Below are 72,089 nucleotides of genomic sequence, written 5' to 3'. Positions count from 1 at the left end.
TTTCCTGAAAAACGGTGTCCAAGACACTCTCAACTTAGTGTAAGTTTTATGTAAAAGGAAAGACAACTTATGTTGCAAACCACTGAGGTCATTGATCAAATTTAAACCCTTGAGTCGTTGAAAAAGCATTTCGAAAGGAAAGTAGAAGTCTGCATACTTAGGTCTGTAGGAGGGCAAATTGAAATCCAACCCAAATGATCACAAAAACTCTTCTCTTTTGGAGAGAACATAGTTAGATAAATCAAAAATACAACAGTTTCTCTTATTAAAATTAGGAGTAACAACACCTAGTGCTTTCAGTTTCTTTTGATGACGTAGTTGTACAGACGAGACATAATCATTTACAAAATCATTAAAAAGTTTCTGATAAATAAAACGGTCAATAAAAGATAAATCCTGAAAAAGTTGTTCTCGAAGGCGACAAATATTAGTACTTGTATTTTCAATAAGTTTCTGCTTCGTCTCAATCTCCTTCTTAAGTAGTTCGTCCAAGGCATTTCTGTAAAATTCGGTGTGATATAACGAGGTCTTGTAGAGCCTGAACCGAACAAACTTGGGGTGTACTCCATTTAAAAGACAATACTGCAGGAAATCCAAATCACACTTGGCTTTCTCTTCTTTCAAGGTCGATTTCTCCAGTTTTCTCGAGGTGGTCAGGGTCACTGGTGGATAGCGATGTTGGAGGAGTTGCGAAAAGTGCTGAAAACGGCGACATCTCAGCTTAAACACGAAGAGAAAGACGAAAAGAAGTCGATGCAACATCAGGGACGTATCCAGGAATTACAGGTGAAGATATAATATTTGGTGTGCAGCAGGGTCCAAAAAACATCAGTTAAAAGGCCATAATTTATTTAGAGACGTTTCGAACATTGCAATGTTCATTATCAATCTGTAAAAGATAATATAAAATTCTTAAAATTTGTACAATAATTTAAAACAAAATAGTAAAAGAGTATTAAAACATTATTGATTTTATAACGGAAAATCGTAAAAAAACTAAAACAGTAAAACAAAAGAGAACCAGTGCTCACCAGACCATCCATAGGAAAAGGTGAAGAACGAATGAGTAAAAATTGTTACCCACCTACGACTTCAGTTATGCTAAGAAAAGAGGAGAGGCAGAGATATTAGAGTTTAAAGAAGGAACAAACCGTTTGATATATAATGACTCAAGGGTAGTTAGAAATTCGCTTTGTTTTGTCCCACCAATAATTTTAAAGTGTTTTTTGTTTACTTGTATTTTGCACATGGCGGCATGATTCCTTATATTCGAAAATTCTGGGTTACCAAGTCTCTGACCAGTTCTAAAGCTGTATCCCATATGGCTACAGTATCTCACCTGCAATAACCTTCGGCAAGATCCAACATAGATACCGGGACATCCCGGGCACTTGAATTTATAAATTATGTTGGACCTCATGAAGGTCTGCAGTTTGTCTTTGTAGCCAAAAAATACATTAATTTTGAGTGGATTGATTGGGATTAGTTTGATGTTGAGGCAGCCGAACTCTTTTTCTATTATTTTCTTAAGTTTGATGGAAAACTTGTTGTCAGATAAGTAAGGAATTGTAGCGAAAATATTATTCTTTTTGACATTATACGATGGTATTGTAGTGGAGAAATGTCGTAAAAGGAGCTTGTTTATAACCTTATGAACCATACTTTCAGGGTAAGAGTTTTGCTTGAAAAAATTAACTAAAAATAAAATCTCCTTATGAAAGAGTGACCAGCTTGAGGAATAACGCAGCGCCCTATAAACAAGTGTGTATATAGTATTTAGTTTAAAATTAAAAAAACAGGAACTATAAAAATTGTTGGCAAGGCCAGTGTATGTCTTTTTTTGATACACAGTTGTAATAAATTCACCATTGTCTCTGCTTACGTTAATGTCTAAAAAAGGTAGAGAGTTGTTGTTCTCTTTTTCTATAGTGAACTTCATATTTTGGTGTTGAATATTTATATGGTTTAAAAACATTTCGCTATGCCATGGCTGTTTAAATAACACAAAAGTATCATCAACATATCTTCTATAATACACTGGCTTAAAAGTGTCTGGACAACTATTTAAAAAATTTTCTTCAAAAGATGACATAAAAATATTTTCCATCAAACTTAAGAAAATAATAGAAAAAGAGTTCGGCTGCCTCAACATCAAACTAATCCCAATCAATCCACTCAAAATTAGGTCTAGGTCTTCCAAATCTGCTAGTGCCCAGTGAAACGTTTGGTGAACTAATTTCTCTCTGGTCCTCAGGGAGTGCAAAGAGCATACCCAAACCATCACCATCATCTACCCCTCTCCATGATCTCATCCACATATGGCACTCGAGTAATCTCTCTTATAGTTTCACTTCGAATCATACCCATACATTTAACTCCCTATTCTTCTTACAACAGCCTTGTGATATATATATATATATATATATATATATATATATATATATATATATATATATATATATTCATATATATATATATATATATATATATATATATATATATATATATATATATATATATATATAAATGCATATATATATGCATTTATATATATATATATATATATATATATATATATATATATATATATATATATATAAATGCATATATATATATATATATATATATATATATATATATATATATATATATGTATATATATATATGTATATATATATACATATATATATATAAATATATATATATATATATATATATATATATATACATGTATATATATATATACATATATACATATATATACATATATACATATATATACATGTATACATATATATATACAGTATATATATATATATATATATATATATATATATATATATATATATATTTATATGCATTTACGGTATATATATATATATATATATATATATATATATATATATATATATATATATATATATATATATATATATATATATATTGTAGGCTAATTGAACATTAACCAGTTGCCATACTTAAAAATAATAAATATCATTTAATTGATTATTATTGTCATCCGAGTCATAATTTCTTTCGGACAAGGATAATCGAGTCCAAGTGTCTGAAGTGCCTTTTGATGGCTAATAGAACAAGTCCATTTCAGTTCATAGAAAATGAAAGAAAAAGAAAACTTCGATCTGTCTTTTTTTGTTTCAGATTTGAGTAGACAGATGCCATCACGATAGGAATGCCTTTGATATCTTTCTCATTTGGAAGCTCTTCCTCGCTAAAGCTAATTTGCACAGAAATAAAAGCTAGTGATAGGTCAAGTGTTAGAAATTCGGTATGATTTAATGACGGAAACCCTTCATTTAACTAAATGGCAATACCCTTGATGACAAGCAGACTGGTAAAACAAATTGCTTTCCATTTCATCAAGATGTTTAAGTTAAACAGTAAAAGATAACATTGTCCATGATCAACTGTTCGTACGTAAGTGCGTAAACATAAACAAAGGTGTAGTTGTGTACCAGGATTCGTGCAAGATAAGACTGTCACTCCCGGTGTTGTCATTTGACAGGCTAATTTCTTCCGTCAAAGGTATGCACTTGTATTATATTGTACGTGTTGTCATAACTTAATATCGTTCATTTGCGTCTATATCATAGCAAAACTGAGAATTGCCAAGAATTGTAATGCTACTTAAGTTGCACCATGTTGAGCTTGCATATGGTTGCAATTGTCCCACTAACCTTTGGCTAACATGTGCAATATTCATAATTTCACGAGTGTTGTTTCTTGAGGGCATCGGCGTTATGTGTGTGAAACCAGGTTAACTGCACAGTGTAACCGTTAGGTTAGGTTTGAGTACAGTATATCTTTGGCCAGGAATGGGGAACATGCCGCCTTCTGGACCATCAAGTGCGGCCTTCTACGGCCTTTAATTAATATATGCATGCGAAGTATATTTCTGCCTTGACATTGAATATCATGTGTCTAAAATCAATATATGTACACACAGACAGAAGGAGGTTAATATATGATACTCAAATTTCTAGCAAAACTGGAATTCGCTTTAAAAAATAGACGAGTGCTGGACAGTATGGTATTTTTCTCCATACGTTTAATAGGGGCTGGGTGATAATAACGTACATAGTGGTCTATTAAAATGTGAAGTATGTTTTTCACTCTTAATTCCATTTTTACATCGGAGACTAAAAGGGGAATAATTGGACTAATTGCGCATGCTAATTTTTGTGCATTTACAATGACGTATTTGTCAGGTGTTTTTTTAAACCAATTAACAGCTTACAAGTACTTCTTCATAAGTCCCCGGATGTTGATCTACAACAGCCCTTTTCTCCCACCTTCGCGGCTTCGCCTTAAGTTTTAAGTTAAGCACCACCTCGTAAAGACGTCTCCAAGCGTGCACTGGGAAGCACATCAATCTATTTTAAAATTTAGAGTAATTTCGTTTATGTCGGCAATTGATTATGATGAAAATGCTCTCCATTCAGTGTAAAGCTATTGTTATTCATGTGAAATTAAAAAATAACAGCGAAATGAGGCCTCAAAGGTCCGATTCTGACTTAATTTTCAGGGAAGGCCACCACATTTTCTAATGCAAAGCTTTTGTAAAGATTGCCGAAAAAAAAGCAAAAAAAAAAAAAAAGCGACGATGTCAATCATAAGGTAAGGAATTATTTGTGATTTACTTTCTCATAATGGAAGGATTTATTTGTGATTTACTTTATCATAATCTAAGGATTTATTTGTGATTTACTTTTAGTTTGTAACCTTGGAAGGTAACCGTAGGACTGACCTAGGCAGAGGATTGACCCATAATCTCCGGTAAAACTGACCCAGAGTGGTTTGGAGGACTGACCCACAATGTTTATTTATACTATAGTGCATTTATTATTAAAGTTATTTGATTAAATATAATAACATATGGATACCGTATAACATTAACACTTATATGTTGTAATAAAAACTTTTATAACAGTCCTTGGTAAATTTTATATAAAAAAATCTATACTTGAATCGAATCAATCCGGCTAACGGGTGTAACCTGGGAAGAGGGTCCGGGGGCTTGCCCCCGGCTAGGGGTTGTGACCTGGGAAGGGGTTCTGGAGGCTTGCCCCCGGCTAGGGGTTGTGACCTGGGAAGGGGTCCGGGGCCTTGCCCCCGGCTAGCGGTTGTGACCTGGGAACTACTAGGTTAGGTTAGGTGGGTTTGTTAGGTTCTGTAGGCTTTTACAAAACTCAAAAGTGTTAAATAACCATGTTTGGCTGGTTTTCAGGAATTTACATGAACCATATATTTTTTCAACTGGTTATCTTGGGCTTAATTTACATTTTTGACCATTATTATTGCTGTAAATAACTCGTTTATGACATTTCCCACTCAAAAAAACACTGTTTCCCACTGAGGTCACCCATAATTGTCTTTATATAGAGGGGTCCTAAAACTCATGAACGGTTGGTTTGCCAAAATAATACCAAAGAATTCTCTTTCGAAAAGAAAATAAACATTGTGGATCAGTTCTCCAAACCACTCTGGGTCAGTTTTACCAGAGATTGTGGGTCAATCCTCCGCCTGGGCCAGTCCTCCAGTATTCCCTGGGAAAGGGAGTCTGGCTAGTGGTTGTGACCTAGGAAGGGGGGGTCCCGCCAGCTAGAGGTTGGGACCTGGGAACTACTAGGTTAGGTTAGGTGGGTTTGTTAGGTTCTGTACCCTTTTAAAAATCTCAAATGTTAAATAAGCATATTTTGGTCAATTTTCAGCCATTTACATGAACCATATATTTTTAAAACTGGTTATCTTGGGCTTATTTTACATTTCTGACCATTATTATTGCTGCAAATCTCCCGTTTATGACATTTCCCCACCCAAAAAATCCCGGTTTCCCTCTGGGGTCCCACATATTTTTTTTTATATAAGGGGGTCCAAAAACTCAGGATGGGGGTGGTTTTCCCCAATAATCATGGTCAAAAAGGCATAATACACAAGATAGCCAGTCGGAAAAATATATGGTTCATGTATTTGGCTAGAAACTAAAGTACAGTATCATATATTTACCCAAAAGGAAAGTTGTGTGTTCAGTCATGTCCCCCTCAGAGGATGGAAGCAGTTTTTCTTTTATTTCACTGAGACCTAATTTATTACTAGTAATTTTCCCCACCAGCTGCAACAAACTACTAATTGCAATAAGTGAGTGGGTGATTTAATGTATGATAGATGAAGCATTCCTGTTTTCTCCATCTCCTCCCTATGATCTGTGTCAGTTTTGGATGAATCTACAAATTCCAGAGATTTGGCATAAAAATACTATTTTCGTGCTTTAACGGATGATTTTTAATTGTATGAAAAAATAGCTTACCCTGAGCAACCTCAATGGATGTACACAAGGAACCGACATTTTAACAACTTCAAAGAGTAATATCACAAAGGACTAAATTGTACTTCCTTATGTGATAAGTGCATGCACTGATGGTGCTCCAGCTATGATTTATTAAACATCTTAAGGTAACAAATAATTGATTCTTTCAATGAAAACTACAAACATTGTGTTTTTAACAAATACAATTTTTTTTTTTTTTTTTTTTTTTTTTTTTTTTTTTTTTTTTTTTTTTTTTTTTACGGAGATATTTCATTTTTCATGATATGTGAGTGTATAAAAAGTACCCACTTGCCTACATCAAATATTTGAAAATGTTATATTGTTGATATTTATAAGCTATCTTTACTATAAGATTAGTATCAATTTATTTATCACTTGAATACCAATAACCTACTTACTTAACTAATGTCATTTGAAAATGGCATGCTTTCCATATTATTAATTTACTTAGTTTGAAAACTACTTACAAACTTGAATAAAATATTTAAAAATCTGGTTTCAATATCATTCATCTACTGATACTTGTATTAAAAGTACTTAATTAGAATATTTGAAAATGTAATGCTTTCAAATTTCATAAACCTATCACTCTCTCATTTGATTACTAATAAATTACTTTCAGGATAAGATAACCCTAAAAAATATATGCGGCTTTAATGAGCAATGAAGAATTGTAAATGTCCTTCATCCAAAAAAAGGTTCCCCATCCCTGGTCTAGGCTAGGAACTGCCTGTTGTTTGTCACAAGATTGCTGTCTTAAATGAAAATTTTGCATTACAGGGTACCAATCTTTGAGTATACCTACCAGGTTTCGAGTGCACTTACCAGTCTAGGAGTATAGTACCAGTTTAGCAATGTATGCATACCAGGTCGTGAAGTATACATACGAATTATAGAAGAATCCACCACGACCAAGTTACCCTCGAAGTGTTTGGACGTACTGTTTACGATCTAAGGAAATAAGAAAAACTGTGGGAAGTGACTTTTCCCTCAACATCTGCTAAATGGAGATTCGTCCGTTTCCGATTTAAAGTACCAGTTTTCAGCCAAGACTAGGCCCAGAATATTAACCTAGGCCTGTGGGGCTCACATGTATTAGCCTATGCCAATGTTTAATTTGTTATGTATAGGCTAGTCTTGAGTTAGGTAATTGTCCTAAAGTGAATGGTAGCCTCCAAATGAAAATCTGGACAAGTGACATCAGTAAAAAAAAGAAAAAAAAAATAATATAAAATGTGAGAGCAGTGTAGAATGTATTTATCTGTTAAATATTGATATATCCACCCCTACTTCCTAAAGTAGCTACAAAGCCATTAGGTCTGTTTTAGTTTCAGCTATGCTATGGTAGTATAACCTATGTCACCGTAGTCAAAGGTACTGTACTATTAGCCTATTGTATTTTAACTTTTGTTGATTTGTTTTTACCGGTGTTCTTGTAGAACATGGACTGCAAAATGGAGGGTTACATACAGATTGGAGACTCCTATTATAATTTTTTTGGCTGCTATGAATAGACAGAACTGTCAAATGCAACAATTGGGTGATCAGTTTATTGACATGAAAATGGAGAGTTCTTGTTTGTCAAATTCTGCACATATCACTTCCATACCATTTAATTTTAACCAAGCTAACATGTCAGACAATTACCCATCAATTACAGTAGACAGAGCAGACATAACAATAACACCACATAATACCTCAGGCTCACTACTGACACATAATTTATCAAATAATACAGAGACGGTAATGCCTAATAATCCATTTCAGGACAATAACCCAGTTAATAACCTGTTACCTATTGATGAACCTTCTAATACATTATTGGAACAGTACCGGAAATCAAGGAGTGTCAAACTCAGTTTCCACTGTGCCTTAATGTTAATGATGCTTAGAAAGTGTTTCGTATTACTGGTCATTAATGCTAAAACCAGGATGACAATGAAAGTGTGGACTTATGATGATGTTATGGGATATTGATCATCCAGTTCCAAAGTGCAAGAAAAATAGGATTCAGGATGATTTATTTCCTCCAGGTGATGTTGAAATCAAGTTAAGCAATACCAGAGAAGAAAGGCCTAAATATTTATTTGTTTTCTCAGAAGGATGATTCCTACTTTACTGCTAATCGCCACAAAGAATTAAGTGAGATGTTAGATGCAAATCACTCAATGTTCATTCGTGAAAAACGAGAATTGGGGATGTTTAAAGATGTACAAACTAATATTGCCAACAGCCAGATAGGTCTCCCATATAACAATACCCTTATTTCCACTATGTTAAATGATATGGAAAAGAGAGGAATTGTAGAACGCTCAATTGCTGCATCGCTAAGCCCTATAGTTCTTGTTATAAAACCTGATTGCACTCAAAGAATGTGCCTCGATTAATGTAAAATCAACACCCACCACTAGGTTGATAATCACTCTTTACCTATTTTAGAGGAAATGGTTGAAACAGCTGCAGGAAACCAAAACCAATAATTATTATGCTTCATTAGATATGAAAGGTGCACATTATTGAGTGGAACTGGGTAGAGAGAGTAGATATCTAACCACATTTAGTGATGGAGTTTTCCTGTATAGATTTGAGCACTTTCCTTTTGGATTGCGTTGCAGTCCAGTTATATTTCTACGTATCGTGTAAAATATCCTGGCTGCTCTTATTAAGAAGGTATGGGTTAGAAAATACTTAGATGATGATATTTCTGCTCCCCGTTTTCTAATCTTGTTGAAAAGATTAAAGCAACTCTTCAAACGTTTCCGTGATAGTTCAAAGGGAAATAATGTTTTTAGGTCATATAATTTCCAAGAATGGCTGTAAACCAAGTCTGTAAAATATCAGTGCAATCAAAGGAATGAAACCATCTACTAATGTCAAGCAAACTAGGAGATTTCTATGAATATGTATGTTTTACAGAAAACACAAATGATGCTAAAATTAATTTTCCCGTGACCATTCTCTGTAAAGAGAGCACTCTTTGTTGGCTAAAAATTGTCAGTCCACCTTTGAACAGACGAAAGAAGCATTAATCACTACTCCAATACTATTAATGATTTAAACGACGAAACCCTTTGAATTTATTACTGGTGTTAGTGTAGATTATGTAATTGATATTTTGATGCAGAGACAAGATGATCAATTAAAACCTATTGACTATTTGTCTAAGAAACTGAAGCTAGATGAGTAGCACTGCAGTACCACTGACAGAGAAGCACTTGCTACTTACTCAGCATGGCGTAGGTTCCTTCATTTCTTATGGGGGTTTTCCATTTACGATTCACACAGATCATCAGCTTTCGTATCTGTGTTCAAGAGAAAGACCAAGTCACCTTGAATAGGGCTATGGGTAACTGAGATACAGAATTATAGTTTCAATGTAAAATATAGGCCAGGTAAAAATAATCATGTGGCAGATCAAATAAGTAGACCAGTCAGGGCAATCTTTTATCAGTTTAGGGATGATTATCTTACTCTGGGTAAGGATGAGTTCAGAATGAAGCAGTTAGAAGAATCAAGGTTGGCTGACCTATTAATATTTCGAGAGGGTGATAAGTAACCATGTAAGAGGTCTCCTATAACTTTGATTTATCAATTACTGATGTACGAAGGATTGAATTATCTCGGTGAAGATATAGTTGATAACCCAAGTCAGTTGAGATTAGTACATTCTAAGACTTTAACAAAATAAACACATATTTGAGCTTTGGTCACGAACAAGTTGCAGGTCACATAGTTATACGCAAACCAATTGATGTTATTGAAAACCTATTTTATGGGCCTTCATTACGATCTGATGTTACCAAATATGCAAGTGAATGTGTCATGTGTTAAAAACATAGAATTAGTAGTTCTTTACAATAATCCCAGGAATTGCCTCGTGTAACTCGGCTTTTATAGCGACTCAGTTGATTTAACTGATGTGCTATCTGGTGTAAACACACTAGTTATGATATCTATAGATATCTATTGGATGATATCGATCATTTTAGTCGACATGTTAAGTTCTATCCATTGCGAGGTAAGTCTACAGAAGAAGTAAGCAAAAACTTATCTGTCTATTTGAAAAACTTGGTGTACCTATGACAGTTAATCTTGTTAATGGTATTGAATTCATTTCCAACTAATTCAAACAATTAGGCCATAGACATACGATAAATACTAGTGTCAGTGTAAAAAATTAATCATGAAAACATTACTAAATGTAATGTGTAAAGGACATCCTTATCAATTTTCAAAGTAGGTAAAAGAAACACATGTGCTCAAACATCATTGTGTATTTTTCTCTCTTTGAGCACCTACACAAAGGACTAGTATGTTACCAAACAATTAATGATGATGTAGAAGAGACTGCTCTTAGTAAGGTTCATAGAATGATTCAGAAAACTCAAGTTTCGCACAATGGCCAATCAAAATAGGAAAACGAGAAATTGGATAAAAATGCTTTTGTAAAGGTTAAAAGTGATAATGTGATTCCTTGTAATAATAAGAAACTAAAACCCAGATGGTGTGGTCCCTATGTAGTAAGCAAAGTTTCTAGAGATGGTACTAAATGTGATTTGAAAAACATGTTTGATCAAAACATATTGGACATACTACAAACTAGGTAAAACCTTTTGTAGGACAAGAGCAGTGGCTTGTAAAATGTGGGAAATGGATATAATTACTCCTGATGTAGTGAATGAAAAGTAGCAATACTTTAGATCATTATATCTGTTTATACTTTGTATACCATATAGTAAATTTTCTTATTTTCCCGTGATGAATATTTTTCCATATGTTAATTTCCAGGAAAATTTTCTTGTATGTTGTATTCATAGAGTATGGGTCTATTAATGACAATGCTTGTTTTGTGTACAGTCAACTTATACTCAGTTGAGTTTTATATGAAGAGTAACCCTGTCTAAAAGCTTTACAAGCTCTAGTTGAGTTATTCAAATTAAATTACTGACATGTTTGACATTTAAGAGGTATATTCAAAGGTTTTTTTTCCTGCATGTAGATATAGAGTGCATGAGCCTGAATTATGATAAGAGCTTGTTTGTAAGAAAAATAATCCAAAGTTGTTATACCCCTAATGAACAGTGACTATATCTTGCCTAATTTTAGATAACTTATATAAGTGTTTAGTGTGATAAGACTTTTAGGATGGTTAGAAATAAATGTGCATTAAGGATTAGGTCTCACAACTTTCTCTATAGCCTACATGATATTAGATCTTGCTGAATAAATTATATATATATATATATATATATATATATATATATATATATATATATATATATATATATATATATATATATATATATATATATATATATTTAGGGCTGAAATGTATTTTGCATTCACTGTTTGTAAAACATATATTGTTCTTGGCAAATTCATAGTCTGCCCTAAATATTATGGTTAAGGAATCAGTTGTCCTTGTTGAATGAAAACCAATTTCCGCAGGGGTAAAGTGGTGTAATGGAGGAAATCCTTTATTCAACTAAATGGCAATGTCCTTGATGGTAAGTGGACTGGTAAAACGAATTAGTTTTTACGTTCTCAGATGTTGAGTTCATCCACTCGAAGATAAATTTGTCTTTAATCGAGTATGCGTATGTAAGCGCGTAAAATGGATGGAATCAAGGACGTAGTTGTGTCTAAAATCGAGATTTAGTACGTACTTACATAAATGTAAACGAGTGCGTAGTGTTGTAAGCTAAATTTTCACTGTTCGAGGAGTGTTGGAGCTCTTGGGAGAGGAATAGAATTTTTCCCATGTAAAAGGAATGCACCTGGCTTAGTTTACATTGCTCACGTTTTCATGACTTCGTTTACATAGTTCATGTTGTCATGACTTAGTTTACATTGCTCATGTTGTTATGACTTTGTTTACATGGTTCATGTTATTATGATTTAGTTTACATTGCTCATGTTTTCATGACTTTGTTTACATTGCTCGTTGTCGTAACAGTTACTAGTGTTCATTTCTATTTATATCTTGATGTAACAAAGATTTACCATTTACTGTTATAGTAACTTTATATAAATTCCACCATGATGAGCTTGCATGTGGTTGCAATTGGGCCACCAACTGTTGACTAAGTCGTGCGATGTTCTTCCATAATTTTACAAAAATGTTGATTCTCGAGTTAAAGACCAGAAATGTTATGCAGGTGAAGCTAAACTACTAGTGCAGTGCAGCTAATAGGTTACGTATAGCCTAGGTTATGAATTGTATGTTGTTTTCCTCAAGATCTCTGTCTGGAATTAAATTTGTGCATTACAGTTTACCAGTCTGGGAGTAAATGTACACGTGTGGGAGTATGCATACCAGTTTAAGACTATACTTACTAGTCTAGGAGTATAGTACCAGTTTTTTTAGATGAGTACATTCGAAGTTGTGAAATGTATGTACCATTACGGAAGGAATCCACAGGGACAGAGTTACCCTCACAATGTACCCACCTATTGTCTAAGAATTAAAAAGTAATAAAAAAATATGGGAATCGACTTTTCCCTCGACCTAAACAACAGAATGAAGATTTGTCAGTCTCCGATGTCAAATGTCAGTTTGTTTAAAATAATAACCAAGGCCTATGAGTTTACTTGTATTAACCTATTCTAAGGATTGAGTTTTTATGTATGGGCTAGTCTTGAGATAGTTAATAGTCCTAAAGTAAATGGTGGCCTCCGAATGTAAGTCAGGATAACTGACATAGTAAAAAGAAATAATACTGTACCATTTTAACACACACACACACACACACACACACACATATATATATATATATATATATATATATATATATATATATATATATATATATATATATATATATATATATATATATATGCATGCATGCATACATACATACACACACAAACACACCTGCTCTAAACACATATAAAAACAAATTTCTCTGTTTATATTTACGTCATTTCTATCTGGTTTTGTGGCAAAACGCAGAATTTGAAATTCTTCATTCTTGAGACGTGTTTTTAGACTGTTTGTGAGTGACATTTTTCAGTACAGATTTGCTGATTTTTTATCAAATACACCTTATCAAAAATGGAATATCGTAGAATAGATTGTTGGATTTAAATAAAAACATAATTTGGTATAATGTTTCAATATCCAAACGTCAGGTCTTGAAGCGTGACATTTTATCATGTCAAACATTTTCCCAACTAAATGATGACCTCATGAAACCAGAAATTTTTTTATATCTTGATTCTTTATTCAAGTGCATACCCTCAAACATGCGCATGAAAAAAATGGTGTCTGCTATTCTGGGTAATTTACTAATTTCATATCAAAATCAACAATGAAAATGACATGTTGATACAGATATTATCATGTATTCATATTGTTAGGAAAAAGCCCTCGGAAGGATATTGGGAGTTAAATGCCATGACAGGATTAGAAATCAAACTATAAGAGATTACTCGAGTGACATATGTGGATGAGATCATGATGGGGAATAGATGGAGATGGTTTGGGCATGCTCTTCGCACTCCCCAAGAGCGATTAGGTCACCAAACGATGGAAGAGTTGGAGGACATAGGCCTACATGGCTGATGACTATGAAGAGTGAAGTAGATGATGATGAATGGGGAAGTATTGAATTAAATGCTCAAGATAGAGACGACTGGTTAAATTTAACCGAGGCCCTTTGCGTCAACAGGCGTATGAGTAGATGATGATGATGATGATGATTGTTAGGAGCCAGGTGAAGGGGTAATATTTAACCATTCTCTGGAAATAACCTTCTTTTACCTGTTAGTCATGTTCTACAAACACTTACAGCTGTTCTGTTGAACGAAGCTCGAAGAGATGGGAATTGAAATCTCATCAAATCTATTCAAACAAACAGCTTAAGATGATTTGCTTACAGATTTGGATACAGAGGTAGATCTTGTTGAAATCTCTGCTGAAATAGGGATCTATTAGACGAGATACAATTGAATGGACAAACAATTGTTTCGCAAGTGTTCAAGTGTTGTTTACCAGGAAGGTTTAAGCAAATATTTCTTATATATATTGATATTACAAGCCAATATCTGATTTTGAGTGGAATGGTTGCGAGTAATGTTTAATAAATGTGATTAAGAGGTTTAGATGGTGAATCGTTTTATGATAGCAGCATGAACTGGCTAGGATTCAACAAAATTGTCTCTCTCTCTCTCTCTCTCTCTCTCTCTCTCTCTCTCTCTCTCTCTCTCTCTCTCTCTCTCTCTCTCTCTCTCTCTCTCTCTCTCTCTCTCTTATATGCATTGATCATTTAAATATCTCTCTCGCTCTCTTTTTACATTCTTCACAATCCATTGTTTATGGAGTGAGAGATGCATATACGTGCGTACACTACGATAATGAAACTACGTATACACCACGGTTGTATAAACAATTCCAGGAATCATGTTTTCTCCAGAGAGAGTTTTTTTTTTTTTTTTTTTTTTTCTTAAACTGAAGCATTTCCAACAGCGTCTTACCTTAAAGAATATCGAAATATCTTCTAATGAGCAAAGTAGTGCTTTAGTAACAGAGGATATGTTACACAATTGCTCGTTTTGGGGATAATAGGCAAAGGAAAGTAAGTTACTACTTAGTACAGTAAATTACTTGAAATGAATAATCCACGGAAATTCCCACTAAAAAGAATGGCTGGTAACAATGACTATTACAGCTATGCTACCATATAATGTAAAAGCATTAATTATATCATGAACTGAAAAAAAAATCTGATTAGGGTAATAAATCGGGCTTATAATTTTGTTATAAACATCACTTTAAGTTTGGAAGGAATGTGTAATCAAATTACTTGAATGAACGTCTTTTAAGTCTACAAAACTGATTTTCTCATAGACAATGATTTGAATTTCCTAACGTTTAAAAGTATCAATGATTTTGATTTGAATAATTTATAAACACGTTATAAGGCTGCTATTCAAATTTCGTTTTGAAATGTAAAGACCTAAAAATGTTCATTTAAGAGTACGGTCTCTTCAACATAAATTGTAAATATGTTCGTCTCTTTTTAATCGCAAAATGGAGAAATTTCTACAATAGTATGTGGTTAATGGGTTTTGAAACGTAACGTCAAAAATAATTAGAGAAAAATTGATGGTCTGAACGTATTTTCATAAAGGAAATTTTCATGTATTAATCAACATGTACCCATCTGGAGAGAGAGAGAGAGAGAGAGAGAGAGAGAGAGAGAGAGAGAGAGAGAGAGAGAGAGAGAGAGAGAGAGAGAATTTTTAAGGAATTTTGATTTCCACTAATGATTGCTTTTTTCCAACCCGATTTTTACAAGTTGTTCCAAAATTTGAAATGCTAATATTTTGTAAGTCTTCTGGATTTGATAAAATTGTATCTCTTTCATAAAGTTTCATAAACTCTAACTGAATGTTTTTCCAAGTTCTCACTTCTAGCAGATGTTGTTTACTACTGAGACTGTATTTCGTGATCCTTGTTTGTTTCAGTCAGTCAACTTTCATTTTAATTTCTTTAGGGTCTAAGGTATAGTTTCGCATACTACTGCTGGCGGAAGAACTAGATGAGGTGAGGTTCTCTTTCTAGTTCAATTATTTTTACTTATAGTTTGTGATATCTGGCTCGTCTCCATTATTAATGGGATATAGTTATCGTGGTTAGATTATCCAACTTGCTTTTAAATGGACAGTGTTTGAAACCGACTTTTAGTGCTACAGAACTTTGTACATTATAAGGTATGTATAAGGAAACCTAGACTGGATTGGGCTTTGGAAGTTTGCACATCATATCGCAGTCAAACCAATTTTGATTTAAGTTTAATTACTCTGCATTTTCACTTGGAATTTACTAAAATACTTTTGTCTACCGGTACACCATGGGTACTGTTTACACACCCGTAATACATTGTTCCATTATTGTTCTCTATCTAGAAGGAAAACCTGATCAAGTTACCGTTAATGACTTGAGTTGGTGAAGATAATTTTTTCAGGACAATAGAAGTTATTGATGAATATATTGCATATATCAATAAGGACACAAGTTTCATTTGCATTTACAACAATAAATGTTACGTCACAGTTCCTTATTCATTTGGATTCTGGTAGAAGATTTCCTGGTATTTTTTAGTGACTGTGCCTTTACGATTTAATATTTCATTTGTACTAAGATTTGTAGAAATAAATAATTCAACCAAGCTCGTCTAGTGTTGAGACCTAGTGCATTCTGATTTGACGGCAAATGAAATTTGCAAGAAAAGGAAAATCTTTGCCTGGAGTAAGTTTTAGAGAGTATTTGAGCCAATGGCTTTGTTTCCATCGTTGTTTCTAGCTTTGCATTATTTTTGTTTATAGTTATTGTTTGAGGTGTTAGTAAGTTTTGCACCAGATTCTTCCAGTTACTGCATCTTTATTTTCTAGACTATTGAAGTTGCTGGTGGAATTTGGGCTAGGCTCTTTAAGTCTGTTTTATTCTTTATTTTTGATGGTTTACGTTTCTGGCGGGGCCTTTTTTTTTTTTAACCAAGATATGTCTACTACAGGTTGTAGAGCTTTCAAATATGCGACCCCAAGGCTATACAATAAACACCCACTGGATATCCGAAAGACTGAAAAAATTAGGCTTTTTAAGAGGAAACTGAAGACTCTTGTTTTCTAGGTACTTTGATAATGTAGATTTGACAATAAACGAGCAATATGCAACGGGAGATGCTGAATGCCTTGGAATATATACAATAAAACTAGTTACTAAAGGTTCTGTATAGAATGGGATTCTCTGGCAGAACAGGACCAGAAAAACAGCTGGTAAATTAAAATAAAGTAACGGTAAATGGGGTTTGAGGAAGCTTCCAGGGATGCCAGAGTAGCTTCTCAAACTTAGCTTTGGATTTTTTATTTTTAGCTACTGGTTACGGTTATGGCCAGGATCTGTAAGTTGCTTGTATGGTTTAAGAATTGGATCATAAGATATTTTTTTCTTTTTGCTAGGCTAATTAAAGTACTTGTTTAGGCTAGAATTGGTGAACGGTTAGTGTCTTAAGTGAGTTTCCTTAGGTTGCTATGGAACTGCGTACGCCCATGATATACAATAACTCAAGTTATTGGTGCTAGGGGTCAAAGTGTTACATATAAGAATCTTGGCTATCCTTTTAAGGTTACTAGTGATGTTCTTGTCCATGAACCCACTCTTTTCAAGACTTTGTTTACTTCGTATATTTTTATGGGCGTGGTTTATAATATCTAGGAAACCTGGTGCCGGAGATTGTAATTTATTTAGAACAATCAGCTTAATGAGTCAAATCGTAAAATTTATACTGAAATTAATTTTAAACTGAATAAAACAAAAGTTAAAACCAAACATTGCTGAAGAACAGTACGATTTTTTAAGCGTCGAGATACTAGAAATGTTTTTATCTAAAGAATAACAAAGATCTAACGAAGTGCAAAAAGATGTGTATGTGCTTAATTGATTATGAGAAAGTATTCGATAAAGTGAGGCCCACAGACCTAATAGAAGTACTGCAAAGATTAAACCTAGATGACAAGGACATCAGACTCCTTACCAACTTATAATGAGCTAACTGGCAGCAGTCAACACAGATAACAATCTGACAATAATCTGACATCATATATAGCTGGCAGCAGTCAACACAGATAACAATCTGACAATAATCTGACATCATATATAGCAATAGAGGAGTGCGCCACGGATGTGTTTTGTCCCCAGATCTATTCACAATATATGGGGAAATTATCTTGAAAAACATAATAGGTATGGAAGGGATTAGGACTGGAGGAATCAATATGAATAATATTAGTTATACAGATGGCACTGTAATCGGTGTTGAGACTTCTGGATGCAGTGAACAGGGAGAGTGATTTAATGGGACTAAGAATAAATGTAAAAAGAAAAGGAAAACCTGAAATGGTGGTGATATCAAAAACTCCAGAACATCCAATATGCAAGAAAAACAATGAAAAATAAAGCAATAGAACAACTTTGTTTACCTAGGTTGTATGGTGCCTCGAGAGGGTAGAACAAAACGGGAGATAGAGAGGAGAATCCTGATAGCCAAAAATGCCATTAAAACCATGAAAATCTCCTTTTCAAATAATAGAAAGGGTGCACAAAGAAGAATTAGTTTTAAGAAACATCTGTATGATCTACTCTTATATATAGACCAGAGAGCTGGGCAATAACAAGAGCTAGGAAAGTACTTGAATACAGCAGATATGTGGTTTTACATGATGGTGCTCAAAGAATATCTTGAAGGGACAAAGTAACAAATGTGAAGGTAATGGCAAGATTTCGAATGCTGAGAGCAATGGTAAGGGAAATGGAGAGACGACAGAGTTTTTTTGGCCACATCATAAGAAGAGAGAAAATAGAGTACCCATGTCTCGCTGGCGACTGGCCGCTAATGTACAGTACACTGCAGGACACGGCACATCATGAATGGTGGTTTATAACTAGTTTTATTATGGTTGCTGGTTCTTTCTTGATAGGCTTTTGGGGTTGTTGGTGTGGGTTGTTGCTAGGTGCCCAAGATCGCTGGAGTAGTTTTTGTGATAGATGAGGCGTTTTGATTGCTTCTAAGGTTTCTGGTATGAGTTTTTGTCAAGCTTCTGAGGATTTTTGGTATGCATTGTTGCTAGGCCCAATTATGGATGGTCTTTTTATTTCTTTATTTTCAACATGTTTTTGATACAAAAAAAGGGGGGGAGTGTTGTTAATCGCTATGGTTGTGAGTAATATTTGTACTAAGATTTAAGGTTAATAACAAGATTTAGGCCATGTTCTTGATTTGCTGCTTTAGCTTTGCTAAGGTTACATAATCTGCAGTTACGGTTATTTTAAGTTTTATAACGTCTATGATAGTATTTCTATCTTGGATTTTTATCCTAATAATTTTTTCTTAGAAGTGTATGAATTATGATATTGATTGAAGCAAATGAAACAGTCAGCTGTTAATTTTTTTTAAGTATTGTATAAAAAGTATTTATGCTTTGCGGAGTCGTTAAAGATGCAGTATTTTGGATTAAACTGCAACATAATTGCTACAACATATAACAAAATATTTTGGCTTAAGATAGTGTAAAAAGCTTAATTTTGTATAATGAAACATTTGTTCATTGAGATAATGAAAGGTCTACTAATGTTGCAATTCCAGTTAAAACTTAGTGCCCTACTTATAGATAATGTAATTTTGTTCAATTCAAGACTGAATACCATTAATTTCCTTAAAGGGAAAATTTAGGATGTAGCTCGCTCAGTGGACACAGAAGAGAGTAGAAAATTTAGCTTGAAAGTTTACACAAATTGTTCAGTCTTATTTTCCTATTTCCATCTTTGAAAGGAAAAAAAAATACAGTTAAGAAAACCAAAAACTTGAGTTAGAAAGAATTAAATTTATAGATAGAAAAAAATGTCGAAAATTGCCTTTTCTTATCACTAGCCGCAAGATAATGTATACATATTATTGTAAGATTCTTTATTCTTCAAAAACTATCATATCAATGCAAAACACTACCTGCAAATGCAATTGAAACCAACTTCCAACTTGTATGCATAACTTAGGAAATGCTATTTTACTTTCAACCAAAGGGCTTGTCTTTGGATCATGCTTCAAGTGTTTTAAACAGATTCCATCTAAGTGAAATATTCTTGTTTTGTAAAACTTGTGTCAGTATTTTAAGTCTAGTGGGTGATGAAATATCGAAAGTTGCTGGTTAAATATTTTATATATATTAGGATTTTAATCTGGAATATGACTGGTTAGGTAGGAGCAACCCTTAACTTTTTAAGCTATTGGATTTGGCTAATCAATTTTTTTTTTTTTTTTGTCAGGAAATCCGAATTGGACAAAGTTCCGCAACACTCTGGAATTGGTGTATTTTCATCTAAATGCGAATGCGCTCCTTTTTTATGTAAAAAAGAAAATTACTTTATTTTAAAAATCAAAATCATTCAAACTTAATCTTTTCAAGGCATGATGTGTCTACACTACAAGAGGACTTGGTTCTCTACCAAACTATATTGATGATCCATAAAGGTTTAAGATATGTTTCATTGCCACTATCTATAAAAGTGCAAATGTCCCTAAGGAGACATTGGAACAAGTGTACCTCACGCAGTGTTTCGTATATCATTACATTGAGGATTTTAGCATCGTACCTTAGTCTCTTAACTGTACTTCCTTGTTAGCCTTCTAGTTACCTTTTGATTTTTATCTTTTTCGATGTTGCTAACCAATATTTCTGAACTTGCATCTTATAATGGAACTACCAAAGAATTTTCGCCTGTGCACTAGTCTTTGAATGGCTTTTTTTTTCAGGACCCAGTGCCCTGTAGTATAGCACAGATTCATAAATCCATTTCGAATCATGCAAGTTAGTTATCAGAAGTCCATTTCAAATCACTGATTAAGAGGAGGTCCGTGAGAGTTAGTGCGGTTACTTACTTTACTTCAAGGGCTGCTTTTCCGGTTCTGTACAGCAGGAGAACCCTACTCTCTACAGGACCGCCACAGTCGTTTTATCACGTTCGTTTGAGAGAATTCAAAATTTCGCATCGCGTATTGCTCATTGACTGTTAAATGCCACAATCCAAGCACTCGCAGAATAAGTCTTTCTCTTTCTCAGTGCCTCCTCCAATTTGCATATATGTAACTTGGTTGTTTTGGCTTCAACTACGCAGTGTGGGCATATCCATTTCAAGTTCAATTCATGTTTATCACTGATGTTTGTCATTATAAACACACACTTCTTATGATAGTACCTTTTACAATCGCATCCTATCCACTCCCCCACCCCGGGGGTTCCACATGGGGACCGCACAGAGCGTCAGTCAGACATGGTATACTTTTAGTTCTCACTTTAGTCTCTCCATGAGATTAACTAATCTTTTCAAGGTGCTGTTTTGGTATGCGATATCATTTATGGCTTGATCTTGGATATTATTGTTTTGCTTTGGTATGCGATCTTAATATTTTTAACAGGTAAAAAAAAAAAACGAGGAAATGAAATTTGATGGTTCTTGCTTCGCCGTGCGCTCGTTTCCCTCGCGAAAAAATAAAAACATAAAGCTCCGTATGTACTGGCAAGCGGTAATGTTGAGCTGCGCAACTAACATCAATGATTGATTATTATTTCTTAGATAATTATTCCCATTACATATTTTATTTTTTAAAAAATCTAATAGTTTTTGCGTCGCTGTGAAATGAAGCGAGATCGCTACTATCGGGCGAGATAGCATATCAAAGCAAAAGCATGACTTAGAGATCGCATACCAAAACAGCATTCTCTTCAATAATTTCATAAACGAGAAACATAAGCCGAAAACACGGCCCAGGGAGAGCGTTCTACAGAGCTTCGCACAAACACTTCTTCACTCCGCAATGCTCAAGCTAGTGTGATAAGATATGAATTAGTAGCCTGCTGTTGGTGCGTCTCTCATGGTACACTAAGTTTCTTTAAGGTATTGTAATGCTCATTCGATCCACAACAGCTTTATTTTCTAGCCCTCCACGTTCATTCGTTCCATTTCATCACTCTGCTGTCCAACCTCTTTAATTATGCTATTTATTTTTCTAATGAAGATGCAAGGTTTCACTATAGTTTCACGTAAGATGGGAGTTCGGTCCCATATATTAGTCCAAGAGCCTGAATTGCAACGTTTCACTTTAGTTACACCTGAGTAAAATGGGATTTCAGACCCAAATGTCAGTCTTGGGTTTAATTAGATACCAATAATAATTTTACTATCATCGGTCATAAGGTATGTGATAAGTTGAAGACGATCATTTCCTAGCAATTAATCCTCTGTATTCTATGAAAAAAAAATAATAGGGCCCTCACACTCGGATCTACATCGTCGAGAAAAATATATGCCACGTGTACAATTTTAGTAATGAAACTTATCTTTTCGCCAGTAATAGATGAAGTAAGCCATATTCAAAATATCTGTTGAAAATAAAACGCTACATTTCATGAAATAAAACAAACTTCAATAGAGACTTCTGACGCTAATATGATTACCATAACATAAAACTGGCACCGTAAGATATCAGTAACGGCCACAGCGGTCTTGGAAAGTATAGTCAAGCAAACTTTGCTGTAATTTAGCATAGCCTACCCCTCCTCCTGCCCCTCCCACTTATAGATTCGAACCAAAAATATCCATTTAACGTTTCTACTGTTCATTTTAGTTTTGAAACTGCAACTAAAGTTCACGTAAACTTGGTCACCGCAACAGGTATGAAACTTGTTAATCACCATGTATATACTAAAAATTTGCCATGTAGATTGTGTGATATATTAATCGAAAACTCTTATTTGTCGAATGTTTTGTCCTTGATTAGTATTTTATTATAATAAAGAAAATGTGGAAACATCCTTTATTGAAGGTAGTTCACAGGAAGAATTTGGGTAAAAGGAATACAAGCCCCCTTCTTCCAGGGCATCAGCTTTTCATATTATTGAAAATCTTATTCTCGTCCATTAATGCCCACAGCTCCAGATTGGAAGCCCAAATAAAGATTTGGGATGGTAGAGTGTTTTTGCATTGTTTTCGAAGCTATTGATTTTGATATAAAAGGCACAAAAACTACCAAGGAAATGTTATAAAATAAGGCTTTGTTTGTGTGTGTAGGGGGGGGGGAGGACAAGTAGTAAGTTTTTCTCGAATCGTACTAGTCACCACAAGATATTTTAGTTCATTGAAATATCCAACAGATTTTGTAGATTTGAGAGCAAAGGACTTAGAGGAATATTATGAGTTAAATGGCAGGACGGGGTTAGAAATAATACTGTAAGAGAGATTGCCTGAGTGTCATATGTAGATGAGATCATGGTGAATGGTAGATGGGAGATGATTTGGACATGTTCTTAACACTCCAAGAGAGATTAGTTCGCCAAACTTTCAACTGGTCTCCGCAAGGCACTAGAAGAGTTGTAAGAACCAGGCTGACATGGCTGAGGAATATGACACGTGAAGTAGATGATGAATGGAGAAGTAGTTATTTAAAAGCTCAAGAGAGAGACAACCGGCATAATTTAACAGAAGCCCTTTGCGTCAATAGGCGTAAGAGATGATGATGTCTAAACATTATAAACTGTTTATTAGATTCTATGAAATAGAAAATAACGAGAATATCGCCAAATCCTTAATGTTAGAATGATGGGCTTTTCAATTTGTCACTTTTATCATTGCCAAAATATGGCAAAACAAACTAAAAAGACACATTTAAGTCTTGACAGTTCAAGTAATTTAAGCGAGCTCTTTGGTCTAGAATTAAGAGCACTTCGGTACTTAAAAACATTGGTAACAATCGATCGAGAAAATCTAGGTTTAACATAGTTTACATTAACTAGATGCCGAACACTAATAAGAAACAAATTCACCAATCTTTAGAACGGCTTGTTTTTTTTTTTTGACGTCCTGTTTAAGCTCGGATATTGAGGTAAAACTTGTTACATGGGTATTCAGTATAAAAGTTAGGAATTTAATAATCTGTCCTCACAAATCAGAAGTTTCGTCTATCTGGTTGTAGGGTTCTTACAGAAAGCTCCATAACCACCGGTAATTTGTAGACAAACATACGCATAATGACAAAACTTTATATATGAACATACACAAGTCAATAGTAAAATAAATTAAATGATATTCTATAACAATTGACGTCATGAGTGTTTATTACGACGAAATTTTTCATGCTGTGACCAATTTTGCCTAGAAAATTTTGGTAGTTCATAGGTTTTCAATTCTCCCAATGGGTGAAACCTTTTGGCATCTTTGCACATTGACTTAGATTTTACTAAAATTCTTAACCTTGAACGTCGAAACTTCCAATGGCAGTTACATAGCTTTCCTTGAACTATGTTGTACATCCTCTTTACGAAATTTTACTTTGCGAAATTAATTTATTCAAATGGTTGAATGTAACCTACCATGAAGATGCAGCTAGAATAATCAGGTCTTTAAATTAATTATTCAATGAAATATTCTATTAATTTTTCTGTAAAACATTCTTTAGATTTTGTAACTTACACAAATCTGCGTCACCCTTTTCCAGACTGGTGTAGTTTTGTAGTAATTCATAAAACTTTAATGCAAAGAACATTTTAATCATTTATACTTTTATCTAATTAATGTTTTGGCATTAGTGTATATTATTTTAGAAATATTGATTGTGGTCTTTTGTTACACGAATACAATAGCGTTATTTAAAACTGGGGTGTTTTCTGCAATGCTGTGATCATCATATTTTTAAAAGAACAAATACAAATTACTTTGAAAAAATGGTAGATCTACATACAAAATCTAGTCTACCTTCCTCCAGACCTAAATCAGCATTGTGACTTAATATTTTTCCTCTTGTCAGTTCCTACCTTCCCTGTTTACCATATGTAATGTTTTAAAACCAGCATTGACAAGTTCTTTTTACCAAAATATTAATGACCTATTTCAATTGTATGATATAATTCTTTCAGACTTTATATATTTTTCTCTTTTCTTGTTTTGATAAATTTCATATTTGTTTGAAATTTTCAAATTTTTCAGTTAAAGCTCCGGGTGTCCTGCTAGTAGCATGTTCTTTTCTTATTTGATTCTAATATAATTGTCCTCTATAGTTTTTCACACTGCGTAAGTTTTCTGCACTCTAGCACTCATTTCTTGAAATTTTGTATTCCAGAGTTTGAGCGTGTCTTTGAACTTAACCTCAAAAACTTAAGTGGATTTTCCTATTGACACTGGGAAAAGAAATGCCAAAAAATTAGTTTTACTATAAATAGACATAACTTTGATTCTTAAGGTTAGTTATACACCTTGTTAATTACTTTGGTGTAAATTAAAGTAGATTTTTAATGCTATAGTTACGAATTCCACTATGAACCCATTCTACAATGAATGATTCATATTCATCAATTTTGTCATGCAAAACTTTGCATAAACTAAAATTATTGGCATTTTGTAATGCTAATCGTAGTTTTCTCTTTATTAAAAAATGATGGAAACTTTATATAGCTAACGCTCTGGGTTATAATAATAGTAAGAAATTATGAGGATGAGGTACGGTTTATAATTTCAATTACTTAACAGACTGAAGTTTAATAAATGTCTTAATGGGAATAATAAATTGTACAATAACTTTAGAGTTGAAATTAATATTAAGATTTAGGCTAGTCTTTTTATTTGTGATTTGCGGCCTTCACAAGGACCTTTAATTAAGGAATTCTAACGAATTTACTTATGAGATGGAAGACTAAAGACTTGAAATTTTTTGTTTGCTGTGTATGTCCACAAAGTCTTGGGAATATTTTTTTCATAAACTGACAAAATAGATAAAATTGTGTAGTGGCAGTATAAGACTCTGCTCTATATATATATATATATATATATATATTTATATATATATATATATATATATATATATATATATATATATATATATATATATATATATATATATATATATATATATATATATATATATATATATATATATATATATATATATATGTGTGTGTATATGTGTGTATATATGTGTATATATGTGGATATATGTGTATATATGTGTATATATGTATATATGTATATATATATATATATATATATATATATATATATATATATATATATATATATATATATATATATATATATATATATATATATATATATATAAAATCACTAGTTAATATTTGTTTAATATACCACTGCACATATTTTTTCTAATATGCCGCTGGAAACTCTGACTGGAAAGAAACTTCTTTTAATTTCTTATAAGTGTTGCCTGGCTAATGAATATTGACATACTAACATTTTTATCACTAATAAAACTTTTATACCGACGAGAAGAGTCATCATTACTCACCATAAAAGACTTTATTTTATTCTCGCAGGAAACTGTGCATTGAGCACCAGCAGTGCAAAAGTAGACAGGAAGTTATTTTACTCCCCGACCACGTTGCTTAAATAATTAATGTAAAGATATAGGACAGTCTAGTAGCATTGGTACTTTGCATTTTTCCCCTCGTTGGTAACTTGTGCTTTGGCAGTACGTGCATCGAAGGTAAACTGTTTAAAAGTGCGTAAATTAGAGCCAGGAGATTGTGTTACTCCGAGTGGGGGCCCCAGCACAGCCACGCCAAGTACACTATGGTAAGCTAACTGATCTACATTAAAAAGTTAAGGTATTAGAAATATCACAAGTTTTCTAATTATATAACCATACACTTATAGACTTTTACTAATCATACACTTTCATGTAACATTTCTAATACTTTTTAAATGTAACAAATAAATCTTGCTCATATATAATGAAAATTAAATAAAAGAAATTATCATAAGAAAAAAGAATATAATTTTTTGAGCTGAGAATGTTTATAGAATTTATATGTATTAGTCTTCAAAGTATATAACAATCAAAAAAAAAATCTCAATTTATTACATTACACTACCTCAACTTTTTATTCCAGTTGTAAGTTTCAAATAACTGAAGGAAATGCAAAAGTAAAGTATTTAGTATACTGATAACTCGAACATTATGATCTTTAATGAAATCTAGGATTCATCTCTACTTTTAATCAGTGGATAAAGGCCACAGGCTCATTATTTTATACACTAATATATAGTTGTCTAATTGGTACACCTAGTATCCTAGAAGTAGAGACGGTAAAGATTATGCATCTATATCTAAACGTAAAATTATGGTTTTCTGCAAATATCTTTAATGCATATTCTCAGTCTATAAATTTCGTCTTTTTTTCTAATCCTTAATAATAAAGAACGCAGAGCAACAACTGGTGGAGGGGGATGAACGGCTGGTGGAGGGAGATCAACAACTGGTAGAGAGGGACCAACAGGTGGTGGAGAGGGATCAGCGTATATCGGAGAGGGAGAAGCGGCTGATGGAGAGGGATCGACGTATATCGGAGAGGGAGCAACGGCTGGTGGTGAGAGAGCAACGGCTGAAGGAGAGGGATCAACGTATATCGGAGAGAGATCAACGGTTGGTGGAGAGAGGGGAACAAATTATGGTTAGAGAAAAACAGCTGATGGAAAAACGTCAACAAATAATGGAAAGGATTAAAAGCAAAATGTTGATGAAGCCTATTGGACAAGGTGCAGATAAAGGACAAGGTGTGGATCAGTATGAAGGCCCAGGTGAAGGTGCAGATCAAGGACAAGGTGTGAATCAGTATGAAGGCCCAGGTAAGGGTGCAGATCAGGGACAAGGTGGAGATCAGCATGAAGGCCCAGGTAAAGGTGCAGATCAGGAACAAGGTGCAGATCAGGAACAAGGTGCAGATCAGGAACAAGGTGCAGATCAAGGACAAGGTGTAGATCAGCATGAAGGCCCAGGCAAAGTTGCAGATCAGGGACAAACTACAGATCAGGGACAATGTGTGGATCAGCATGAAGGCCCAGATAAAGGTGCAGACCAGGGACAAGGTGCAGACCAGGGACAAGGTGCAGACCAGGGACAAGGTGCAGACCAGGGACAAGGTGCAGACCAGGGACAAGGTGCAGACCAGGGACAAGGTGCAGACCAGGGACAAGGTGCAGACCAGGGACAAGGTGCAGATCAGGGACAAAGTGTGGATCAGCATGAAAGCCCAGGTACAGGTGCAGATCAGGGCCAAGGTGAAGATCAGCATGAAAACCCAAGCCATGATTCGGATCAAGGCCAAGGTGCGGTTCAGAGCAAAAGTGCGGATCAGGTACAAGGTGCGGATCAGGTACAAGGTGCGGATCAGGTACAAGGTGCGGATCAGCATGAAGGCCCAAACCAGGGTGCGGATCAGGGGCAAGGTGCAGATCAGCGACAAGGTGCGGATCAGGGGCAAGGTGCAGATCCGTGTCAAGGTGCGAATCAGGGCCAAGGTACGGATCAGCATGAAGGCCCAGGCAAAGGTGTGGATCAAGGGCAAGGTACAGATCAGGGACAAGGGGCAAATCAGGGCCAAGGTGTGGATCAGCATGAAGCCACAGACAAAAGTGCAGATCAGCAGGAGGGCCCAGGGCAAGGTGCAGATCAGGGGCAAGGTGCAGATCAGGGGCAAGGTGCAGATCAGGGCCCATGTGCAGATCAGATCCAAGGTGCACATCACCATGAAAACTCAAGCCATGGTGCGGATCAAGGCCAAGGTGTGGTTCAGAGCCAATTTGCGGATCAGCATGAAGGGCCAGGCAAAGGTGCGGATCAAGGACAAGGTGCAGATCAGGGGCAGAGTGCGAATCTGGGCCAAGGTGCGGATCAGCATGAAGGCCCAGGGCAAGGTGCTGATCAGCGCCAAGATGCTGATCAGTGACAAGGTGCGGATGTGGTAGCCAAATTGGATGTCAAAGAAAAGATTATCAGTAGTAGTGGACGTGCCAGAGATAAATATGCATTTTTTTTAGCAGTGTAAGAAAGGTGAAATGAGTTAAAAGGCTGTTGTCGAATTAAAAGATTGATTAAAAAAACTGTGAAATCGGAAGTATATTGAACAACTTGGAATTCAAATGGAAGTAGTGGTATCAAAACATATCGAAGTATGAGCATTAGTTGAAAGTTAGAGAAATTAAGTAAAAAATGGACAAGGTAGTGATAATAGCCCTGATAAGTAAAGTAAAGAGAAATATACCGAATTTCGGAACAAAATATGTTGATAAAAATATATTAATTTACACGGCTGCTACTTTGTTACTTTAGACTTCTACTTTGCGGACTGTAGAATTATTTTTCACCTTCAATGAGATTCAGAAACATGAAAACCAATATTCCATTAACATAAAATGAACGCTATTAAATATTCATTGTTAAAGGCCACAATATTCCTGAAGATTTTATTCCTGTTTCTTTCAAGAAAATACTTGGATCAATTACTATAAATTATAAGATTTGATAAAAGATCTATATAGACTGGTATCAGTTATATATTGCACCTTGTACGAGATAGTCGATGCATCTCGCATGGTTTACAATACGCAAAATTTGCAACATTCCTTCGTATCTGTATTTGCTTTATAGCTTCTTATTCTAGCTCTCACTTGCTTTTTTCTCCTATCTAGCTATCCAAAATTTTCTAACTTTTTCCTCGGTAACTGTACGATTGTATAACCTAGTTACTTTTTCATTGGACGTCCCCACAGCCCCCTGGCTATTTACCCAACACCCATAAATCCAGTCAATTATATTTATGAATTAGGTTGTATTAAATGATCTTTTCAGAGTACACCCTCAAATTCTTGCACACTCGACAAATTCTTAAACAATTTCTAGTAAAAATAAAACCTCTGTAGGGCATGAGATATTCTTATCAATATTATGAGGCTCTAGGAATAACATCGTCAATAGAGATACCCTCTGCATAAATCACCAGAAAAAAAAATCCTCTGGGAAGAAGAGTCAAAACCTATACAAGTGTGTCGCTGCAGATAACCTCTGCAGAAGTTGATTAAGGTATCCTCTGCAAAAGATGTTGTTGATTAAGGTATCCTCTGCAAAAGATATTGTTGATTAAGGTATCCTCTGCAAAAGATATTATTGATTAAGGTATCCTCTGCAAAAGATATTGTTGATTAAGGTATCCTCTGCGAAAGATTTTGTTGAATTGGGTATCCTCTGCGAAAGATTTTGTTGAATTAGGTATCCTCTGCGAAAGATTTTGTTGAATTAGGTATCCTCTGCAAAAGATTTTGTTGATTAAGGTATCCTCTGCAAAAGATTTTGTTAATTTGGTATCCTCTGACAAAGATGTTGATTAAGGTGGCCTCTGCAGAAGATGATGTTGATTAAGGTAGCTTTTGCTGAAGATGTTGTGGATTAAGGTAGCCTCGGCATAAGATTTTGTCAATCAAGATAACCTCTGCAGAAGATTTTGTCAATTAAGATAACCTCTGCAGAAGACGTCGATTAAGGTAACCTCTGCAGAAGACGTAGATTAAGGTAACCTCTGCAGAAGACATCGATAAGGTAACCTCTGCAGAAGACGTCGATTAAGGTAACCTCTTTAAAATATGTTGTAGATTAACGTTACCTCTGCAAAAGATATCGTCGATTAAGACAGTCTACAAATGCTGTCATTAAGATAACCTCTGTAGAAGAGGTTGCATTGGAGATAACCTCTTTAGAACATAGGGCTAAACAAAGAAAGAGGATTTTTTATGGAAATAACCACTGCAAAAGATATGGTCTACAGAGATAACCTCTTTAAAAGATGTAGACCAATATAGATAACTGTAGAGGATGGAAGCAATTGATATAATCTTCACTTAAAGATATAATCGATGGAGAGAACCTCTACAAAAGATATTGTAGTGGCCTCTACAGAATACTTCATTGATGGACTTAGACCCCAGCAGAAGACATAGTCCATTGAGATAACCTCTGCAATCTTAGATGGAGATACCCTTGCTTCACAGCATCATGGCCTCTTGCAAATCAGAATTCATGGGCCATGGCCAATGAAGGTGTCATTAATGGAGATGTCTTCTGCAAGAACTTGGTCAATGACTAGATTACCTCTGCAGAAGACTTAACCAATATGGATAACCTAGTATATGATTTGGTATATGGAGATAACCTCTGCAATGAGCCAACTTTTATGCAGACCTTGTTGTTGATGGAGAAAACTTGCAACCATTGTGATTTAACGACTTTGCAATGTGGGCAGGTGTACCCACTGAAGTGTGTTAAGACATGAAAAAAGTAATCTACCCAGTCGGCAACTTGCAATGATGGCGGTGTACCAAATCCACAACTTATAATGATGGTGATGTACCATTGACAGCTTACATTGATGGCAATTTACCTACTTTAATGTAGATAATGTACCCACTCTGCAACCTGCGATGGTAATGTACCCACTCTGCAGTATACCCCCTCTGCAACGGACATGTACTCTCCAAAACATCCATTAATGATGTACCCACTGCAATTTACAAATATACTAAGATATCCAATCTGCAAAATTTGAAGATGGTGATAAAACCACTGTAATGTCGATGTACACATTGCAACATTTCATGACACTAATGTACCCTCTGTAATGTGCAACGATGGTAATGTACCCTCTGTAATGTGCAACGATGGTAATGTACCCAATGTAATGTTGCATCCACTCAAAAGTATGCAATGAGGGCGATGTACCAATGTCAATGAGGGCGATGTACCAATGTCAATGAGGGCGATGTACCAATGTCAATGAGGGCGATGTACCAATGTCAATGAGGGCGATGTACCAATGTCAATGAGGGCGATGTACCAATGTCAATGAGGACAATGTACCAATGTCAATGAGGGCGATGTACCAATGTCAATGGGGGCGATGTACCAATGTCAATGGGGGCGATGTACCAATGTCAATGGGGGCGATGTACCAATGTCAATGGGGGCGATGTACCAATGTCAATGGGGGCGATGTACCAATGTCAATGAGGGCGATGTACCAATGTCAATGAGGGCGATGTACCAATGGCAATGAGGGCAATGTACCAATGGCAATGAGGGCAATGTACCAATTGCAAAGAGGATAGTGTACCTATTGCAACGAGGAAAATGTACCATCTCTGCACCAAGCCATGTGTACCTACTGTATAGTGCAATGATGAAATACCCACTGCAAAAGCAGCCGTGTAACCACTCTGCAATAATGGCAACATACCGTACCCACTCAGCCATGATGGCGATGTACCCACACAGCAAAAACTGCAATGTACCCAAACGGCAATAACAGCAATCTATCCACTCTGCAATGATGGTGATCTAATCAATTTGTGATGACGATGGTCTAATCACTGTGTTTTGTCTGTGATATACAATTGACCCTTGTTGTTAACGGATTCTGTCTTCAAGCATTCTGTCAATTCACAGCTTCTATCTTCACAGATTCGTTCATTTGTTCCTCAGACATCCATATAGCCAATTCGGTAAAAATGAACGTATTGGCGGTGCTGCTCGTGGCCCAACGTTTTCGAACAGGCCATGCTCCTTTATACCAAGTGTTTTCATTGAGGTTTCCTTAACACATCACAACATAACATCTTACGCTTACTCTGTTTTTCTCTTGCATAGTCTCTCAGCGTACTCAACTCCTGCTATTCTTTGTGAAAGTGTCGTGTGGTTTTCCTTTTCTCAAAATCACGGCCTCAAGAGAGCTGCTTCTTCTTCTGAAGGTTGTGCTATGCGGCAGAGAAAGATCATGACTCTCTAGGAAAAGGTTAAATTCCTTGATAAGTGCAGTGAAGGGATGTTGTATGCTGCTGTAGGACCACTTTTTGGTGTTAGAGTACCGTGAGATGCATCATGAAGAAAACAAAGAAAATTGCCGCAGTCGTGGCTGCCAGTGCCCCACGTAATGCGAAGATTGTATCGAAGATGAAAGAAAAAAAAAGCAGCACGATCCAAAAGCACAATGTACTGCTTCTGTGGATCGAGGATCAGCATTGGTAGCAAATAACCATCAACTCTATTCTACCATGATAAGGGGAAGCAAAGTCTCTGCTCTTTCATTTCGCATAAGAAAACTTAGGCATTTCACCAATAAAGATTTCCCATCCCTCCACATGTCTTTCTAAGCCAGCAATGTCTGGAAAAACTAGAATAAACTTTGAAATTACAAGGGAGTTGGCCTCTGCTTCAGAATACCATTTTGGAGAAAAGCTTCAAGCCGAAACACGTTTAGAATATGAATGAAACTGGTAAGTTTGTGAACTTCAATTAAATTCTTAAATATTTGCTTCCTTTTTTTAACTTGTAGAAGTGGTACATACGCTTGACATTAAACTTCGGTTTAATTAGAAATTAGAGTTGTAATTTTGAATAAGTTTATGAACATTTATCAGTAAAAAAACTGCTTTCTTGATTTAAATTGCTGTGGCTTACTGTAAGTAAGCTTAACAAAAATGTTAATAATCGTATGAACTATACACAGAAATTTCATTAAGTTATATAAATAATATTTATTTCACTTGTGTAATTATACTCATTACAGTATTATTAGTACTATATACATAGTATTCATAAGATTTTTGTTGCTTCACAGGTTTTTAGGAAGATGCTTCCAAAGACTTTACTTAGCCCAGGAGGAACATTGTGCTCCTGGTATCAAGGCAGCAAAGGACAGGTAGACTAATGGTGTAAATTTTTGAGAATTATCTAATTCTAATGCCTGTAAATCTTTAGAATTACTGGTTGCTCATTGAAGAAAAAATATAAGTTACATTATCTATCATGACAGCACTTTACAAAATATTACAAAACCGCATTCTAATAATTGGGCTGTTTCTGTGTTCCCCAGGATGGTGCACTTTGATTTTAGTTTAAACAACGCGGGACATCTTATTTGCCCCGAGATGTTACAGCGGTTAGAAGATTTAAAGCAGTAGGCCTACAGTATTTACCTAGGTTGCATGCCATGAAGTTCACGAGTTTCATGGATAAAGATTTTGTAGCCCACAGCATGAGATGAAGAAAGCAGATAAGAAGCACCCCTTCACAATTTTTTACATCTCGTGTAAAACTTCCACCATCATCTCCTCCAACCACTGAGCAACTATCATCTCCTCCTCCAACCACTGAGCCACTATCATCTCCTCCTCCAACCACTGAGCCACTATCATCTCCTCCTCCAACCACTGAGCCACCATCATCTCCTCCTCCAACCACTGAGCCACCATCATCTCCTCCTCCAACCACTGAGCCACCATCATCTCCTCCTCCAACCACTGAGCCACCATCATCTCCTACTCGAACCACTGAGCCACCATCATCTCCTACTCGAACCACTGAGCCACCATCATCTCCTACTCCAACCACTGAGCCGCCATCATCTCCTACTCCAACCACTGAGCCGCCATCATCTCCTACTCCAACCACTGAGCCGCCATCATCTCCTACTCCAACCACTGAGCCGCCATCATCTCCTACTCCAACCACTGAGCCGCCATCATCTCCTACTCCAACCACTGAGCCGCCATCATCTCCTACTCCAACCACTGAGCCGCCATCATCTCCTACTCCAACCACTGAGCCGCCACCATCTCCTCCTCCAACCAGTGAGCCACCATCACCACCTCTTCACACCTCCTCCAACCACTGAGCCACTATTGCCGCCGCCGCCGCTTCAAACCAACAAGCCGCTGTTGGTACCACCTCCTCCAACCACCGATCAGTTGTCGCTGCTGTTGCCACCACCTCCTCCAACCACGTCGCCGCTGTCACCACCGCCTCCTCCTCCAGCCACCGAGCCGCCGCTGCCTCCTTCAACCACCGAGCCGTCGCCGCCGCCGCCACCCCCGCCTCCTCCAATTACCGAGCCACCATCGCCGCCGCTCCTCCAACCACCGAGCCGCCGTCGCCGCCGCCGCCGCCTCCAACCACCAAGCCGTCGTCGCCGCCGCCGCCTCCAACCACCGAGCCGTCGCCGCCTCCAACCACCAAGCCGTCGCCGTCGCCGCCTCCAACCACCAAGCCGTCGCCGCCTCCAACCACCAAGCCGTCGCCGCCGCCTCCTCCAACCACCAAGCCGTCGCCGCCGCCGCCTTTAACCACCAAGCCGCCGCCGCCTCTTCCAACCACGGAGCCGCTGTCGCTGTCGACTCCCCCAACTACAGAGCCGCCGTCGCTGCCGACTCCTCCAACTACAGAGCCCCCGTTGCCGCCTCCAACCACCGAGCCGCAGTCACCGCCGCCTCCTCCAACCACCGAGCCGCAGTCACCGCCGCCTCCTCCAACCACCGAACCGCCGTCGCCGCCTCCTCCAACCGCCGAGCCGCCGTCGCCGCCGCCTCCTCCAACCGCCGAGCCGCCGTTGCCGCCACCTCGTCCAACCACCGAGCCCTCGTCGACGCAGGCGTCACCGCCGCCTCCTCCAACCACCGAGCCGCCATCGCCGCCGCCTCCTCCAACCACCGAGCCGCCGTCCGCGCTGTTGCCGCTGCCTCCAACAACTACTCGGCCAAAATCATCTCCTCCTCCAATCACTGAGCCAAAATCATCTCCTCCTCCAACCACTGAGCCAAAATCATCTCCTCCAACCACTGAGCCAAAATCATCTCGTCCTCCAACCACTGAGCCAAAATCATCTCGTCCTCCAACCACTGAGCCAAAATCATCTCCTCCTCCAACCACTGAGCCAACATCATCTCCTCCTCCAACCACTGAGCCAACATCATCTCCTCCTCCAACCACTGAGCCAACATCATCTCCTCCTCCAACCACTGAGCCAACATCATCATCTCCTCCAACCACTGAGCCAACATCATCATCTCCTCCAACCACTGAGCCAACATCCTCATCTCCTCCAACCACTGAGCCAACATCCTCATCTCCTCCAACCACTGAGCCAACATCCTCATGTCCTCCAACCACTGAGCCAACCTCCTCATGTCCTCCAACCACTGAGCCAACCTCCTCATGTCCTCCAACCACTGAGCCAACTTCCTCATGTCCTCCAACCACTGAGCCAACCTCCTCATGTCCTCCAACCACTGAGCCAACCTCCTCATGTCCTCCAACCACTGAGCCAACCTCCTCATGTCCTCCAACCACTGAGCCAACCTCCTCATGTCCTCCAACCACTGAGCCAACCTCCTCATGTCCTCCAACCACTGAGCCAACCTCCTCATGTCCTCCAACCACTGAGCCAACCTCCTCATGTCCTCCAACCACTGAGCCAACCTCCTCATGTCCTCCAACCACTGAGCCAACCTCCTCATGTCCTCCAACCACTGAGCCAACCTCCTCATGTCCTCCAACCACTGAGCCAACCTCCTCATGTCCTCCAACCACTGAGCCAACCTCCTCATCTCCTCCAACCACTGAGCCAACCTCCTCATGTCCTCCAACCACTGAGCCAACCTCCTCATCTCCTCCAACCACTGAGCCAACCTCCTCATCTCCTCCAACCACTGAGCCAACCTCCTCATCTCCTCCAACCACTGAGCCAACCTCCTCATCTCCTCCAACCACTGAGCCAACCTCCTCATCTCCTCCAACCACTGAGCCAACCTCCTCATCTCCTCCAACCACTGAGCCAACCTCCTCATCTCCTCCAACCACTGAGCCAACCTCCTCATCTCCTCCAACCACTGAGCCAACATCATCATCTCCTCCAACCACTGAGCCAACATCATCATCTCCTCCAACCACTGACCCAACATCATCTCCTCCTCCAACCACTTAGCGACCATCACCACCTCTTCCCACCTTCACCTCCTCTAACCACCTCTTCCCACCTTCACCTCCTCTAACCACCGAGCCACCATCGCCGCCACCTGCAACCACCGAGCCACCAACCAACAAGCCGCTCTTGCTGCCGTCTCCTCCAACCACCCATCCGCCGTCGCCGCTGTTGCCGCCACCTCCTCCATCCGCCGTCGTCGCTGTTGCCGCCACCACCAACCACCAATCCGCCGCTGCTGCCTCCTCCAACCACTTCGTCTCCGCCACCTCCAACCACGTCGCCCCCGTCGCCGTCGCCGCCGTCCCGCCACCTCTTCCTCCAGCCATCGAGCCGCCGCTGCCTCCTCCGACCATGTTGCCACCACCTCCAACCACTGAACCTCCTCCTCCAGCCACGTCGCCGCCGCCGCCGCCGCCGCCGCCGCCTCGTCCAACCACCGATCCGCCGTCGCCGCCACTTCCTCCAACCAACGAGTCGCTGTCGCCGCCACCTCCAACCACAAAGCCGCTGTCGCCGCCACGAAACCCTGCAATCCTTCCTCCAGCAATCCAAGTGGAGGTAGGTGATGAGATTACGTAAACGATCCTCCTCCCAATGTACCAGAATCTTAAGATTACATATTGTAAAAATTAATAGAAGTTAGTGTACTGTAGAGATTAATTACTGTCATGTAAATTCAATAAAAATATATAAGTGAATTTCAATTAAACTAGGACAATATGTAATACATAGACATTTGAAATTTGCATTCAAGTTATCATAACTTTTGCATATGTACTGTAGTGTCAATAAAGAACTAATATATATGAATATTACATTACTAATACTGTACTATATTAACTTTCTTATCTACTGCAGTTTACAGCAGTGATACCTTGTCTACGTAGATATTGGGCTGTCCAATTACATCCCTTCATCATCCATTCCATCTCTCGTCGTTTGTTACTCCAACTTGGCCAACTGTGCCCCTTTGTGAAATATTTTCAGGTAAGTTATATCATAATATCTGAACTGTCTTTTTTTTTCTTTTTTTTGTTAATGCTACTGTATTACAGTGTGCATATTAACAGTATTGATAAAAGGACGTATTGTACATGTACAGCATTGTAAATGTATTTGTAAAATAAGTGTATAACTAATTACTGTAGTTTTTTTTACAAATATTCATACATCTACAGTAAAGAGTTTAGTGTTATTGTAAGTATAGTACAAAAGTTAATAAACGCAGCCACCAGGCAGTCGACACCTTGAGAACTGTATCTTTCAATAAGAGATATCTAACCACGTAGACGTATCAAGATGTGCAGTTGCGTTCCTTCTTTGCTCATTTCATCATTCAGCCATTTGTAATTGCAAATTGTGCCTCTTTGTAGAATAATTTTTGGCAAGTTATATCGTATCAAAACTTTTTTTATACTACTGTATTACACTGCATATTAGCTCTATTCATGTAAGTACATATTGCACGTGTACAGCACCATACCTATATCAAAAGTGTACCGTATACAAGTAATGAACACAACCACCAACCAGTCTGTGCCTTAAAAACAGTACCATTCCTCACGAGAAGTTCCTCACGAGATGTTACTGCGTATAACTTTTTGCAAAAATGGTTGTGTCCCTGTCACCTTTTCTTTTATATTTATCATTGCATATGACTATTGTGTACAGTCCATATACAAAACTAGCTCCATACTTAACAGTACAGTAGGTACAGTACTGAGTAGGCTTCTTTTGTATGGAGTTGTAGTGTCGAGTTGACTTTAGTGATAGTACTGTACATACATTACAGTAATATATACTACATTATCAGGAAGTGTTATTAGATAAAAACATCCGTTTTTCGTTGATATTACAAGTGTTGCATTGTCTTAGAGTACTGTACATGCAAGACATCAGTTTTTCCAGTGAGTGAAGTATTTATATGCTATTACAACACTAATACATTATAAAATTAACCTTGAAAAGTAATATGAACTACCATACTATTATAGAAACGGGAAAACAATATAGCATAGTACAGAGAGTTACCAAGAGTATCAGTTGATCGTACACAGCAATGGTTAGGAATTTAGTAGGTTATGAGTTGACCCACACTAGAGAGCCAAGTTTTTGCAAATACTTGATCTTCCCATATTCTCATCTCTCAATCTCACTGGTGTCTATTACTTAATCCCCGCGAATAATGAGGGCCTACCACACCCTGCAATAGTGATACAATCCCTTCAGCAATAGCAGTGATATAGCTATCCTGTAACATGCAATGGCTGTGATATACCAATCTACAGAGAGCTATGGTGCTGATGTACCAACTCTACATTTTGGAATAGGAGCAATGTACCCTCTGCAATTTATCATGATGACGATATACCTACGGCAAAGCACAATGATAGTGATGTACCCACACTGCCTTGTAAAACAACAGAAATACAGTGATTTTAATGTATACACACTGTAATGCAAAATGACTGGATGTACAGAGTCCGCAATGAAAGTGGTGTAACCACTTGGCAATATGCAACGACCTTGATGTATTAACTGCAATGTGGAATGACTGCAATTTATGTACATGGATCAGTGAGCAATAAAATCACAGTGTAATGTGCAACGATGGTGATGTATCTAATGGGAAACGTCAAACAACGGTGAGTTACTCACTGCAACTTTGGCAGTGTATTTAGTCTGCAATGTGCAAGAAGTACAATGTTTGAATAGTGAAATGAATGTATTAGTCTGTATTCTTACATTAGGAATGTTGTCTATCTTGGCGCAGTTTTGTTCTCAAGAGGTCTAAGAGCACCAGTTTCTTTTAGATGTAAATGCTATTGAAAATATGACATTATATATGGGAATAGAAAAATCCATGTTGAGATAAACTACACGAAATTCCATAAACTTGCCACGAACAGAGTTCAAAAGGGTGTGTTGTGATTAAAGAGTGTTGACCAAATTTACCCGGTAGGTTTTCACCAAAAAGAATTCCAGAGCACCACCGACTTGACTACTATTAATTATGTAGTTTATTGTAGATGGTGTTTAATTGAAATTCTTGATCTTTGCTATTATTGTAGCCTCGTGGTTTCTTTGTACATTGACTTAGATGTTATTAAAATTCTTGACCTTAAACTTCAACACCTATTACACAGCTTTCTTGAAATATGTTGCTCATTCGCTGTGCGGAATTATTAATAGGCATAAGCAGGTTTCTCAAAGTGTTGAATATGATCTACCATAAAGAAGAAGCTTGCATAATCGGGTATCTAAATCAAGTTATTTAATGAAATATATTAAAATTTCTGTGAAGGATTCATTAAATTTTCTAATTCCATTCGAGGTCATTCATTCCAGGATTGATGTATGGTTATATTGGCATACATTAAGCTTTAATATAGTCAACATTTTATTAATTTACTTTTTTATTTAGTAAATGCTTTGGTTTTTGTTTATATTATTTTGGCAATCTTTATTATGGTCTATTTTTACCTGAAATAAATAAGTAATCTTAAAGTAGAAGTTACTGTTCCGCAAAAAGGCTGGGATAATCCCTTTTGAAAAATCTCTTTTGCATAGCTAAGGAAAATGAAAATTACTCCTAGAAATTTGTATTTTTCCCAACATAATATTGTCAATTCTTCTCCAGAGCCTTGTCAGCATTAAGATTTTCTCTTTTTTGAATCTTATTGCTTTCTTTTTCGCTCCCCGTTGCGGTATTTTCCGTATGTATTGTTTCAAAACTGGCATCAAGCCTCCGTATTGTGTGTTGTTAGATTTTTTTTATGAACACAATTGTGACATTTCAGTTGTAGGGTATAATGCTTTGTGTGTGTACAAGTATATTTCTTTTAGACATTACATAATTTTCTCTTAGCTGGTTATTAGATTTTATTGTAATAGCTTTTAAAGTCTTGTTTTTTTTTCAACATCCAGTCAGTAGTAAATTTTTTGCCCTTTACTTATTTTTTCTTATGTAAATTTAGTTAATAATTTTCTCCCCATTAGATATTGTTCGCAACTTTTCTACATTCTATAACATTTTCTGACAAACCTTTTCGCGATTTATTCTCGTGCATTGTAGACGTAAGATAAAATTTTAAAAAAAAATCTTATGTTAACGTAACTTTTGCATACGTACTGTAGTGACAGTTAGTGCATAATGTATTTTACAGTTCTGTTATTAATACTGTACTATTTTTTTTTTTTTTTTTACAGCTGTGATAACTTTTCAACGTAGACGTGGCAAGCTGTGTAGTTATGTTCCTTCTTTGCTCATTTCATCGTTCGTCTATTTGTAACTGCACGGCTTGTCCACCTCAATCTCGCCAACTGTAGCCTACCTCTTTGTAGAATATTTTCCGGTAAGTTATATCCTATTAAAAGATTCTCCTGTATTACACTATGTTTTAACTGTGTTGATATAAGTACGTATTGTACATATACAGCACTGTACCTGTATTACAAGTATGTACGGTATACATATTAATGAACGCAACCACCAACCAGTTGACGCCTTAAAAATTGCATCATTCATCACGAGATGATACTGTTTAACTTCGTATGAAAATGGCTAGTTGTGTTGCTGTTACTTTTAATATTCATGTTCAATGATAAGTATAGTGTATGATACATATACAAAATTAGCATCGTACTTAACAGTGCTATAGATACATTACTGTGTATGCTTCTTTTGTAAAGAGTTGTAGGGTTGAGAGTCGACCCCGCCAACACTAAACCATGTCGTCTCACCTTAGATAATAAGGATCTACTTTAGTGATGGTACTGTACATATATTGCAGTAATATGCAATACAGTATCAGCAAATGTTGTTAGATAGAAACAAATGCGTTTTGTTATTATAAATCTGGTAATGACTCGTGTTATGAGTCGTTTTATAGAGAACTGTACATAAAATACACTTAGTTTACAGTGACTGAAGTGTGTGATGGTGGTGTATCCCCTTGGCAATGTGCAACGAAGGTCATATCTTGACTGCAATGTAAAACTACCGCAATTTAAGCACTTTGGTCAGTGAGCGATATACTCGCACTGTGATGTGCAATGAAGGTAAGGGATCCACTTGGCAACGTTAAACATCGGCAAGGGACCCTCGGCAACTTTTGCCATGTTCCCCGCCGGCATTGCACAAGTGGAATGTATGAATATTGCAATGAATTTATTAGTCGGTTCTCTTATATTAGGACTTTTGTCTATTTTATCGCAGGCTTATTAGAGAGAGCTCTTTGAGCACCGGTATCCTGGCAAGTTATAATAAAATAGAAAAGGCAATGGTAAAATAAACTACGTGAAATACCATAACCTCTGAACAAATTTGCCTGGTAGTTTTTCACCGAATTCCAAAAGGAATTCTAGAGCACAATTGGATTAGCCACCATTTTTTTAATGTAGCTTATTGTAGATGGTGTGCTATTGAACTCCATGATCTTTGTTATTAATGAAGCCTTGTGGTTTCTTTGAACATTAGCGTAGATATTACTAAAATTCTTACTTTGAATCTCGACACCTATTTCAATGGCAGTTACACAGCTTTCCTTGAACTATGTTGCACATCCGTTGTACGAAATTATTAATAGGCGTAATCAGGCTTCTTAATGGTAGAATACAGTATACCATAAATAAGTTGAAGTTGACAGAGTCTCTTTTTCTTTAAATTTTATAATTTATAACAATTGAGTTACTTTTTGATTTAGGATTAATATATAATTGTGTTGTTATACATTAAGCTCTAATGCAGTAAACTTTTTAATCATTCACGTCTTTTAGTTAATAAATGGTTTGGGGATGCATATCCACTCCCCAAGAAAGAATACTACACCAAACTTTCAAATGGGCACCACAAGGCACTAGAAGAATTGGAAGACCCAGGCCTACATAGCTGAGGACTATGAAGTGGGAGATATGAATGGTGAAGTATAGAATTGAAAGGTCATAGAGATGACTGGTGATATCTAACAGAGGCCCTTTGCGTCAATAGGCGTCGAAGGAGATGATGATTATGATGATGATGATGATTTAGTTAATGCTTGATTTTTGTTTACAGTTCTGGTAATTTTGATTGTGGTTTATTTTTACACAAAAAGCAAAAGTCATTTCAAAGTACGCTTACTGTTCTGCAAAAGCTGGGGTAACTCCATTTTTAATATTTCTATTACATAGCCGATGAAGACACAAATTACTTTAGAAACTGATTTTTTTACCGATAAAATATTGTCAGTTTTCTTCCAGAGCCTTGTCGGCATTGAGATTTTATTTATTTTTTTTTTATCTTATCTTTTCCTTCTCCGTTCCTCGTTGTGCTATTTATCCATGTTTTTGCTTTTTTTTTTAACCGGTAACAAGCATCTGTTTTATATGCATTGTTAGAACATTTTACTAACATAATTGTGACATATTTCAGTTGTATGGTATAATGATTTGAGTGTGTGTGGTATAATTTAGACTTTACATAATTGACTCTTGTCTGGTTATGATTAACTTTTCTTTTCTTGGCAAGAACTTTTAATTTTATTGTCACCGCCTTTCAGTATCTAGTTAGTATCAAATTTTGTGTGTGTGTTTGTGTGTGTGTATTCTAGTATAACTTTAGTCAATTGTGTTCTCCCAACGAGACATTGTTAATAGCTTTCTACATTCTATCACATTTCACTATTAGTCTATCTTACATTTTAGAGCTAATGCTATAACTATAGAATAAAAGTTAATATTAATCAAGTTAACGTATCTTTGCCATGCGTACTGCAGTGTCAGTAAATACATGACATATTTTACAGTTCCATTATTAGTACTGTCCTATATTAACTTTATTTTACAGAAGTGATAATTCTCTACATAGCCGTGCCAGGATATGTAGTTACGTTTCTTCATAGTTCATCCAGTTGTAACTGCACGACTCCTCCTCCTCCATCTTGCCAACTGTGCCTCTTTGTAAATATTTTCCGGTAAGCATAACATAATGTCAAAACCTTTTTAAATACTACTGTTACGCTGTGTATATTATGTGTTGATAAAGTATATATCTTACATGTACTGCACTGTACCTGTGTTAAAAGTACGTACGTACGTATACAAGTTAAAAATGAACGCTATCACCATCTAGTGGACTCTTTTTAAGAATTGCATAATTCATCACGAGATGTTACTGTGAAAAACTTCGTATGAAAATGGTTAGTTTTGTCGCTGTTAATTTTTCTTTTATATTTATATTTAATGACATACTGTTAATTTTTCTTTAATATTTATATTAAATTATATAGTGTACAGTATGTATACAAAATTAAGACCGTACATAAAATTAGTGTATATACAGTACTTTGCATGCTCCTATTGTGACGAGTTGATTGTATTGTATGTTAACCTTGCCAACTCTTAAGAGTGATATGACATTTCCCTTTTGATAATCAAGCTGCACTTTGGTGGTAGTACTGTACATATATTACATTAATATACACTACAGTATCGGCGGGTGTTGTTAAATAGAAACTACAGTGTTTTGTTGTTATTATAAGTGTGGCAATGACTCATTCGAGTATTATAGAGTATTTTACGCACAGTACACCAATTTACAGCGACTTGAATTGCTTTCGTATGCAATGACAATGCTAAGACATTAAAAATTGAACCTTGGGTTACCTAGTGTGTTAGTCGACCCCACGCAGCAATGGCCAGGGAGTTGGTTGGTTAAGAGTTAACCCACTCTAGAGCACCAAGTATTCACGGATACTTGATCTTCGTGGATTTTTGCTCCTCACAGATTCTCGATCTTCGCTGATTCTCAATCTTCATGGATGTGTGTTATCTAACCCCCGCTAATTAGGGGGCCGACTGCGCTCACTGTGATGACTGTTCTAATCCTCTCGGCAATAATAGCAATATAACTATACTGCAACATGCAATGACTGTTATATATAATGCTGCTGATATACTCACTCTACACCTTGGAATAGGAGCCTTGTACCCTATGCAATTTACTACGATGATGATGTACTGTGCATACTGTAAAGCATAACAATAGCGATGTACCCACACAGCATTGTGCAACAACAGAAATGCAGCCGCTCTACAATGTTCAACAACTGTGATGTATACACACTGCAACACAAAATGAATGATGTAGCAAGTCTGCAATGATGGTGGTGTAACCAACTGGCAATGTGTAACGACGGTGGTTTATTAAGTGCAATGTGAAACTATTACAATTTGTGCACTTTGATCAGTGAGAGATATACCCGAACTGAAATGTGCAATGAAGGTGGAGGATCCACTTGGCAATGTTAAACACCGATGATGTATCCCATCTTAAGTGCGCAACAAGTGCAGTCTATGAACTGTAAAGTGAATTTATTTAACACTCGTATATTAGGATTTTTGTCTTATCTTGTCGCACGCTTGTTACAGAGAGCTCGATGAGCACCGGTATCCAGTATACATTAATACTATACAATATATGGCAAATTATTTATGAAAATAGAAATGGCAATGGTAAAATAAACTGCAAGAACTACCATAATCACGGACTTCAAGAGCGTGTGTTGCGATTAAACTTTTTTTTTTAATTTTTAACCAAATTTGCTATTGACGTTCCTGATCTATGCTATTAAAATGGTCTTGTTTCTTTGTACATTAGCGTAGATTTCACTGAAATAACATTACCTTTTGAACATCGACACCTATTAAAATGGCAGTTATACAGCTTTAATTGAACTATGTTGCACATCTGCTGTACGAAATTAATAGGTGTAATCGGGTTTCTCAAATGGATGAATATGATCTACCTTGAAGATGTTAAAGCTAGCGTAATCAAGTTTCTAAATAAATTTAATGAAATAATCTATTAGTATTTCTACTAAGATTTCTTTGAACTTATTAATGTATGATAACTATTTGAGTTCATTCTTTTCAGGATTAATATATATAGTTTTATTGGCATACATAAGCTTAATACTTTGGTTTTTGTTTATATTTTTTTGGCAATTTTTATTGCGGTTTGTTCTTACAAGAAATACTAAAGTCATTTTAAAATAACCTTACTTGTTCTACAAAAGCTAGGATAATCTATTCTTTAATCTCCTTTGCATAAAATTAAGGGAAATACAAATGACTTCCTCAAACTGATTATTTTACCAACCAAATCTTGTCAATATTCTACCAGAGCCTTGTCAGCATTGAGCTTTTCCCTGATTGCATTTTTCCCCTTTTTTTCAAAACCAGCATCAAACCTCTGTGTTATATGCGTTGATAAATCGATTTACTAACATACTTAATATATTTCATTTGAATGGTTTAAAGATTTTTGTATGGTATGATTATTTTATACTTAACATAATTTTATCTTGTCTGGTTATGATTATTTTTTTCTTAGTAATCTTCGAAGGTCTTTTTTCCCTACAGGTTTTCAATATCCAGCTTGTAGCTCCCCCCCCCCCATATTTTTTGTTTTGCCTTATTTGTTCTTATATCTGTAAAACAATAATTTTCTCCCCATTAGACATTATTCGTAACTTTTCTATGTTCTACCACATTTTCTTGCAAACCCTTTTCCTATTACTCTATCTTGCATTGTAGAGCTGATGCTATATAATTACAGTACATCAATGAAAATTTTAATTAGTTTATATTGAGTTGTTAATCTAACTTTAGGATACGTACAGTAGTATCAGGAAATAAAAGTATTTGACAGCTCCAGTGATAGTATGGTTATATCTTACTCTTCTTTTTTCTGTTCTTTTTTATTCACAACAGTGATACGCTGTCTACGTAGACATCCCAGGACGTGCAGATACTTCCTTCATCGTTCATCCATTTGTAACAGCACAGCTTATCCTCTTCTTCCATATCGTCAACTGTGCCTTTGTAGAATATTATCCAGTAAGTATCAAAACTTTTTGTATACTACTGTATTTCGCTGTGTATATCAATAATATTGTTATAAGTACGCATTGTACATGTACAGCACTGTACCTGTATTACAGGTGTGTACGGCTTACAAGTTAATGAACACAACCACCATCCAGTCTGCCTTAAGAATTGCATCAGTCATGGCGAGATGTTACTGAGTACAATTTTCATTTAGATTCTTGTAGATGGTATGCTGTTGAACTTCTGGGTCTTTGCTCTTAACTTGTAGCCTTGTGGAATTTTTGCACATTGACGGAGACCTTTAACTTTGACACCCATTTCAATTGCAGTTAAACATCTTCCCTTGAACTATATTGCACTTCCTCTCTCTAAAATTATTAATAGGAATAATGAAGCTCATCAAATTATTGAATATGACCTACCATGAAGATTTAAAAGCCAGCAGAATCAGGCATTTTACATAAATTCAGTGAAACCATCTATTTTTCTGTGAAGCATTCTTTAAATTTTATAATAAACATTTTAGTTAATTCTTTTTAGGGTTAATGTATTGTTTTGTTATCATACATAAAGCCTTTAATACCGTTAACTTATATATCTTTGAGTATTTTTTTTCATATAAGTTTTATTTTATATTATTTTAGCAACCTTCTAATTGTGGTTTGTTCTTACGTAAAATACAAAAGAAGAGATTTAAAGTAAGGTTACTGTTTCGCAAAAGCTGGGTTAATCCTATTTAAGAAAAAACTCGCTAGGCAAAATAGAAATTACTTAAAAGCCTAGTATTTTTACTTACAAAGCCTTGTGAACTTTCCACCAGAGCCTTTATCAGAATTGAGACTTTCACATTTTTCCCTTATTCCTCGTTACATTATATTTATGTAAAGTTTCAAAATAAGCCTTAAGCCTCTGTAATAAGAGTTGTTGAATCTTTTTAGTAACATATTTGACATATTCTAGTTGTATGGTTATAATCTTTCAGACTTCATAAATGTTTTCACTTGTCTGGTTCATAAACTTCACTTTTATTAGTTTTCCACTTTTTTATTCTCTCTCCCTGTCACAGGTTGACTGCAATATTGTTTTAGCCTTTTCTTAATATAATATATTAATTTTCTTCCCAATATATTCCTAACTTTTACATATCTTCTTATAATAACCATTTCGTAATAATCTTTCTATTGTAGAGTTGATTGTAATCAAACATCCACCTCAAAAACTGTATTTACATTTTCTGTTGACACGTAGAATAGAAATGTTTAAGTTAGGTTTGCCATATAATATTCTTTGTTGCTCGTATACTTTTTAATCACGCCGGAGTAAAAAACTAAGGGAGCGTATTTCTATATAAAAGTACTTTGTTTTATATCTCTAAAAAATTAATCATACTATATTTATCCATTATATACAAATATTTGCATGAACTTAGGAAGTTTCTGTCTCGTTTAGAATTAATGTTAAGTCATTTATCAATAATCCATGACAACCATAATTTATATATAGTTCACATTCTTGGGCTACACTAATTGTAAAAGAAAAATATATACGAGAATGGAGTTTGGTGATATATTCCATTACTCTTATGACTAAAGTTTAATTATTTTTAAATGAATCAAATACCTTTAGTGCTGTAATTAGTATGAGATAATTAATGTTACTCTTTGGAAATGTGATTTGTGGCATTAATAGAAAAAAAATAAGGAATTGTGACGAATTTATTGGTATGAGGTGGAAATAGGTAGTTGATTTTTTTCCCATGGTGTATATATATTCCACAGAGTCCTGGAATATTTTTATATGCTGCTGTTTCTCTAGTAAATCCCTAAAAACTTTTAGTTTGGCATACAACTGAACATATTTTGACTAATATTTCTCAAGAGTTATAATTATTTGCTATGTCATCAATTATATCTCAAAAAAAGTTTTTTTTTCTCGGGAAACTAAGCGCATTGAGGACCAGCAGTACGAAAGATATCCAGTGGCATTGCCTCGCTCATGAATGTGTGAAAATGAGTCGGCCATCTTGCAACACTTTGCAACTTCAGTCATCTGGCAACGTCAAACTTCTTTTAACGTCAACCATATTGGAAAATTTTGAAACATCAGCCATCTTGCAACATCAGCCATCATGCTACATTTTGCAATGTCAACCATCTTGCTACGTCAGCCATGTTGCAACATAAGTTGTCTTGATACATCAACCGTTTTGATAAATCACCATTCTTGCAACAGAACACAATGTCACCCACTTTGCAATTCAGCCATGTTGCAACATTTTTTTCAATGTCATCCATATTGCAACATTTCTTCAATGTCTGCCATCTTGCAACCTTTTTTTGCAAAGTCAGGCATATTGCAACACTTTGCAATGTCAGCCATATAACAACATAACTAATGTCAGCCATATTGCAATATACCTAGAAAGCTGGCCATATTGAAACATTCAGCCATCTTGCAATATTTTGCATCATATGTCTTGCAACATCAACTGTCTTGCAACATTTTGGAACATAAGTCATCTTACAATGTCAGTCATCTTGCAACATTACATCAGGCATCTTGCAGCATTTTTTTTGTCAAATCAACATCTTGCAACACTAATGTTAGCCTCTTAAAACATTGTGCCACATCAGCATATTGCAACACTGCAACATCGTGTAATATTCTGCAACATTGGCATCTTGCAAGATTCTGCAACATCTTTTAACATTCAGCAATATCAGCATCTTACAACATCGGCCTCTTATCTTGCAGCACCTTGAAAATCTTATAATATCAGCATCTTGCAACATTTTGCAACATCAGCATGGTGCAACATTCTGTAACATCCGCATCTTGTAGCCTTCTGCAACACCCGCATCATAACATTCTGCAACATCATCCTCTTGCAACATTCTGCAACATCCGCATCGTAACATTCTGTAAAATCGGCCTCTTGCAATATTCTGCAAAATCAGCCTTTTGCAACATTCTGTAACTTCAGCATCTTGCAAAGTCAGCAAATTGCAACATCAGCATCTTGCAATATGTAGTCTGCATATTGCAACAACTTGTAACATCAGCATCTTGCAACATTCTGCAATAACCACAGCTTGCAATATTCTTAAACAAACGCATCTTGCAACATTCTGCAACATAATCTTGCAACAAAGACATCTTCCAACATCGGTATCTTATCTGGAAGCATCTTGTAATATTCTGCATCTCGCAGCATTCTGCAACATCTGCATCTCACAACATTCTGCAACATCTGCATCTCACAACATTCTGCAACATCATCTCTCAACATAATGCAAACTTCTGCAGCATCAGCTTCTTGCAACATTCTACAGCATCCGCATTTTGAAACCTTCTGCAACATCCGTACCTTGTAACATGTTGTATCTGCAGCTTTATTTTTTTTAATACCGGCATCTTGCAACACTGTGAGCATCTTGGAACATTCTCCAACATAAGCATCTTGCAACATCATCTATCTTACAGCATCTTGGACATTATACAAGATCCATAGCTTGTAACCTTCTGCAAGATCCGCATCTTGTAACATCCTGTAATATCAGCAACTTTCATCATCGGCATCTTATCTTGCAGCCTCTTGAAAAATCTTGTAACATCAGCATCTTGCAACATTCTGCAAAATCTGCATTGTAACATTCTGTAAAATCAGCCTCTTGCAACATTCTGCAACATCAGCCTCTTGCAACATTCTGCAACATCAGCCTCTTGCAACATTCTGCAACATCAGCCTCTTGCAATATCAGCAAATTGCAACATCTGCATATTGCAACAACTTGTAACATTAGCATCTTGCTACATTCTGCAACAACCACAGCTTGCAACATTCTGCACCGACAGCATCTTGCAACATCAGTATCGTATCTGGCAGCATCTTGAAAAATCTTGCAACATCTGCATCTCGCAACATTCTGTAACATCTGCATCTCGCAACATTCTACAGCAACAGCATCTTGAAACATAATGCAAAGTTTTGGAACATCAGCTTCTTGCAACTTCTACAACATCCGCACTTTGAACCGCATTTTGAACCATTCTGCAACATCCATACCTTGTAACATTCTGCAGCATCTGCAGCTTGATCTTTTTAATACTGGCATCTTGCAACACTGTCACCATCTTGGAACATTCTCCAACATCAGCATTTTGCAACATCATCTATCCTACAGCATCTTGGACATTATACAAGATCCACAGCTTGTAACCTTCTGCAACATCTGCATCTTGTAACATTTTGCAATATCATTAACTTATATCATCGGCATCTTATCTTGCAGCCTCTTGAAAAATCTTCTAACATCAGCATCTTGCAACACTAACATCAGCATCTTGCAACATTATGCAACATTATGCAACCTTGGCACCTCGCAGCATCTTGAAAAAAAAATTGTATCAGCATTTTGCAACACTAGCATCAACATCTTGCAGCATTCTGCACATTCTGCAACATCAGCATCATGCAACATTGGCACCTTATCTTGAAGCATCTTGAAAACTCTTGCGACATCTGGATCTTGCAACACTAATATCAGCTTCTTGTATATTTTGCAACATCCACATCTTGTTACATTCTGCAACATCTGCAGTTTGTAACTGTCTGCAATATTCTTGCAACTTCAGCAGCTTGTAAAATTTCGCAACAACCAGCGCTTGTAACATTGTGCAACATCCGACACTTGCAACATCAGCATATATTGTAACACCAGTATCTAATCTGGCAACATCTTAAAATCTTGTAACACTTGCAACAAAATCACCTTGTAACATTTTGCAACATTAAAATCTTGCAACATAACCATACATCCGCAGCTTGTAACATCAGCATCTTGTCTGGCAGCATCTTAAGTTTTTTTATCAAAATCTTGCAACATTCAGCACCACCTGCAAGTTGCAACCTTCTGCAGCATCAGCCTCTTGATGTGAACATTCTACAACATCTGCATCTTGTAACATTCTGCAACATCTGCAGCTTGTAACATTCTGCAACATCCGCATCTTGCAACATTTTTCAACATCAGCATCTTGCAAAATTATGCAACATCAGCATCTTGTAACCTCCAACATACACATCTTAACATTCAGCAACATCCTTGTAACCTTCTGCAACATCTCTATCATAACATTCTGCAACATCCGCATCTTGCAACATTCTGCAACATCAGCATATTGCAATATTTTGCATCAGCATCTTGCAACATTCTGCAACATATGCCTCTTGAAATTCGGCAACATCCTTGTAACCTGCAACATCCGCATAACATTTTGAAACATCCACATCTTGTAACTATGCAACATCCACATCTTGCAACATCCGCATCTTGCAACATCTTTCAACAGTCTGCAACATCAGCATCTTGCAACATTCTGCAACATCAGCATCTTGCAACTACATCTGGCAACATCAGCCCCTTGCAAAATCTTGCAACTGTATCTGGCAAAATCATCTTGCAACATATTGCAACTGTATCTGGCAACATCATCATCTTGCAACATTCTGCAACATATCAGCATCTTGCAACATTCTGCACCATCAGCATCTTGTACCATCTTGCAATGACAGAATCTTGCAACATTCAGCAACATAACATACACATCTTTTAATTCAGCAACATTATTGTAACCTTCTGCAACATCCGCATCTTGTAACATTCTGCACCATCTGCAGCTTGTAACATTCTGCAACATCAGCATCTTGCAACATTCTGCAACATCAGTACCTTGCAACATCTTGCAACTGCATCTTGCAACATTCTGCACCGTCAGCAACATCAGCATCTTGCAATATAGGCATCTTGCAACATAAGAGCATACACCTTGAAATTCAGCAACATCATTGTAACCTTCTGCAACATCTGCATCATAACATTTTACAAAATCTGCATCTTGTAACTTTCTGCAACATCTGCATCTTGTAACATTCTGCACCATCTGCAGCTTGTAACATTCTGCAACATCAGCATCTTGCAACATTCTGCATCTTGCAACATCAGAATCTTGCAGTATCTTGCAACACCTTGCAACATCAGCACCTTGCACCATCTTGCAACTGTATCTTGCAACATCAACACCTTGCAACAGCATCTAGCAACATCCTGCAACATATCAGCATCTTGGAACATTCCACATCAGATTCTTGCAACATTCTGCATCATCCCCATCTTGCAACCTTCTGCAACATCCGCATCTTGCAACATCAACATTCTGCAAAATGATGTAACATCTATCTTGCAACATTGTGCAACATCAGCATCTTGAAACAGTACAACATCTGCATCATAAGTTTGCAACATCTGCATCATAACTTTTTTTCAACATCTGCATCTTATAACCTTCTGCAACATCCGCATCATAACATTAGGCACCATCAGCATCTTGTACCATCTTGCAACGACAGCATCTTGCAATATCAGCATCTTGCAAAATCTTGCAACATTCTGCAACATGGGCATTTTGCAGCATTTTGCAACATCAGCATCTTTCAACATTCTGCAACATCAACATCTTGCAACATTCTGCAACATATGCATCTTGAAAATTCAGCAACATCTTTGTAACCCTCTGCAACATCCGCATAATAAAATTTTGCAACATCCGCATTTTGTATATTTCTGCAACATCCACACCTTGTAACATTCGGCACCATCCGCAGCTTGTAACATTTTGCAACATCAGCACCTTGGAACATCTTGTAACTATCTTGCAACATCAGCATCTTGCAACATTCTGCAACATATCAGCATCTTACAACATTCAGCAACATCAGCATCTTGCAACATAAGCATCATAACATTTTGCAACATCCACATCTCTTAACTTTCTGCAACATCTGTAGCTTGTAACATTTTACAACATCAGCATCTTGCAACATCAGTATCTTGCAACATTCTGCAACATATCAGAATCTTGCAACATTATGCACCATCAGCATCTTGTACCAACTTGCAACAGCAGCATGGTTCAACATCTTGCAACATCAGCAATTTACAACATCAGCAATTTATACAACTTCTATCAACACCTTGCAACATCAGCATGTTGCAACATTCTGCAACCCCTCTCAATCTTGCAACATTCTGCAACCCCGGCATCTTGCAACATTCTGCAAGATGAGAATGTTGCATCTTGCAATATCTTTCAGCATCTTTTAAAAAAACAGCAACACTAACGTCATTATCTCGCAACATCATCTTGGAAGATTCAGCAACATCGATCTCTTCTAACATTCTGCAACATCCACATCGTAACCTGCACTATCAGCAGCATCTTGAAACATTCTGCAACATCAGCAGCATCTTGCAACATTCTGCAACATCAGCAGCATCTTGCAACATTCTGCAACATCAGCAGCATCTTGCAACATTCTGCAACATCAGCATCTTGCAACTACATCTGGCAACATCAGCCCCTTGCAAAATCTTGCAACTGTATCTGGCAAAATCATCTTGCAACATATTGCAACTGTATCTGGCAACATCATCATCTTGCAACATTCTGCAACATATCAGCATCTTGCAACATTCTGCACCATCAGCATCTTGTACCATCTTGCAATGACAGAATCTTGCAACATTCAGCAACATAACATACACATCTTTTAATTCAGCAACATTATTGTAACCTTCTGCAACATCCGCATCTTGTAACATTCTGCACCATCTGCAGCTTGTAACATTCTGCAACATCAGCATCTTGCAACATTCTGCAACATCAGTACCTTGCAACATCTTGCAACTGCATCTTGCAACATTCTGCACCGTCAGCAACATCAGCATCTTGCAATATAGGCATCTTGCAACATAAGAGCATACACCTTGAAATTCAGCAACATCATTGTAACCTTCTGCAACATCTGCATCATAACATTTTACAAAATCTGCATCTTGTAACTTTCTGCAACATCTGCATCTTGTAAAATTCTGCACCATCTGCAGCTTGTAACATTCTGCAACATCAGCATCTTGCATCATTCTGCATCTTGCAACATTCTGCAACATCAGAATCTTGCAGTATCTTGCAACACCTTGCAACATCAGCACCTTGCACCATCTTGCAACTGTATCTTGCAACATCAACACCTTGCAACAGCATCTAGCAACATCCTGCAACATATCAGCATCTTGGAACATTCCACATCAGATTCTTGCAACATTCTGCATCATCCCCATCTTGCAACCTTCTGCAACATCCGCATCTTGCAACATCAACATTCTGCAAAATGATGTAACATCTATCTTGCAACATTGTGCAACATCAGCATCTTGAAACAGTATGCAACATCAGCATCTTCTAACCTTCTGCAACATACATTTCTTAACATTCAGCAACATCCTTGTAACCTTTTGCAACATCTGCATCATAAGTTTGCAACATCTGCATCATAACTTTTTTTCAACATCTGCATCTTATAACCTTCCGCAACATCCGCATCATAACATTAGGCACCATCAGCATCTTGTACCATCTTGCAACGACAGCATCTTGCAATATCAGCATCTTGCAAAATCTTGCAACATTCTGCAACATGGGCATTTTGCAGCATTTTGCAACATCAGCATCTTTCAACATTCTGCAACATCAACATCTTGCAACATTCTGCAACATATGCATCTTGAAAATTCAGCAACATCTTTGTAACCCTCTGCAACATCCGCATAATAAAATTTTGCAACATCCGCATTTTGTATATTTCTGCAACATCCACACCTTGTAACATTCGGCACCATCCGCAGCTTGTAACATTTTGCAACATCAGCACCTTGGAACATCTTGTAACTATCTTGCAACATCAGCATCTTGCAACATTCTGCAACATATCAGCATCTTACAACATTCAGCAACATCAGCATCTTGCAACATAAGCATCATAACATTTTGCAACATCCACATCTCTTAACTTTCTGCAACATCTGTAGCTTGTAACATTTTACAACATCAGCATCTTGCAACATCAGTATCTTGCAACATTCTGCAACATATCAGAATCTTGCAACATTATGCACCATCAGCATCTTGTACCAACTTGCAACAGCAGCATGGTGCAACATCTTGCAACATCAGCAATTTACAACATCAGCAATTTACAACTTCTATCAACACCTTGCAACATCAGCATGTTGCAACATTCTGCAACCCCTCTCAATCTTGCAACATTCTGCAACCCCGGCATCTTGCAACATTCTGCAAGATGAGAATGTTGCATCTTGCAATATCTTTCAGCATCTTTTAAAAAAACAGCAACACTAACGTCATTATCTCGCAACATCATCTTGGAAGATTCAGCAACATCGATCTCTTCTAACATTCTGCAACATCCACATCGTAACCTGCACTTTCGGCAGCATCTTGAAACATTCTGCAACATCAGCAGCATCTTGCAACATTCTGCAACATCAGCAGCATCTTGCAACATTCTGCAACATCAGCAGCATCTTGCAACATTCTGCAACATCAGCATCTTGCAACTACATCTGGCAACATCAGCCCCTTGCAAAATCTTGCAACTGTATCTGGCAAAATCATCTTGCAACATATTGCAACTGTATCTGGCAACATCATCATCTTGCAACATTCTGCAACATATCAGCATCTTGCAACATTCTGCACCATCAGCATCTTGTACCATCTTGCAATGACAGAATCTTGCAACATTCAGCAACATAACATACACATCTTTTAATTCAGCAACATTATTGTAACCTTCTGCAACATCCGCATCTTGTAACATTCTGCACCATCTGCAGCTTGTAACATTCTGCAACATCAGCATCTTGCAACATTCTGCAACATCAGTACCTTGCAACATCTTGCAACTGCATCTTGCAACATTCTGCACCGTCAGCAACATCAGCATCTTGCAATATAGGCATCTTGCAACATAAGAGCATACACCTTGAAATTCAGCAACATCATTGTAACCTTCTGCAACATCTGCATCATAACATTTTACAAAATCTGCATCTTGTAACTTTCTGCAACATCTGCATCTTGTAACATTCTGCACCATCTGCAGCTTGTAACATTCTGCAACATCAGCATCTTGCAACATTCTGCATCTTGCAACATTCTGCAACATCAGAATCTTGCAGTATCTTGCAACACCTTGCAACATCAGCACCTTGCACCATCTTGCAACTGTATCTTGCAACATCAACACCTTGCAACAGCATCTAGCAACATCCTGCAACATATCAGCATCTTGGAACATTCCACATCAGATTCTTGCAACATTCTGCATCATCCCCATCTTGCAACCTTCTGCAACATCCGCATCTTGCAACATCAACATTCTGCAAAATGATGTAACATCTATCTTGCAACATTGTGCAACATCAGCATCTTGAAACAGTATGCAACATCAGCATCTTCTAACCTTCTGCAACATACATTTCTTAACATTCAGCAACATCCTTGTAACCTTTTGCAACATCTGCATCATAAGTTTGCAACATCTGCATCATAACTTTTTTTCAACATCTGCATCTTATAACCTTCCGCAACATCCGCATCATAACATTAGGCACCATCAGCATCTTGTACCATCTTGCAACGACAGCATCTTGCAATATCAGCATCTTGCAAAATCTTGCAACATTCTGCAACATGGGCATTTTGCAGCATTTTGCAACATCAGCATCTTTCAACATTCTGCAACATCAACATCTTGCAACATTCTGCAACATATGCATCTTGAAAATTCAGCAACATCTTTGTAACCCTCTGCAACATCCGCATAATAAAATTTTGCAACATCCGCATTTTGTATATTTCTGCAACATCCACACCTTGTAACATTCGGCACCATCCGCAGCTTGTAACATTTTGCAACATCAGCACCTTGGAACATCTTGTAACTATCTTGCAACATCAGCATCTTGCAACATTCTGCAACATATCAGCATCTTACAACATTCAGCAACATCAGCATCTTGCAACATAAGCATCATAACATTTTGCAACATCCACATCTCTTAACTTTCTGCAACATCTGTAGCTTGTAACATTTTACAACATCAGCATCTTGCAACATCAGTATCTTGCAACATTCTGCAACATATCAGAATCTTGCAACATTATGCACCATCAGCATCTTGTACCAACTTGCAACAGCAGCATGGTGCAACATCTTGCAACATCAGCAATTTACAACATCAGCAATTTACAACTTCTATCAACACCTTGCAACATCAGCATGTTGCAACATTCTGCAACCCCTCTCAATCTTGCAACATTCTGCAACCCCGGCATCTTGCAACATTCTGCAAGATGAGAATGTTGCATCTTGCAATATCTTTCAGCATCTTTTAAAAAAACAGCAACACTAACGTCATTATCTCGCAACATCATCTTGGAAGATTCAGCAACATCGATCTCTTCTAACATTCTGCAACATCCACATCGTAACCTGCACTATCAGCAGCATCTTGAAACATTCTGCAACATCAGCAGCATCTTGCAACATTCTGCAACATCAGCAGCATCTTGCAACATTCTGCAACATCAGCAGCATCTTGCAACATTCTGCAACATCAGCATCTTGCAACTACATCTGGCAACATCAGCCCCTTGCAAAATCTTGCAACTGTATCTGGCAAAATCATCTTGCAACATATTGCAACTGTATCTGGCAACATCATCATCTTGCAACATTCTGCAACATATCAGCATCTTGCAACATTCTGCACCATCAGCATCTTGTACCATCTTGCAATGACAGAATCTTGCAACATTCAGCAACATAACATACACATCTTTTAATTCAGCAACATTATTGTAACCTTCTGCAACATCCGCATCTTGTAACATTCTGCACCATCTGCAGCTTGTAACATTCTGCAACATCAGCATCTTGCAACATTCTGCAACATCAGTACCTTGCAACATCTTGCAACTGCATCTTGCAACATTCTGCACCGTCAGCAACATCAGCATCTTGCAATATAGGCATCTTGCAACATAAGAGCATACACCTTGAAATTCAGCAACATCATTGTAACCTTCTGCAACATCTGCATCATAACATTTTACAAAATCTGCATCTTGTAACTTTCTGCAACATCTGCATCTTGTAACATTCTGCACCATCTGCAGCTTGTAACATTCTGCAACATCAGCATCTTGCAACATTCTGCATCTTGCAACATTCTGCAACATCAGAATCTTGCAGTATCTTGCAACACCTTGCAACATCAGCACCTTGCACCATCTTGCAACTGTATCTTGCAACATCAACACCTTGCAACAGCATCTAGCAACATCCTGCAACATATCAGCATCTTGGAACATTCCACATCAGATTCTTGCAACATTCTGCATCATCCCCATCTTGCAACCTTCTGCAACATCCGCATCTTGCAACATCAACATTCTGCAAAATGATGTAACATCTATCTTGCAACATTGTGCAACATCAGCATCTTGAAACAGTATGCAACATCAGCATCTTCTAACCTTCTGCAACATACATTTCTTAACATTCAGCAACATCCTTGTAACCTTTTGCAACATCTGCATCATAAGTTTGCAACATCTGCATCATAACTTTTTTCAACATCTGCATCTTATAACCTTCCGCAACATCCGCATCATAACATTAGGCACCATCAGCATCTTGTACCATCTTGCAACGACAGCATCTTGCAATATCAGCATCTTGCAAAATCTTGCAACATTCTGCAACATGGGCATTTTGCAGCATTTTGCAACATCAGCATCTTTCAACATTCTGCAACATCAACATCTTGCAACATTCTGCAACATATGCATCTTGAAAATTCAGCAACATCTTTGTAACCCTCTGCAACATCCGCATAATAAAATTTTGCAACATCCGCATTTTGTATATTTCTGCAACATCCACACCTTGTAACATTCGGCACCATCCGCAGCTTGTAACATTTTGCAACATCAGCACCTTGGAACATCTTGTAACTATCTTGCAACATCAGCATCTTGCAACATTCTGCAACATATCAGCATCTTACAACATTCAGCAACATCAGCATCTTGCAACATAAGCATCATAACATTTTGCAACATCCACATCTCTTAACTTTCTGCAACATCTGTAGCTTGTAACATTTTAAAACATCAGCATCTTGCAACATCAGTATCTTGCAACATTCTGCAACATATCAGAATCTTGCAACATTATGCACCATCAGCATCTTGTACCAACTTGCAACAGCAGCATGGTGCAACATCTTGCAACATCAGCAATTTACAACATCAGCAATTTACAACTTCTATCAACACCTTGCAACATCAGCATGTTGCAACATTCTGCAACCCCTCTCAATCTTGCAACATTCTGCAACCCCGGCATCTTGCAACATTCTGCAAGATGAGAATGTTGCATCTTGCAATATCTTTCAGCATCTTTTAAAAAAACAGCAACACTAACGTCATTATCTCGCAACATCATCTTGGAAGATTCAGCAACATCGATCTCTTCTAACATTCTGCAACATCCACATCGTAACCTGCACTATCAGCAGCATCTTGAAACATTCTGCAACATCAGCAGCATCTTGCAACATTCTGCAACATCAGCAGCATCTTGCAACATTCTGCAACATCAGCATCTTGCAACATTCTGCAACATCAGCATCTTGCAACTACATCTGGCAACATCAGCCCCTTGCAAAATCTTGCAACTGTATCTGGCAAAATCATCTTGCAACATATTGCAACTGTATCTGGCAACATAATCATCTTGCAACATTCTGCAACATATCAGCATCTTGCAACATTCTGCACCATCAGCATCTTGTACCATCTTGCAATGACAGAATCTTGCAACATTCAGCAACATAACATACACATCTTTTAATTCAGCAACATTATTGTAACCTTCTGCAACATCCGCATCTTGTAACATTCTGCACCATCTGCAGCTTGTAACATTCTGCAACATCAGCATCTTGCAACATTCTGCAACATCAGTACCTTGCAACATCTTGCAACTGCATCTTGCAACATTCTGCACCGTCAGCAACATCAGCATCTTGCAATATAGGCATCTTGCAACATAAGAGCATACACCTTGAAATTCAGCAACATCATTGTAACCTTCTGCAACATCTGCATCATAACATTTTACAAAATCTGCATCTTGTAACTTTCTGCAACATCTGCATCTTGTAACATTCTGCACCATCTGCAGCTTGTAACATTCTGCACCATCTGCAGCTTGTAACATTCTGCAACATCAGCATCTTGCAACATTCTGCATCTTGCAACATTCTGCAACATCAGAATCTTGCAGTATCTTGCAACACCTTGCAACATCAGCACCTTGCACCATCTTGCAACTGTATCTTGCAACATCAACACCTTGCAACAGCATCTAGCAACATCCTGCAACATATCAGCATCTTGGAACATTCCACATCAGATTCTTGCAACATTCTGCATCATCCCCATCTTGCAACCTTCTGCAACATCCGCATCTTGCAACATCAACATTCTGCAAAATGATTTAACATCTATCTTGCAACATTGTGCAACATCAGCATCTTGAAACAGTATGCAACATCAGCATCTTCTAACCTTCTGCAACATACATTTCTTAACATTCAGCAACATCCTTGTAACCTTTTGCAACATCTGCATCATAAGTTTGCAACATCTGCACCATAACTTTTTTTCAACATCTGCATCTTATAACCTTCCGCAACATCCGCATCATAACATTAGGCACCATCAGCATCTTGTACCATCTTGCAACGACAGCATCTTGCAACGACAGCATCTTGCAATATCAGCATCTTGCAAAATCTTGCAACATTCTGCAACATGGGCATTTTGCAGCATTTTGCAACATCAGCATCTTTCAACATTCTGCAACATCAACATCTTGCAACATTCTGCAACATATGCATCTTGAAAATTCAGCAACATCTTTGTAACCCTCTGCAACATCCGCATAATAAAATTTTGCAACATCCGCATTTTGTATATTTCTGCAACATCCACACCTTGTAACATTCGGCACCATCCGCAGCTTGTAACATTTTGCAACATCAGCACCTTGGAACATCTTGTAACTATCTTGCAACATCAGCATCTTGCAACATTCTGCAACATATCAGCATCTTACAACATTCAGCAACATCAGCATCTTGCAACATAAGCATCATAACATTTTGCAACATCCACATCTCTTAACTTTCTGCAACATCTGTAGCTTGTAACATTTTACAACATCAGCATCTTGCAACATCAGTATCTTGCAACATTCTGCAACATATCAGAATCTTGCAACATTATGCACCATCAGCATCTTGTACCAACTTGCAACAGCAGCATGGTGCAACATCTTGCAACATCAGCAATTTACAACATCAGCAATTTATACAACTTCTATCAACACCTTGCAACATCAGCATGTTGCAACATTCTGCAACCCCTCTCAATCTTGCAACATTCTGCAACCCCGGCATCTTGCAACATTCTGCAAGATGAGAATGTTGCATCTTGCAATATCTTTCAGCATCTTTTAAAAAAACAGCAACACTAACGTCATTATCTCGCAACATCATCTTGGAAGATTCAGCAACATCGATCTCTTCTAACATTCTGCAACATCCACATCGTAACCTGCACTATCAGCAGCATCTTGAAACATTCTGCAACATCAGCAGCATCTTGAAACATTCTGCAACATCAGCAGCATCTAGCAACATTCTGCAACATCAGCAGCATCTTGCAACATTCTGCAACATCAGCAGCATCTTGCAACATTCTGCAACATCAGCATCTTGCAACATCGGTATATTATCTTGCAGCATCTTGAAAAAGCAGCAACACAAACGTCAGCATCTCGCAACATCATCTTGGAACATTCAGCAACATCAGCCTCTTGTAACATTCTTCAACATCTGCATTGTAACCTGCAACATCAGCAGCATCTTCCAACATTATGCAACATCAGCAGCATCTTGTAACATCAGCAGCATCTTGCAACATCAGCAGCATCTTGCAACATTCTGCAACATCAGCAAAACCTTGCAACATCAGCAAAATCTTGCAACATCAGCAGCATCCACTTGTTGCAACCTTCTGTAACATCTGCATCTTTTAACATTACAAAATCCACAATTTGCAACATTCTGCAACATCTGCATCGTAACCTGCACTATCAGCAGCATCTTGCAACATTCTGCAACATCCTCTTGCAACATTCTGCAACATCCTCTTGCAACATTCTGCAACATCCTCTTGCAACATCAGTATCTTATGTTGCAGCTTCTTAAAATGATCTCGCAACATCATTTTGGAACATTCAGCAACAGCAGCCTCTTGTAACATTCTGCAACATCTGCTTCTTGCAACATTCTGCAACTGCAGCTTGTAACAATTTTGCAACAACTGCAGCTTGTAACATCCTGCACCATCAGCCTCTTGCAACATTCTGCACCATCCGCATCGTAACCTTCTGCAATATTCACATCGTAACCTGCTACATCAACCTTTTGCAACATTCTGCAACACATAGGTTGTAATATCAGCCTCTTGCAACATTCTGCACCATCCACATCGTAACATTCTGCAATATTCACATCATAACCTGCTACATCAACATTTTGCAACATTCTGCAACACATAGCTTGTAATATCATGCAACAACTGCAGCTTGTAACATTCTGCAACATCTACTGCTTGCACCCTTCTGCAACATCTGCATCTTTTAACATTAAAACATCCGCATCTTGAAACATTCTGCAACATCAGCATCTTGCAACATTCTGCAACATCAGCATCTTGCAACATTCTGAAACCTCAGCATCTTGCAACATCGGTATCTTGCAACATTCTGCAACATCAGCATCTTGCAAAACTTTGCAACATCCGCATCTTGGAACATCGGTATCTTATCTTGCATCATCTTGAAAAAACAGCAATACTAACCCAGCATCTCGCAACACCACCTTGGAACATTCAGCAACATTGGCCTCTTGTAACATTCTGCAACATATGCATTGTAACCAGCAACATCAGCAGCATCTTGCAACATTCTGCAACAATCGCAGCTTGTAACATCCTGCACCATCAGCCTCTTGCAACATTCTGCAACATCCGTATCTTGTAACCTTCTCCAACTTCCACATCATAATATTCTGCAACATTCACATCTTGCAGAATCTGCATCTTGTAACATTTTTTGACATCTGCATCTTGCAACATCTGCATCTTCCAACATCTACATCTTGCAACATCTGCATTTTGTAACTTTTTACAACATCCACATCTTGCAACATCGACAGCTTGTAACATTCTGCAACATCACAATCTTGCAACATCTTCTTGGAACATTTCGCAACATCAGCCTCTTACAACATTCTGCACCATCCCCATCGTAACCTTCTGCACCATCCCCATCGTAACCTTCTGCAACATCCGCAGCATAACCTGCAACATCCGCATCGTAACATTCTGCAACATCCGCATCGTAACCTTCTGCAACATCCGCATCGTAACCTTCTGCAACATTCGCATCGTACCCTTCTGCAACATCTGCAGCTTGTAACGTTCTGCAACATCTGCAGCTTTTAACATTCTGCAACATCTGCAGCTTTTAACGTTCTGCAACATCTGCCGCTTGTAACGTTCTGCAACATCTGCAGCTTGTAACATTCTGCAACCTCTGCAGCTTGTAACATTCTGCAACATCAGCATCTTGCAACAACGGTATCTTTTCTTACAGCATCTGGAAAAATATTGCAACATAGTCTTGTAACACTGCAACACCAGCATCTTGCATTATCAGTATTTTGTAACATTCTGCAACATGCTGATACATATGCAGCTCGTAACATTATGCACCATCTGTGGCTTGTAACATTCTGTAACATCCACATCTAGAAACATAATGCAACATCCGCATCTTGAAACTTTCTGCAACATCCGCATCTTGAAACATGCTGCAGCATCTTGCAACATTCTGCAACATCAGCATCTTGCAACATCGGTATCTTATCTTGCAGCATCTTGAAAAAGCAGCAACACTAACGTCAGCATCTCGCAACACCATCGTGGAACATTCAGCAACATCTGTATTGTAACCTGCAACAATCTTGCTGCATCTTGAAAAATCTTTTAACATTTTGCAATATGCTGAACATTCTGCAACATGCTGATACATCCGCAGTTTGTACCATTCTGCACCATCTGCAGCTTGTAACATTCTGCAACCTTGGCATCTTATCTTGCAGCATCTTGAAAAAAAATCTTGCAACATTCTGTAACACCTGTATCTTGTAACATCGGCATCTTATCTTACAGCATATTGAAAAATCTTGCAACATCAGCATTTGGCAAGATCTGCAGCTTGTAACATTCTGCAAAATCATCTTGCAACATAAGCATCTTGTCTTGCAGCATCTTTAAAACCCGTGTAACAGCACCTTGCAGCACTAGCGTCAGCATCTTGCAACATTCTGCAATATCACCATCTTGCAACATTCTGGAAAATCAGTCTCTTGCAATATTCTGCAATATACACATCGTAACATTCTGCATTGCTATGTCAGCCATCTTGCAAAATTTGCAACGTCTGTCACCTTGCATGTGCAACTTATTCTGCAACTTTAGCCATCTTGCATTTGCAAAATTAGCGAACTTGCATCTGCAACATTCTGCACCAGCCAACTTGCATCTGCAACATTCTGCACCAGCCAACTTGCATCTGCAACATTCTGCACCAGCCAACTTGCATCTGCAACATTCTGCACCAGCCAACTTGCATCTGCAACATTCTGCACCAGCCAACTTGCATCTGCGACTCTCAGCATCAGCCATCTTGCATTTATGCAACATCATACAACGTCATCTCTTGCAGCATTTCTGCAATGCCAGCCATCTTGCAGCATTTCTGCAATGTCAGCCATCTTGCAGCATTTCTGCAATGTCAGCCATCTTGCAGCATTTCTGCAATGTCAGCCATCTTGCAGCATTTCTGCAATGTCAGCCATCTTGCAGCATTTCTGCAACGTCAGCCATCTTGCAGCATTTCTGCAACGTCAGCCATCTTGCAGCATTTCTGCAACGTCAGCCATCTTGCAGCATTTCTGCAACGTCAGCCATCTTGCAGCATTTCTGCAACGTCAGCCATCTTGTAATCTGCAACATTGTGCAATGCCAGCCCCCTTTCACCTCTGCAATACTGTGCAACATCAGCCACCTTGAATTTCTGCAACATTGTACAATGAGCCATTTTGTATCCTTGTAATATTTAGCAAACTAGGACAATTATTTATTATCATTTTAAACTAAAAACCATTACTGATAACTCGAATACTGTAATTCGAAAATATCCCTCTGGGTGGATTATGTTATGAATTAATCTTTTGTTAAGAATAATAAAACCATTATGTTAAAATAAAATTCCACATTCTCAAAAAGATTGATTTAAGAGTTGTTCTTTGCATCTAAAATCGAAGGCCATTTAACGCCGATTCTGAAAAAAAAAAATAGTTTAAATAGATTTATGTATAATTTTTAATAAGAAAAAGTAAGATTCTCTTGGGTTAACTATCTATTTTTTACCACTACCAGTATTTTTGTAACTTATAAGTGGACAATGCCTATTAATTTATCAAACTGTTCATAAAAATGAAATTTTAATTTCTTGCAATATGAGACATTACGTCTACTCCCTGTGCAAGTTCAATGTAATCAAATCACCAGGTACGGCAGAATTTTTGGGGATTATTACTATAAATGCATTACGCCTCTTTAACAGTTTAATTACACCAAAGTAAAATTTCTTATTCCTTTAGAAAGTAACAAGTAACTCGCCAAATAATATTTTAAAGATACACAAATTATTAAAGATTCATTTTGGTCAACGCTGATAGTCATTTATTTTTATAACAAGAAATCCAGCACATTACTACTTACAGTCAAGACCTCGACGTATCCACCTGACACTGGATGCTACCATTAAAAGTTGGGTAATATACTAGGATCATGTTTAGGTACGTAAGTAACTACATAGGTCAAAATGCTGAACGGATTAGGTTCTGAAGCTTCACCAACTCTACTATCTAATTGAGATAACATTGTGCTCTGAGCTTTATGAAAGAAAAAGCATGGCTATTGTAAAATGACTCAGCATCGTAATTGATTATTTTCTTTATTTCATTTGTAAATAAAGAGGATTAATGAATGGGATTAATGCCTGGTATAGAATTTAGGCTATCCGACTGGCGCTCAGGCATTGCCATTTCAATATACAGTAGACTGACTTGGCAATGACTGAATTGGAGAATCCATCAAAGTGCTTATTGTATAATGAAGTAAAATAGTGATGTTGTACAGTAAGGCAAGCCAGTGGAAAATACCTAGTACTGCAAGTAGATTCCAAGCCTTATTAGGATGTAAATACAAAGAATGTTTATAATTATGAAAAATCATATAAAACACAAGAAGAGCTAATGGGATGACCATTTTTTGCAGCAAAAATATTGAAAATTTGTACATGTTAGACGGGACACTCTCTGTACTCCTAAATAATAAAAGCGTTTCTCAATATATCCATTTTCATGCAATAAAGAGGCAAGAGAGATAAAGGAGAAAGATCAGATAAATTTCATTGAAGTTAAATTTAAATCTATAATCATGTCTAGAATTTAAAATATGATTCTTTGACTGAAGGAAACTATCAATGCAAAATTTGAGTAAAAAGAACACTTAATCCTTGACCTACTAAAATTCATACTTTTGAGTTTTGATTAAAATTTCAAACCCATTATTTGCACAATACACGAAGTATAACTAGATTTTTTGTTCAGGGTATTCAGACATACCTTGGAAATTTTTTTTTCAAAAAATTCAGTTTTCACCATTTGGAAAAAAGTTGGAAAGATGAAATGTCTACGAAGAGTTAACCAGAAGAGTCTGAAAAATAAGCCCAAAATTAAAAGAAAAAGTAAGATTCTAGAAAGAAAATAGAACATATTGCTTGTATCCCCACCAGTCTCGGGCAATTTTCTGTTGTTCAAGCTAAAAATAGTGGATTTACAGGCTCGACATTTATTTTAAGAGCTCTTACAACATTGATAACTTCCTCCTTGATTATTACATGTTGTCGACAAGAAAAGAACAAAAGTTGAACGGAACCCTTTAATTCCATGGACTTTCAAGGTTGTCAATAGACTTATGAAATGTCTGTCCAGAAATATTTTTTTACTTGCTTCAATTACGATTGCCCGTGTACCGATTGGCGCTGGCTAGTGTCTAAAATTCTAGAGCCTCATGATTCGTTTGGTTATAAAAAGTTTGTCATTAAATTCCTGTTGCTCATACTATTTTTTTTTTTTTTTTTTTTTTTTTAGTGTGTACAGTACACTGAATTATTACATACCAAGGTAGATTTTTTTTTTACACGTTATAGATATTGTTGAAATCTAAAATAATTTACATCCTAATATATCTATGCAACTAGGACAGATGCCACTAGCTCGGAAAATAACCAGAAAATCATTAAGCTTCATAAATTCCAGAACGAAGCCTAGTCGATATTGATAAGATTTGGGAACAAAATTGCAGTTAAGAACACATAAGGTGAATAGCTATTATGGGCTTTGAAAATCCTATAACATAATATTGATGCACATCACAGAACAATATTGGGCAATGCCTATATGTTAATGTATGATATCCTGAGAATTAAATATATTTCAATAAGATTTAGATATGCTTACCTTCTATCTTAGCATCACAAAAAGAAATTATCGTTACTAGCCAAACTACAACCCAGGTTGGAAAGGCAGAATGCTACAAGCCCACGGCATCCAACAGGGAAAAAAATCCTATTGAGGAAACGTAATAAGAAACTAGAAAATAAACTATTTAAGTAATGAATAAACAAATGAGATTATATATGATCACTGACAGCATTAAAATAAATCAGTCTTATATAATCCATAGAACGAGACTTAAAAAAAAAATCTGTGGAACAGATTGACATAAGTTTGAACTTCGGCAGCTGGCAAGATCGTGCCATACACAATCTGATCACAACTGGAATAAAACTAATAGAATAAAGAGTAGCATTTGTGCCTCATGATGGAGAATTAACTGTATACTTAGTATTATGTAAATTATAGTAGTATCGAGGATTTAAATTCCAAGGATGATGTGAATTATGAAATATTGAGCAACATGCTTAAATAAATAACTGAACGACTGTGCTAGAAATTAAAATCCAGATTAGGACTATGGTACTTAGTAAACCAAGTTTTATTCAACAAATTAAGGCCATAAAGTCACCAGCTTAGAACCAGACAGCAGAAAAATATTCAAAAGAAGGTATTAGTGAACGATCTAATATTACTTTAGGATAGACTGTTAGACAAAAACCCATAGTCTTGATTAATAAATAAATTCCTTATGCAATTGAAGAAGAAAGAGTGCGTTTCTCTGTGTGAATGTTTGTTCAATATAATTCTTGAAGCATTACACCTTTTTATCCTCAAATCCAGGCCCTCAGATCCATGCCAAGTTGTATTTCGTGAAAGCTAAAAGGTGTTGAATCATCCATACTCTTAGGAGTCTAAACCTTTGGTTCTTTGCTTGATACTTCAAGGTGTAAACAATCACCTGCAAATGAATGTTGATCGATATAAAGGTAATTAATATACTAGGAACATGGTAAAGTACGTACCAGACTATTTCTGTCTACTACTGTCAATCCGTTGAACAGAGATTAGAAAGAAAATGAGCTTCTAAAGGTACACCATCTAATTATGATAAAACTATTGTAATCACATTGTGAAATATTGAGATAAGACTAAATAAAATACCAGGCTGTTAGGAATAAATGCATATGTGCTACTGAAATATGAATCAATTTGATTTGCAAATGAACAGAATTAATGAAGGAGTTGAAATCATGAATTTAGGCTAGTGGACTGGGGCTCGAGCACTGCCGTCTCTATACACTATATCGACAATGGCTGGAGTTGGGAGTTGGGCCCCATTCAAGTGTCAATGTGTAACAGAAGAGTGTCCCAAAATTTCATAATTAAGTAAAATCTAGATGTTGTACGTTAAGACAAGTGTTAAATACCTAGTAATGTAAGCATATATGCTCTATGCTAGGTTGAATTGAATACAAAATGTTTATGATCATGAAAATTCTTAAACAACATGCAAAAAGAGCTAAGGAAATGACTTCAGTTACTGAAAAAATCCTACATGGTATAAAAATTCTGATACAATGTTTTCTATAGGGTAACATTTAACTATTCACAACAAGGCAGTATTTCCAATAAGACAGAAAATTGAAAATTTGTACATGTTAAACAAGACTCTCAAAATCTTGATCTTCCTCGGTATATGAAATATTTCTGCAATAATAAATTCTGATAAATATCATATAAGTGAATTTACAATCAATAATAAAGTCCAGAATTTCAAATGTGATGCTGTAACTTGTGAAAAAAAAAATGTCAATGGAAATTCCAAGTAAGGGACACACTTAGTCCTTGACCTACTAAAAATCATACCTTTGAGTTTTGCCAAGTAGTTTCATACCCCATTATTTGCACAATTCACTAATATAGCTATATTTTTTTTCAATATATTCAGTCATCAATTAGGAACTTACTTTTTCAATGAATCACATAGTCACCCATTGGAAGAAAGTTCTCCTTCTTCTTTGTCTACATCTGTTCCTACTTCTTTGTGAAGTCGATGTTTTTGGTCACCTTTCTCCATTTACCTCTATCCCACACCTCATCACGGGTTAATCCCTTTGATCGAAGGTCATCCTTGATACAGTCCATCCACCTTCGCTTTGGTCTCCCTCTTCTTCTCGTTCCCTGTACCTCCATTTCCACCACTCTCCTCCCAATATACTGTTCATCTCTTCTCATGACATGACCATACCACCTCAGTCAACTTTCTTGGATCTTATCTGATAGTTTTCTAACTCCTGTGGTACCCCTAATTACCTCATTCCGTATCTATCTCTTCTTGTCACCCCACACATCCATCTCAACACTCTCTTCTCTGCCACATCCATCTTCTTCTCTTCTGTCTTCTTTATTGTCCACGTCTCCACTCCATACATCATTGCCGGTCTCACAACTGTCCTGTTAACTTTGCCTTTCAACTTGACTCCTATTTTCCTGTCGCATAGTACTCCACACACTTTTTTCCAATTCTCCCATCCTGCTTCTATTCTGTAGTTTATTTCTGCCCCCAGATAACCATCCTCTGCAATTATAGATCCTAAATACCCGAGATTTTCAACTCTTTTCAATCTCTCTCCTTGTAAACTAACTTCCCCATTCTCACCATTTTTTAATCTCAAATACTCTGTCTCTTTCCTGCTGATCTTCAACCCTCTATTTTCCATTTATCTTCTCCACTCCTCCAGTTTCTCTTTTACTACCCCTCGCCTAGTGCTACATAGTATAACATCATCAGCAAAAAGCATACACCAAGGAGACTTATCTCTAATACGTTGTGTTACTACATTCATGACCAGATCAAATAGGTTAGGGCTCAATGCAGACCCCTGATGTGGTCCCATATTTACTGGGAAACTTTCTGTTAGGCCTATACTAATCTTAACATTTGCTTTTGCCCTCTCATACATATCTTGGGTGATTCTTACGTATTTCTTAGGGACTCCCTTTTCTCTCATACATCTCCACAGCTCCTGACGTGGTACTCGATTGTATGCCTTCTCCATGTCAATAATGATCATATGTAATCCTTTCCGTTTCTCCCGATGTTTTTCTATCGTCGGCCTCAAAGCAAACATTGCTTCTACAGTCCCTCTTCCAGGCATGAATCCAAATTGTTCCTCACCAATTGTTGTTTAATCTCTGAGTCTCTTCTCAATGATCTTCTCCCACATTTTCATAGTATGGCTTATCAGCTTTATGCCTCTGTAGTTGCCACATTCCTGGATGTCTCCCCTCCCCTTATAGATGGGAATGACAAGGCTTCTTCTCTATTCCTCTGGCATCTTTTCCTGATTGAAGATCTTCTGCGTCATAGGTGGAAGCAAGTTGGAAAGAGGAAATACAGACTACAGAGAGTTCAAACGGTAGAGTCTGAAATGTAAGAAGAAAAAGCAATTGCTAACAGAAATTTTAAGTATAAGGAATTAATTTCGAAAGATTGGAATAAATTCATGTTGTGGATTGTAGGGTGAAAAAAAGGCATATCATTGGGATCCCACTACTAATCCAACCAGTCTCGGACAACTTTGTTGTTTAAATTAATGATTGTGTGTTTACAGGCTCGCCATTGATATCAAAAGCATCCTGAAAATAAAAAACAAGAATTTAGCTCTCCTTTATCATGATATGTCGACACGGAAAGTAGACGAGTATAACAGAAACTTTTAATAACAAGGCTTTCCAAGGTTTACAACAGGTTGTTATGAGATGTCGAACCAGACAACTTTCATTACCCTGTCAATTGAGAATGCCGGTATCCCCATGGGATCTGGATACAGCCTAGAATTCTGGAGCCTCAGGATGCTTTTAGTTATAAAAATCCCAATTCTATTAGATCCTCGTAGTTCTTTACTACTGAAATTGTCTAAGGTAACATACACTACTAAAAATACAAAACTACTAATTTTAAGATAAGATTCATAAACATTATTGAAACCTGAAATAATTTACGCCCTTAATATATCTATGCAACCAAGACGTCATTGTCTCTGAAAATGACCTAAAACTACAAT

The 72,089-nt window shown here is 37.0% G+C and overlaps 3 protein-coding genes and 2 long non-coding RNA genes across 13 annotated transcripts in view; 4 read left to right on the top strand and 1 right to left on the bottom strand.

The window, feature by feature from the left end:
• The first annotated feature begins 3,175 nt into the window (after nucleotides 1–3,175).
• LOC137649661 (uncharacterized) lies at nucleotides 3,176–8,501 on the top strand. Its single transcript, XR_011045807.1, has 2 exons — nucleotides 3,176–3,543; nucleotides 7,127–8,501. It is a non-coding gene; the product is annotated as an uncharacterized lncRNA (long non-coding RNA).
• Nucleotides 8,502–15,848: 7,347 nt separating this feature from the next.
• Nucleotides 15,849–33,743, top strand: LOC137649999 (repetin-like). 9 transcript variants are annotated; one of them, XM_068383008.1, is made up of 7 exons: nucleotides 15,865–15,893; nucleotides 25,015–25,134; nucleotides 26,225–26,483; nucleotides 27,110–27,794; nucleotides 27,903–33,008; nucleotides 33,353–33,433; nucleotides 33,608–33,743. In XM_068383008.1, exons 3-5 carry the CDS (start codon nucleotides 26,481–26,483, stop codon nucleotides 28,634–28,636), a joined length of 1,422 nt encoding a protein of 473 aa, XP_068239109.1. In that variant the 5' UTR covers nucleotides 15,865–15,893; nucleotides 25,015–25,134; nucleotides 26,225–26,480; the 3' UTR covers nucleotides 28,637–33,008; nucleotides 33,353–33,433; nucleotides 33,608–33,743. The 9 variants fall into 9 exon arrangements, with proteins under 9 accessions (XP_068239104.1, XP_068239109.1, XP_068239108.1 ...); XM_068383007.1 differs by having other exon boundaries at nucleotides 27,110–27,812; XM_068383006.1 differs by having other exon boundaries at nucleotides 27,110–27,830.
• LOC137649225 (uncharacterized) lies at nucleotides 32,614–36,627 on the top strand. The gene is made up of 4 exons (XM_068382210.1): nucleotides 32,614–32,724; nucleotides 33,353–33,433; nucleotides 33,860–34,364; nucleotides 34,410–36,627. The coding sequence occupies exons 1-4, from the start codon at nucleotides 32,614–32,616 to the stop codon at nucleotides 36,491–36,493; spliced, it is 2,781 nt and encodes a 926-aa protein (XP_068238311.1). The 3' UTR covers nucleotides 36,494–36,627.
• Nucleotides 36,628–36,706: 79 nt separating this feature from the next.
• On the top strand, nucleotides 36,707–48,286 carry LOC137649997 (WAS/WASL-interacting protein family member 3-like). The gene is made up of 6 exons (XM_068382999.1): nucleotides 36,707–37,051; nucleotides 37,352–37,480; nucleotides 40,703–40,848; nucleotides 43,320–43,446; nucleotides 46,247–46,372; nucleotides 46,477–48,286. Exons 1-3 carry the CDS (start codon nucleotides 36,845–36,847, stop codon nucleotides 40,706–40,708), a joined length of 342 nt encoding a protein of 113 aa, XP_068239100.1. The 5' UTR covers nucleotides 36,707–36,844; the 3' UTR covers nucleotides 40,709–40,848; nucleotides 43,320–43,446; nucleotides 46,247–46,372; nucleotides 46,477–48,286.
• Nucleotides 48,287–68,327: 20,041 nt separating this feature from the next.
• LOC137649660 (uncharacterized) overlaps nucleotides 68,328–72,089 on the bottom strand; it is a 10,403-nt gene continuing 6,641 nt past the window's right edge. The window contains exons 3-4 of the long non-coding RNA XR_011045806.1: nucleotides 69,990–71,448; nucleotides 68,328–68,980 (exon numbers count right to left, since the gene is read on the bottom strand). This is a non-coding gene — a long non-coding RNA (uncharacterized lncRNA). The remainder of the gene's footprint in view (nucleotides 68,981–69,989; nucleotides 71,449–72,089) is intronic.

Source organism: Palaemon carinicauda, chromosome 11 (assembly GCF_036898095.1).
Source record: "Palaemon carinicauda isolate YSFRI2023 chromosome 11, ASM3689809v2, whole genome shotgun sequence".
Classification (NCBI taxonomy): Eukaryota; Metazoa; Arthropoda; class Malacostraca; order Decapoda; family Palaemonidae; genus Palaemon; species Palaemon carinicauda.
Note: the sequence above shows the minus strand (reverse complement) of the source record. Positions and strands in the feature narration are given on the sequence as shown.

Coding starts and splice junctions, on each gene's coding strand:
- LOC137649225 (XM_068382210.1), top strand. CDS start 32,614: ATGAAGAAAACAAAGAAAATTGCCGCAGTCGTGGCTGCCAGTGCCCCA. Junction 32,725..33,352: donor GCACGATCCAAAAGCACAAT/GTACTGCTTCTG, acceptor GTTGCTTCACAG/GTTTTTAGGAAGATGCTTCC. Junction 34,365..34,409: donor ACCATCTCCTCCTCCAACCA/GTGAGCCACCAT, acceptor CCAACCACTGAG/CCACTATTGCCGCCGCCGCC.
- LOC137649997 (XM_068382999.1), top strand. CDS start 36,845: ATGTTGCCACCACCTCCAACCACTGAACCTCCTCCTCCAGCCACGTCG. Junction 37,052..37,351: donor CTCCAGCAATCCAAGTGGAG/GTAGGTGATGAG, acceptor TATCTACTGCAG/TTTACAGCAGTGATACCTTG.